At 40.1% G+C, this 72,089-nt stretch overlaps 1 protein-coding gene across 1 annotated transcript; it reads left to right on the forward strand.

Moving 5' to 3' along the window:
* The first annotated feature begins 863 nt into the window (after nucleotides 1–863).
* Nucleotides 864–54,481, forward strand: LOC149285453 (contactin-4-like). Its single transcript, XM_089495377.1, has 24 exons — nucleotides 864–969; nucleotides 8,382–8,499; nucleotides 20,836–21,026; nucleotides 22,331–22,457; nucleotides 24,008–24,183; nucleotides 29,017–29,112; nucleotides 29,969–30,172; nucleotides 31,778–31,880; nucleotides 32,471–32,655; nucleotides 32,944–33,080; nucleotides 33,683–33,812; nucleotides 34,523–34,673; nucleotides 39,317–39,444; nucleotides 39,552–39,727; nucleotides 43,209–43,329; nucleotides 43,961–44,119; nucleotides 45,657–45,806; nucleotides 51,043–51,113; nucleotides 51,478–51,712; nucleotides 52,076–52,191; nucleotides 52,425–52,611; nucleotides 53,439–53,551; nucleotides 53,663–53,831; nucleotides 54,381–54,481. The coding sequence occupies exons 1-24, from the start codon at nucleotides 864–866 to the stop codon at nucleotides 54,479–54,481; spliced, it is 3,450 nt and encodes a 1,149-aa protein (XP_089351503.1).
* The last annotated feature ends 17,608 nt before the right edge of the window (nucleotides 54,482–72,089 follow it).

Genomic DNA, 72,089 nt, shown 5'->3' on the forward strand with positions numbered 1-72,089 from the left:
GCATGTGCTGTTTTATTTGTATATGCACAACTTTGTACCAGAGTCTGTATACTTAATAATATTAAATAAGACATACGTACTTTAGTATTTTACATTTTTTACCACATCATATATCTTTGAGCTACTGGATACTACTGAACTATGCTGAGATGTCTAGCACCCTAAAGGGTTAAATTATAACTGCTCAATTTGATTTGGTTTAAGCGTGTGATGTTGGCTCCCATTATTTGGACATATAATAATTACAATCACCATACTGATTCTTTATAAAAGTTGTTTTCAACTAGATTTTAGAAGCGATGGCCGTCTGAGCATGATGGGATTTGCAGTCTGGGGACAGCTATGGGGGCTCAGAGTTTGCCATCTTTGACCTGTGCTGTATTGTACGCATGGCCAATAATAATGCATTGGACATCGTGCTATTGTCAAATGGTGATGCCTCTGGCTACAATTAGCACGCTGTCTGCAGCCTGGAAATACTTAGCATGATAAGTATTATGGTGAATGGGAAAGCAGTGCGTGATTATTCTGGGGTAAAATTATATATTTTCTGTTGATAAGAAATAAAACAAAAAAAGACATAAACAGTTGATGGAGATTGGGGTGACCCCATTTCAGCCACCTGGTCCATACTTAGACTTGGCCAGACCTCGGCCAGATGACTTGATCTGATAAACTGAGAAATGTTTTTTAGTGACCCCTTCGAAGCCCTGTGCCTGGGTACCCACAGCATAACTTTCTCTCGTCTATGAACTTATATACTTTATTGGCTTTAAATTGGAAAGTGGGTCCTCAAACCCAAAGGGGTTTGGCCAAAGAGCTCTGAAATAGATTCTAAATCTGATTGTATATCGGTCTAAACGATGACTTCAGATCAGTTTAATAACTTCAACTCCGTAGCTGACCCGTGTCCCCTCTCCTCACTCCTTCTCCTAAAACTCTCAGGACTTAACAGCTTCATCATGAGCGGTATGAAAAAAAAAAGTAAATTAGTCATTCTAATCGGTTCCCAACCCAAAGATGAAAGGGTTTTGGAAAGGTGGCAGATCTAGATACATTCAACCTATAGGAAATGATTAGATTAGTTATTGCTAAATCGTTATGTGGCATACTACACCAGAACACTACTATGTTTTTCAAACTATTTCTGTGTTTTTGTGAATTTTACTATTTTTTTTTATCAGGAGTAGCAAATCTCACTTATGCAATAACGCTTGTCTAATGTTGACAGCTATTTTGCTTAAAAGGGTTAGTCCTGTGAATAAACAAAATTTTTTTTCTTGAAGCATTGAATAGAGTTATTTACACAGTAATGTAGTATATCCTTGAAAAAACTGGTTTCATTTCGTATTGTTTCAATAAAGACCTGGAGGCCGCCATTGCTGCCGGTCATGTGATGTTCTAGGGCGCTTCCCCCTGCTAAAACACAACAGTGAGCTGATTCTTTATGGCAACGCTAATAAAGTCCGTTCATCCATAAAGTTTCGTTAATCAGTGTGTCTAGCTGGGTAATTAAGATTAAGCCATTCTCTTATTTCCCACAGGCAGTATGATAACGAGCCAGAATGTTTGTCTAGTAGATTGGGCTGAAATAACATAAATGCTTTATTACCCCAAAAGAAGAAAAGTGCGCCATACTGTTGAAATCTAATTTTTAACACAATACTAGTAATTCAAAAAAAAAATCACTTAAAGGTATCACCACTTCAAACCATGCGTCATGTAGGGTTTATCAGACATGGCTGTTTATGTACCCCCAACGGTGTGTGTTTTCCATTTCATCGGAGATGAGCACAGGAGGAGCCATCAGTATATTCCTTTCATACCTGCGAATCTGTGGCACCACATGAAGAGAAACACCTAGACTGTTTTAGATACTTAGTATCTTGTCTAGTATCGAGAAACTGAAGTGTAGTTATGACTCAGAACTGAGCTAGCCCTGCATGAGGTATAGTTAATGTGGCTATGGGATGACCACCACTCAGATGTCACTATGCCTTATACCAGTCCAGCTCAACCCTTTAATACGAAAAGCCCACCGTGGCTTGGATTCCTCATGGCACTTGCCTTGGCTTGGGCTGTGGCATAAGGTGAGTGTGAGGTTCTACATGCCCCGACACCGTCGAATTTACCCACAGCAAGGTTCAATCTGCGCCCCTAACCCAACCTGAGTGGGAAATCGGTTATTATATGCAGAGTCTTAAACCAGTTATGTTTCAGAAGACCTGGAGGCTCCTAAGCTAAGTATAAAATAAGATAATAAAAATCAATTGAATTGAAAAGCATTTAATCCCATTTTACTGCAGCCTCGAACAGAGCACAGTACTATATAGCCCAATGACTTTATGTGTTGTGGGGCGTTTAGCTTTTTTTTTTATTTAGGGAACTTTTATATTCTACAGAATAAGAGGGCAATAGAATAATTGTGTTTCTCACAAGATTTTCTTGACATTATATCCATTTTATCACAATGGTTTTTCCATTGTGGTCTTTTTGGGAGAGTTGGTATTATATCGCCAGGGTGACATTTATCTCCAATGATAGAGCCGTGGCTTGAAACGGTCAAGCGCTTTATAAACTGCCTGAATAATCCACCGTGCCTGTAAAGTATTATTAAATTGACCCTACGACACACACATTACTGTCTTTCTTTGCTCTGTTGTAACATATACGGCCGCGGATAAACACCATTTATCGAGCTCTAAACATACAGCACGCGCGCGCCTAAATCACAGTATAACGGCGTTCCTCTCTCGTTTAACCCTTGGCGTGCTTTGCTAACGCAAAGGGTAATTTCTATTACCGTGGGTTGGTTTGCAGAAGAAGCAGACGCACATAGAACTAGGAGACGCGGCTTTATCAAAGGCTGAAGATTCAATTTGTCGTTTATATTCCGTAATCTGTAATTCCCCGAGAATCCCTCACATTAGACTGCAGAACTCGGCAAATCTGTTTAGCAATGAGAGGGTCAGAGGAGTAACATGTTCAACAGAGGGGAGAGATAAGAAACAAGGGAGAGAAAAGATGAAGCGCTCGGCTACAGGGCAGGATCTGGGGGTGAGGGATTAAATAGCCTAGAACAAAGCCATTTTTATGAATGTTCAGTTGTCTTTTCTTCTCCTCCTATGCATCCAAGCTGGGGAATCGCAGGTGGAATGAAACACATGCTCCCCGTGCAGGCTCCCACTGGGTAATGTTATTACCCAACACTGGCCAGCAATGTAGAAATTGTATGATACAATCCTCTCTGTTCCATTACAAGCTAACAGGGGAATGATCCAATACAAGGTAACACAGCGTTGTAACAAGGTAATAAAACTAGTCACAAATCCCTAACAAGGGAGAGTTCTGATACGCCGCTCTATTACAAGAGAATAACAGAATGAACCACAGCATGATACGGTATCCTAACAGGATAATGACACAGAATCATCCTCAAGGCTGGTCCCCAATAAATAGCTCGGATTCCCGCGGGCGGCTTCATTGAGTCAGTGGGAACTCGGAGGAATTGAAAGAGATTACTTCCCTTACCCCCACCCTTTGCAGAAAACTACCAATCTACCATCTTAGGGTGATTTAAAAAAAAAAAAGAGCATTAAATGTCTGGATCGGCCGTTGGTTATCTTCGGGGCTGTAATGCAACAGGAAATGATTCCCTAAACCATTTAAAGACGATATTAAGTGCAGCGTGTGCTTGGAGATAGAGGCGTTATCTGTGCTAAAATCATGCTGGTACCCAGCGATATTACCTTGTAGTTAGACAAAAATGGGGCTGATGAATGAACTAGATGTCGGAGCTGAATAGATGATTTTTTTATGTAACGTAAGTATAGGCAGAGCAATGGCCCCCCTAATGTCCTACTGTATCTATTCTCACATGCATACCAAAGGGCACACATTAAATGTTATCATTGATCTGTCACCTTGACATATCCTACATTTAACACAAAATTGTACCCACAGATTAAAATCTGTGTATGCCATGGGAGCAGCCATCCTGGTCTCTAGATCTGCATGATTATCCCTCCCCATCGATTTATCTCTCCCTTACTTTAAAGTTGCTGATTGTTATTGACTGGTTCAGGAAGCCTTTGAAAGGGTGGGGGTGACATTTGGATTCTACAACGGCTTTGGAAAACAAAACTCACAAGGTGGCGGTAGTTTTAATAATGCCACTTTATTTTTCAAATATTATAAAGTCAAACAAAGTACTGCTTACCTGGGTGTAGCACAGGTCCCTTCATCACCACGACAAAGCATTAAAGGCGATCCCGCTAAGGTTGTACCTTGGACGAGAAAGCCTGGCTTGCAAATAATTTGGTATGTCCTCTTCAGCATACCAAGACATTTTGCTTCCAACTGGATGCAAGGTCCATAAAGACATGGTTGGATGAGTTTGGTGTGGAAGAACTTGACCGGCCGCACAGAGTCGTGACCTCAACCCCACCGAACACCTTTGGGATGAACTGGAACGGAGATTGCGAGCCAGGCCTTCTCATCCTAGATCAGTGTCTGACCTCACAAATGCTCTACTGGATGAATGGGCAAAAATTCCTACAGAAACCCTCCAAAATCTTGTGACAACCTGCCCCAGAAGACTAGAAGCTGTTATAGCTGCAAGGAGGGGAGGACCAACTACATATTAATACATTTAGAATGCAATGACATAAAAGTCCCTGTTGGTGTAATAGCGAGGTGCCCCAATACTTTTGTCCAGTGTATAATTTATCTACTATACTCTTCTTATAGATCCCTATAGCTTTGAGGTATAGCTTGGTTCGTATAAAATAAATTATATATATACTGTATTTGCCTATATATAAATATATATATCTGTTTTACTTGGGTGTATCTGTATACACCCAAGTAAATTTGCCTTAATTACAAATTGCAATTAATTTGTAGCACCAGACAGAAGATTTCAGAATGACATGAAACATCTGAAATCAGAAGCAGCTTCTTAATCTGTGCAGCGAGAGGGGAGGGGGAAAAGGAAAAAAGAAAAAGATAGACGCTCGATGAAAGGATATAAGAATAACAGAGACACAAAGCGATGAGAATGATGAATCAGTGAAGAGTAGAAAAGGCCAGTGTTATATAGCCATACAGAGAGGCTGATTCACCGTAGAGATGTTGGGATGATAATATGTTGAGTTTCAAATGATATATTTTTGACATTATGATGCTTAGATTATAGTGCGGTGAGATTTTCTGTTACTGAGCTGATGTCAAAGTGATAATATTGAAATATTAACATTATTTTTCTATGATGATAGGATAATATTGCTGAGATGTCCTGGTAATTTGGGGATAGTATGTCTGGGATGTCCAATAACCTTGAGTATTGAGTATTGCTTGCTTTTTGCACATGAAAGCTCAACTCTCAAATGTAATAAATACTACACAGGTTTTGGGGAATATTCACTCATCTGGGTTTCAAGGCGTTTTTGTTTGGGTGATATCATGGTAGTGTTCCAGAATGCAGGTACAATAGTCCTAGATTAAGTTCTGTAACTGTGGGGTGATAATCCAGTTTCCAGTTCCAGAATATTGAGCAGAGCAGAGGGTTTGGTTATGTCTTGGATTGGTCTTCAGGAAGATGGTTTGATGGTGTTCCACAAAGTAGATACACCATTTTTTATTGTTTTGTAATGTTGTAGAAATGCAGCCTTGATCTCGCTTTAATATTAGGTTATATGTTTCACATGCGCAGAAGACTGCAACAAAGTAACCAGCATTAAAGGTGACATCTGAAAGCAAATACAGATGGAAGCCCTGTAGCTGAGTAGCTGTGTGTAAAGGTTCATCTGCCACTGGTGCCATATAATTGTTTGCTATAATTGATATAGTATATCAGTGTTAACCAGTGGTATTGGAATGATATTTTGTTGATGTTAAAGTAGGATCATGATCCAGCAGTGTAATTGTTGTTGTTTTTAACAATAATAATAATAATAATTCAAATGACAGATTTATATGATAATTTAAAGAAAACAAATATTTGTTGGCAGGACATGAGAGGGAAATGGGTGATGTATATATGTGTACATATATATATATATATATATATATATATATATATATATATATATGTTTAGCATATGCTTGGAAACAGGAAGCAATTGGTTAAAAGTGGCAGTCAGAAGGCTGGAATGAGTCTTAGCAGTCTTGCTATTTAGCACCCCCCCTTAATTTCCTACGAACCCCCCAAAAACAGGCACTTGGTCAGTTCATGTTCTAATGATCTTTTAGTATCTTATGTGAAGATGTTGGGATAACATCTTGTGTTGTTCCGAGCTCCTGGTCTGGAAATCTAGGATGATATCATCAACCTAACCGGCATTTTGGGCTTTCAGATGACTGCACCATCAGAGTAATGCTTAAATATTGTTAGCAGAGTGTAGGTGAGAGGTATTTCATCTTGTATCTATTTACAAATCCAGCAAACATTGCAACAAACCGCTCTGCCAGCCTCAGGTAACTGTGTAGGTGCCACTTCTTTACTACAGAGGTGATTATCACACTGTTTTATTGATAAGCTATGTTAGGAACCTAGAAAAACGCCTGTAGATTTTTTAGTAGATATGTATGTGTGCACGCATGTGTGTATATATGATGACTTTTTAATGTTTTGCAGAGCTGTTTAGAAACAGCACTTTTTTTTTTTTTAACAAAAAATATGTTTGCGTTAACGTTGTGTAAACCTACTATAAACTGGCTAACAGTTCAGTTTTTCCATAAGTATCACAAGCTCGGTCCAGGCAAGCTCGGTCTTTATCAATTGCTTTAAAATATTAGAATGATTATCCATGCCCCTTCTTCTACACATCAACTTGCCCATCCGCTGGCACTCACACGCTCACATATTTAAAACTTTTGGTTGCCCATAAATCTTTGGCACTTTAATGAGTTAATCTTTGGTTGCTTTCTATAGATTTTCTATAAACAAGGATAACTACCCAGAACAGGATTGGGTGTTTTTTATATTCACGTGGCAAATACCAAATTACCATACTCCAAAACCAGATCATCCAAGGGTGGCTTCAAGAAGATGACATTTTAGTATCATAGCTACAAGTCTGTAGATGTCCTAACCTGCACCCATGTATACAATGATAACCTCCATGAAAATGATCTAATAAACAGGAAAAGGGGACATGGCCTATTTAACAATTTCGTTGTACATAATATATTTTTACACAAGGCAGAACGTCAGTATCTGAAGATGTCCTGGAAAAGTCCTGGAAAAGTGTGCTATCGATTCTATTTTTACTTTCATTCAGTAGATTTTACTGTTCATACATCATAGATATACATAGAATCACGCACAGAGGAAAAAATAACTCTGAGGGTCTTGCATTTAGTGTTATATAATCAGCACAAGCAACTTAAGTCCCTCTTCTGCATGGCATGTGGACAGTTGTAAAGGGAGGTCTTCCCCAGGCGTGGTGGCTTTCACTGAAAGTGGTTTCCTTAATGTTCAGATAGGTGGAGAAACATCCTTGTCAGGCTTTCCCTATGTGGCACGTGGCCCAGTCCTGTGGTATTTTAGTGTAAAGATACAAATCGGTCATGTTCCCAGCTGAGATGTTAACAAACGATAAAGTCTTAAATTTCAATTGATCTGAGGATCTCTTAACCTAACATCAACAGAGGTGTGTTTTTGCCAGCACAGTGTGGAAGTATGTGTTCGTGTATGCTGATGGAACAGCAGGGATACCGTCCACTTCAGTGCTGGAATAGCAAAAATAACACGAGGCTATTTTCTCAAATAGCTGAGATGGTTGTGTTTTAGGATCTAGGTCAGAACTATTTCAACAAAGCATGAGCAAAGAAAGGGCTATTTAAGAACTTGAATATGGGTATTTGCGGGATAAATTACAGATAAGTAATGCAATAGGAAGACTAAGGGGCAATATGGATCCCAAGGCAGTGCTAAAATACCCGGGAAACGGGGACAGGCTTCATCTATTACTTAGCAGAAACAGGACAGGACTGAGATCGGTACCTTCATAACTGAGAGAAACACAAGGTTGGATTCAAGAAATAACTAGAATTGCAGGAGACGATCTGAATCAACTCTAAAACAACGACTGAGAAGATCCTGTTTAATTGTAGAATTGCTGATGAAAAGGGGAAGACCGATTCTAGAATAGCAGAGACTGGAGATCTAGAACCGTGAGACAGAAGTGTGGATCTAAGACAATGTTAGCAACTAGTTTGGGTCAGTTCTAGAATGGCAGAGAAGAGATGAGGTACAGTATTAGAATAGTATGGTGGGCTATGGAGGATAGTACTGGTGTAGCTGAGGAAGGTGCATGGCTGTATTAACATTTTAATTGCATATTGTTGATTGTAAACTTGCCGCTTTTCTTTCACAGATAAAATTGTGAAGTTGCCGCAGATTCCAGTGGCTGGAGAGAAACGGCTGACCCTAGAAAGTGAAGATGAGGTTACTATGGAAACTGCTGGCGTTTCGATGGTTTGTGTGTCTTGCAGGTAATGCATACGTTCACGGCTCGTAATATAAAAGCATCCCACAGAATCTTTCTAAGGGAATTCAGGTCCCACTTCAGAGGCCAATTACGAAGCTTCCATGCTCCTTGACACGTCAAATATGCATGAGCCTGGTGGCTTCAATCTGGTACCATGTCATATCAAATCCTATGTTAACATTGTATTGTATGCAGCAGGTCCCTGTGCCACCATATTTGGCTCAATATTTAAAATAATAATTATTAGGAAGTAACAAAGTTCTCTTGTGCATATGATGTTGTACAGTTTTTTGTCTTTTTTATCTTTCTGCATCTTATTCCATATTGTCTCATTAATTTCTATGTATGTTTAAGCAACCTCAGTTTCACACTCTTCTGTCTTCTGTTGCCTGTATCTTTCTTATTGTCTTACGTAGCTTTGTGCTTCCTCTATCTCATTGTGACCTTTTGTCTTCCCTGCCCTAGTATTGCCAGTATCTTACTGTATTCTATTGTCAGTGGTATATACTGGCCTAGACCGTCTAGGGGTAGGATGGCAGATCTGGGTTCAGCAACCCCTCTGCCGCAAAACCGTGAAACCGTGGGCAAATCACCCAACAAGCTGCGCCACAGCTCAATGAACTATTTACAGAGGTGTGACCTGTCTCTCTTCTATAATATTATGCCCACCTTTTCTATCACCAATTTGCACAGAGCCCAGGCCTTTGTCTTCCCTATCACACAAAAGTGGAGATTATAATATTGGTCCCAGAGCGAATAGCCAGAATAAGTTTGTGATATGCGGGTCAGTGGACTTGGAGGTCCCTCACATCTGAGAAAAGGACCTCTATGTTAACCTACATCATATGCTTTTGGTCTGCTGTACCCTTTGGGTTTCTTATCGTACAATAGCCTATGTCTGTTGTCTTCCCTTATGCATTGTAGCCTGTATCTCATAGTACCTTATGTTGCATTGTGATTGCTGTTTTTTGTATTCTTTGTGTTTTTTTCTTTTCTCAATTTGTCCAAGTGTCGTCAGTATCCTTTCATATTCCCTATCGTGCAGAACACTGTTAAGCTGTGTAACACATTGCTGTCTGGTCTGATGGAAGCCTTGGACCTACTGTGCTCCCTGGTCTTCTCGTCTTCATACCAATGAATATACTGTACACCAACCAGTAGATTGGTGAAACTGGAGAGCAACCAAAATGATACTTTTTCCATTAATACATTTAATTTAATATGAGGTAATTAACTATTCCATTGGTCTCCTTGGCGCCACCCAACTATTGTGAAATACAAGATATTGGCAATATTTTAATCCCAAGTTTGTATTTTATTCTTAGAGGTTTCATGTAGTGTCTAGCCGTGGACCCTTGTGCAGAGCAACTACATAGTTTCTGAAAATGTATGAGAGCTCTTTTTCATATAGGAACATAATGTTCAAGTTGTTGCACAATAGAAGATATTTTCCCATTAACGATTATGTAAGATTTAGCAGGTTAAAATGTAATCTCCTTTATACAAACCCAGTAATGTCCTTCTCATGCAACTGGTGTCTCCTCGATGAAATCTGTCAGATATAATAAGCCAATCTTTGGAAGAATGCAACCTCTTGAAATTATATTGTTTATCTGTCAGTTTGTGGGAGAAAGGCTTTCTACATTTTTCCTGCTAAAGGAATTTATTAAAAATCAATGTACCAGACTCCAGTAGGCATGAGAAAGTTTAGAGACCCTGAATTCATAACATGTCAGTATAAATCACATACCCCAAGACGCTCAGTAGGTATAAAGGTGTCCGGACCAAGGTGAGGGTCCTGTGTGCAGGTGGTTCAAAGGGCAGATAAAACTGCAATATCTGAAGGCAGATGTACAGAAAGGAAAGGTTTGAAGCCAAGACCAAAGGCAAGCCAAAGGTTTGGGTCTTTAGCAATTCAGTAAAGTCTAGTAAAGTAACCTAAATTCCAAAAAAAGAAGATCAAAGCAGAACAATTGCAGAATGTCTATTCTGAAAAGCTTGAATGTTGACTGGTGCATGGAATGGTTGAAGTCGACCATGCAAATCCAGGTTTATGGAGAACTACAACCTGGAGTTCCTTAGGTCATCATTCTGTCCATGTTGATGAAACAGGCTTCAGTTTAGGACTAAAACATAGTTTATAAGTTATTCTTAGCTTTAAGTGATGGTTATGCACCAGTGGTTTTTAGCACCATGACCAACAGCTACATACCAAGTTGCAATTAGTTATTCCAGTCTGGACGAGTTATAACAATGGCCACGTTGGAATCAGACGGCTGTGATGACTACTCTGCTTTTTTATAACCTACTTCTTTCTGTACCTTTTCTGTTTTGTACTCATGAGATTAGAATAAAATATTTGGGGATATTAAACAATTTGAGAATGATTAAAAATAAATAGCAAAACAAGACATTTTTTATGCTGTACTCATTATCTATTTGGTAGATATTTATGAAAACACTAGGTATACCTTTTAAAAATTACCGTTAAATATAATCCTTTCACATTTGCGATCTTTGAAGAACAGGAGGCACACAAAAACTTTTTTTTATTCTACTATGCCAAAGTCATGGTGCTTTTTTAACCTTAGTAAACAACAGATCTGAAAAGCATGAAAAAAAGGCTGAATACTTTTCACACTTTCTTAGGATATCACACCCTTTTTACGCATCTGTAAACTGAGCCGGGAGTGTTGGGTTGCAATGTCACTACGAGCTTAGATGTCCTCGGTTCTGCACTGTGACCTAGTTTAAGCCCTATCGCATTTCGCGTCCTTTGTGTCATGCCGTGTTCAGAGGGGCTTGGTAAAAGTCTGTCTCATCTTGTCCAAACATTTACACTGATCCATGGCGTTCCTCCATGTTAATTTAATATGGCATGGTAAGAAAAAAAACAATCATGGCATGGCTCCAGATGAATAAACGCTACTCTTGTACTATCTACGTTTATTTCTTCCATAAAATCATTCTTTGTTCTTCAAATGTCAGCAGCCAACTGAAACTGGGACCCTGAAAAGCTTCAGATCTGCAATGAAGATTCAGATTAGTTTGACTTGCTTGATTTGGACTTTTTGATCTTGATTTGTGGTGGGCAGACTCACAGAACCAGTATTGGCATTTAAAGATGAAGCTGAACATGGATTGTCATTAAGTATTTTTAATTGCTTAATTTGGTTTGGTTAGAAAAATCTCAGTTTTATATGAAATTTGGATTCCGTTCAAAATCTGAGATTTTGCTTGGTCCTGCTAGCCTCTTATCAATGCAGAGGGAGTGGGTATTTTTGTAATAGGTAAGTTTGCTTGGTTTGCACGTATACAGCCATTGTGAAAATGTAGGTTAAGAACCTGTCTTACTTACGTTATTATTTTTTTATGATAGTATCAGTTTAATGTCCATCGGTATTAAACCTGGTGATCTCTTGATAACATTTAAATTGATGAAAAACTGTGAAATGTCCATTTAGCGTAGGTTCGGATATTTTTAAAAAGGCCAGGCGTGGATGGTGCTTTGTTTGTGCTTGTGTTTTATTACCTCTAAATCTTCTGTCTTTATGCCATCATATCATTCCTCTCACCTTTTGTTCTGCTCTTATTTTTGTAACATTGACCGTATGACCATAGACTCAAGTAATACAGGATCTGTAAAAAAGGAAGTAAAGAGATTTTTTAAATGTGAATTGGCTGCAAATGGATGGGAATGAACCTATCTACGACGATCCTTTGTGGTACAGAGGAATTAGTAGTGTTCTAGGTTAATGACTAGTCTTGAATCTAATGAGACCATTGACTTTCTTGACTGTTCTATCACATACAAGAGGCAACACTGTATCACCATATTTTCATGATCAAACTGTCTCCCAAAGTCACATTATTATTTGTTGTATCGTAATGCCTCCCTTCTCTGCCCAAGAGGTCACCAAACACATATTCCATGAAGACACCATTGTATGGTTCTTAAATCTCCCTCTAGACATGTGCCTCAAAAAAGCCCCTTTGCTGTCACTTACTAGGGTCTTGATATCACTGTGGTATAGCCCTTGGTTTCCTTTTAGTTTTTAGTATAAACATAAAGCCAACAAGAGACCAGATGATATACAGACTGGAAAAAGAAGTCGTTTTGATGGGTCAGAACTTGTGTTGGTCGCTTCCACTGTTGCAATACCTTTTTCCAATTAGTATACTAATAATTCAGCACCATAGACAAGCCCAGTCCATAGTTCAAAAAGAAGACATGGAATGGAAAATTCAAACCAGTTACATGAATTATTCACATGGTTTGCTACCTAGAGGTTTTTTTTTCCAAAGCCATTGAGGCTTAGTGTAATCTGCTGTTCTCCTTTAGGACTTCCTCTGGATTTATCTCAATTTATCTTAACGTATATATTAAATATTTCAAGCTGTTTTTGTGTTCATATTTCAGTAGGTCATTTGTGTGACTCTGGTCTATACGGGATTTCACGGGAATACAGGTGGCATTTTAAAATGAATTAAGACATGGTTAAACATAAGCATACGGTAGGCAAAGCCACACAGTTTGCTGTGAATAAAGGAATACTTAAGGAAAATGCAGGCTTCCCTTTCTAAGCTTACATGAGATAAATATGTTCCTTTAATACATAATTCTCTTAGAGGTATATTAATCAAAGGATGTTAAGATAGCGAGACAGTCCTTAACAGCAGTTAATATTCAATACATGAAGTCGGTCTTTTTGTTTTTGGCTTGATTCATCTTGTTCTTTAGCATCTAAAATAAAATGTGATTTTGTATAAAATAGGGCTTAATGTGTACAATAATGAATCCAAACACAGGGTAATTTTTTTTTTTTTTTTTGCCAATTACATGTTTTTTGTTGTTAAAATAGAGAAATCTTATTCAGGTTCTCCTAGGTTATTATGCTGTTGATCCGGACAAATCGAAAAACAAAAAGGGCCTATTGAAGATACTATTAGTTTTGATACAGAATAGGAAAATAATCCTTCAAGTCTTGAAAAAAAAAAGGATTTCTTCCTGCATCAACATATTACCTGTTCAATTTACATTTTGATAACTTGGAAAGCTTTCTGGCTTACCAATGTGACCTATCCTCTTTTGAAGGCATCTTGTATGTCATCTCATGGAACCTGCCTTAAGTAGTGGAACATTATTCTGTGATGTTGGACAGAAAAGCTGGATTTAATACTCATTTGAGAAGCAGCTTTCAAAGGATACAGATACATTTTATTTTGGTCTAAGTTATGCTCTTCTCCAGTTTTGGTTGGAGAACCTTAGATATTTCACTCTTTGTTTCTACTCACTTTGGGGTTTATTCTCTAATTCACTGGATTTTTAGGTGAGTTGCGGGAAGATGAAACTTTTTAGCTTGGTTAGTCCTTCATTGCGTATAGTAAATGTGGCAAGATAACATTTCAAGAAATTCCATCCAATTTAAGGGCCAACTGGCAATTCTTGGTTCAGACCTAAATAATAGTTAAGAAATCTGAGATGGAATGTTTACCCTAACCACAATGCATATACAACTCATATTTTAGTAAACAAGGGAATATGTGAAAGCCACCATGTATACCGAGTTCGCTGAATGTTCTTAGAAGAAACCAGGTCAAGAAGAACCACAAGTGTTCTACGTTCTTAATTCTGCTGGTCCCAGAGAGGGAAAGAAAATGATTTTCTCTTGGAAGAAGAAAACACAATAGATGTTTTCATTTTGAAACATTAATATTCCATTAATGTAAAGAACATGTTTTTCCATCATAATCCCAATGGGTGATCTTGTGGGTTTAAATCATAAGCAGTAAATTAAAAGTGTATTGTACAGGCTGCTTTTCAGATACAGTAAGAGGATAATCTACTAATTTCGGTCACAGATCACTGACAGTTATTTTCTTGCATTCTGTGTGCTTTGTACTTAACCACCCAAATTAAGATAGCTGTCTAGAGCAAGTAAGCAGTGGAACCTGAGTATGTTGTGGGCACTAATCACAATGGTACCTTGAACCTAGTGGCCAGGATAAGATTCCTTCTGGTTCTTCATTTCACAGACCCTGGCCATGGTGCTGAAATAAAACAAGACTAACAATAAGCACTTAAATTATTCACAGACTTTGTTAATAGAAAGGTAACATTCCCGTATTCCTTCAAAGCTTTATTGGGTTAATAAAATAGATTTTTGAAAAGGATGTTCTCTTCCCCAAATTAAAAGCCGACAATAGGTCCTTTTGCTTTAGAGGCAGGAGAAAATACTTCCCTGCAAACCTAAGAGAAGAGAATGCATAACCACACTTATTCTTCAAAACTTTGTGTTATGCGTTGAATCATTCAGAATTCCCTGTATAAGGGTTATTGGTTAAAGATGCTGTTCCACTTAGAGTGCCTCATAGAATATCATCCGATAAAAGCCACATCTTGTAATGAGAGTTAAAAGAAACCTGTCATTTTTTTCTCTCCTCAATGGTCCCTGTCACATAAAACTGTGTTAAAAGGTTTATTAAGATACTATGTATTACATCACAGTAGTCTGACTTCTTACAAACACTTCAAGCCCCCTTTAAACTACCGTATTTGCCCGATTATAAGACAAGGTTTTTTCCAGAGCAAATGCTCTGAAAAATACCCCTCGTCTTATAATCGGGGTCGTCTTATAATCAGACCTCAAATAAGTCTGACTATGAGACTAAGATCCAGGTCCCCCGCAGCTCTACACGCTGGCCGGACTAAGCACCAGAGACCCAACTTACCGGTGCTTCTGAGTCCCCGGTGCTTAGTCCGGGCAGCGCGTAGAGCTCTACGCGATTCACGTAGACAACTTCCGCTCAAGCGCGTAGAGCTCTACATGCTGCCTGGACTAAGCACCAGGGACTGAGAAGCACCGGTAAGTTTGGAGGAGGGAGAGGGAGGGAGTGTTAAATGGGGGGGGCCTTAAGGCATTTCTGGAGGCAGAGTGCTCTGTGAAATGCCTTTTAACCCCCTTAATGCCACTCTGCCTCCAGAAATGCTTTTTAACCCTCTATGCGCCACTCTGCCTCCTGGAATGCCTTAAACCTCCCTATATGCCACTCTGCCCCATAATATGCCTTTTAACCCCCTAAATGCCAGAGTGGCATATAGGGGTATAAGGCAATTCTGGAGGCAGAGTAGCACATAGGGGGGTCAAAAGGCATATCATGGGGCACAGTGGCATATAGAGGGTTAAAAGGCATATCATGGGGCACAGTGGCATATAGAGGGTTAAAAGGCATATCATGGGGCACAGTGGCATTTAGAGGGTCAAAAGGCATATCATGGGGCACAGTGGCATATAGAGGGTTAAAAGGCATATCATGGGGCACAGTGGCATATAGAGGGTTAAAAGGCATATCATGGGGCACAGTGGCATTTAGAGGGTATAAGGCATTTCTGGGGCAGAGTGGCAAGCCTGGGGGCAGATGTGCATAACTGGGGGGCAGGTTGAAAAAAGGAAATAAAAACAAAAACAAAATTTTTCTCAATCATAGCTTTTATTAACGAACAATTGTTCACATAGTTTACATGAATTAACATTTACTGGTAAAACTTTTTTCCTATAGGGTCGTCTTATATTCAGGCTTTTTCTTTTTTTCATTAATTAATATTCAGATTTTGGGGGGTCGTCTTATAATCAGGGTCGTCTTATAATCGAGCAAATACGGTAATAGACCTTCAAGCAAACAGCCCTTCTGTGATGTGAGAAACCGATAAGCGGCCAGAGCAGAGCAGTGCAGAGGGAACAAATTAAGATGCCCTGTTTTGAACAAAAAAACTAAAGAAAAACTACATATTTTTTAACCATATATACCAAAGTAGTACTTAGAAAGTTGGGGGAAAAAACTTCTAGGTAGAATCGCACCTTTAATGAATCGGAAATGGGAAGCTGGAGAAGTTGAGACCATTTTATAATCTTATCAAGTGTTCATGGTTTGGAGAATCAGTTATCATTCTCGGCTGTAGGGAGGGAATCCTACCACCCCTTAAACGGTGTTAAGTGTTTTGATTCATTGCTTAGATTTTCTCTTATGGGTGAAAGAATTGGGCTGAAGCAACTGACCCCAATTAGTGCTTAGTTAGCAATTAACGTATGTCGCCTTGCAGTTGTAATCTGACTGTGCAGATACACACATTTCATGCTAGATAAATATTTCCTATTTAGATAGTCACAGAGTGCACATAATTATTAAAATGTGCGAATAGTATCAGAAAAGAGCTGGGTTCTTATACATGGACTATATAAATAGCTTGAATGTAGTAGTCCAGATTTTGTCCATCTTCCAACCACAGGGGAGGGGTACGTGGGGCTGAATATGCTGGAGTGAAAATTAGTTAATTTGTTGACCCCATTGAGGGCAGCTCTATTTAACGGCTCATTGGTGTTTTTGTAACTTCTATTAATATGCAAATATATCTGACATTGTCAATGTTACTATTACTAAAGTATAGAACAATGACATATAATGTGTATATACATGAGTATCTGTATAACTATAAATAGCATGTAGGAGGAAAAAAGAATAATATAATTCTGGTAAAGAACTTCCAACTCTGATATGAACAGTGAGAGGTTATACTTGTGAGCGTCCTTTGAGCAATATCCGTTTGATTTTTCAAGAAAATCAATTTACCGTATTATGCTATTATCTATTTTTCATGAATGGGGCCCACATTGATCTTTGCTGTTCTGTGACCCTGTGGCACAGTAGTTTTTTTTCCACGTGATGTCTTACATGAAGCTCCTCTCAGCTTTTGGTCGGTGTGCCCCGTAATGTTTCACAGGGCCTGGTAATGACAGACTACGTATTCAATGTTAGAATTTAAAGTGAGCTGACAGTTACCTGCCCTGATATGCAAGGTTTTAAATCCAGGTGCTACTAGTGGTACTGGATTATGAATATATATATATATATATGTACACATACTATATAGACAACAGTATTGGGACACCTGACCTTATCACCAACAGGGACTTTTACGACATGGCATTCTAAATACATAGACATTAATACGTAGTTGGTCCTCCTTTGCAGTTATAACAGCTTCCCCTCTGTGAAGGCTTTCCACAAGATTTGGGGGTTTTCTGTTTGCCCATTCATCCAGTAGAGCATTTGTGAGGTCAGGCACTGATGTTGGATAAGAAAGTCTAGCTCGCAATCTCCGTTCCATTTCATCCCAGAGGTGTTCGATGGGGCTGAGGTCAGGGCTCTGTGCGGCCGGTCAAGTTCTCTGACACCAAACCCTTCCCACCATGTCTTTATGGATCTTGCTTTGTGCGCTGGGGCAGTCATGCTGGAATAGAAAAGGGTCTTCCCCAAACTGCTCCCACAAAGCTGGAAGCATAGAATTGTCCAATATGTCTTAGTATGCACATAAAAATACCCTAGAACCCCAGAAAACCTTTCTTAAAAGTTCCTGTGTTGTTTTTGTGTGATTAAACCTTCAGAGGAAAGAATAAAATAATAGCTTTGTGAGCGTTTATTTGCTTAACAGGCTAGATAGCAAAGTTAGTGGAACAGCTCCTTTAAAATGTATTGTGGTATATTGATGTTGTTGTTGCGGTTGCAAACGGTTTTTTTTTTCTGGCCACAGATAGGTTTTTATATTCCGGATGTGTATGTGTTTCTGCCTAAGTAAACAAATATTATATTTTATTCTATGTTGACCCACCATTTAATTCCACATACTGCTAGAATGTGTGTATTATCTCTATCTCGCAGCACATGGAGGTCACTGGGGTCTAATTATAAATCCTGGGTGTAAGGCAGCTAATGTTGGGGCGACGAGCAGAGAAAGTGGCAGATAAGACAAGACCAAGGACTGTCTGAGTCTTTACATCAGGAAAAACAGGCAGCCTAGACAGACTGAATGGTTCTTATCTGCCATCAAATTCTGTTTCTTTGTTTCCATTAAATTCGTTGCTGTGGTGATTGTTCCACATTTAGAACTTTGGCACAGAATCGCTCCTTTTCTAAACAATAAACATTTTCTCGGAGTGTGTCACCATATACTGCCCTGAAGTGTGTCACCATATACTGTCCTGAAGTGTGTCACCATATACTGTCCTGGAGTATGTCACCATATAGTGTGCTGAAGTGTGTCATCATATAGTGTCCTGGAGTGTATCACCATATACTGCCCTGAAGTGTGTCACCATATACTGTCCTGGAGTATGTCACCATATAGTGTGCTGAAGTGTGTCATCATATACTGTCCTGGAGTATGTCACCATATACTGTCCTAGAGTGTGTCACCATATACTGTCCTGGAGTGTGTCACCATATAGTGTCCTGGAGTGTGTCACCATATAGTGTGCTGAAGTGTGTCATCATATACTGTCCTGGAGTATGTCACCATATACTGCCCTGAAGTGTGTCACCATATAGTGTCCTGGAGTGTGTCACCATATACTGCCCTGAAGTGTGTCACCATATACTGTCCTGGAGTATGTCACCATATAGTGTGCTGAAGTGTGTCATCATATAGTGTCCTGGAGTGTGTCACCATATACTGCCCTGAAGTGTGTCACCATATACTGTCCTGGAGTATGTCACCATATAGTGTGCTGAAGTGTGTCATCATATACTGTCCTGGAGTATGTCACCATATACTGTCCTGGAGTATGTCACCATATACTGTCCTGGAGTATGTCACCATATACTGTCCTGGAGTGTGTCACCATATACTGTCCTGGAGTATGTCACCATATACTGTCCTGGAGTATGTCACCATATACTGTCCTGGAGTGTGTCACCATATAGTGTGCTGTGGTGCCCTCTGCCCGGCAGATCATACGTTGCTCTTGTGCATTGAATGTCTTGCTGGTTTTGCTTCTACTCTATGGTTTATCTTCCTGCATAGCCCTCGATTTTATCATATACATGTTCATTGTTAACTAACAGAATGTAACAGCATACAAAAACTATTTCTTATATAGTCTGTCCATTTTTCCTTAACTCAGACCTTAATCAGGCCTTCGTTCTTGCCTTAAATTCAGGAGCCATACGCCTGTTTTTGATTCCCTCACTGCTTTTACCGCTTCTGATGCTTGTATCTCACATGTACAACGGTGTCACAGTGTATAGTTTGTGTCAGACACAGTGCGATGGTGTCCTCTGTGTCACACCGCACACATACAGATGCTGTTTGTGGGGAATACATTGTTCATTTCCTTGCTGTTAGAGCAAATTGGTTTGTAATTAGATTTATATACCAGATAATCTCATTTACATATCCAATTAATTCGTCTTGTTTTAATTTGCTAGGGTTGAATTTATATTAGTACTTAAAATAAGACTTAAATTATAAAGGACTCTGATTTCCCTTGTATGAAATTTGTTGCAGTTGTTTTGTTTTGTGAGGCCTCATTATCTGCACAGACATCTTGTCGCACAATATCACCTACCACAGGGTTATAGAGAGAGACACCGATGATAGAGACCCAGCTCCAGAGGGCCAGAGCAGCAGCAACAATAGAGAACCTACTACAGCATTATAGAGAGACACGGGTGATACGGTGTTGTCTGTATTCTATCCTAAATCAGGACATTCTTGTCTCATTGTAGCCTGACATTTATTCCTACTGGACCAAACGATTTGGATTTGTCCTAGGTCACCCAGCCTTCATGTCTACTTTATTAAATGTTGTATGAAGGTATTCCAAATCTTTCTCATATTTGTTATCATATTTTTATCATATGCACAAATCTCTACCAGAATAGTGGTAGCCCCCCCCAGCTCTACATCAGTGTAGCCCTAATGTCAAGTGGATAGGGACCACATTTTACGTTGGACCAAACAGTAATAAATCCTTAGTATGTAACACAATATGATCTATGGGATTTTCAACCAGACATGGGCCTCGACTGGACAGTGCCACCCTATATTAACCCCTTAAGACAATGGGCGGTCCCTAAACCCATTGAAAACAATGCATTTTGAGCCTCTACATGTAGGGTCTTTGTCATTAAGGGCTTAATCCCCACCATGACTCCCTTCTGCATAAAACTTCTTCAGCTTTTGTCTCACCCTTCCATTCTACTCTTACCCTTTCTGGAAACTATGATTTGTCTGTAACCCATGGTCTTTGTCCCCATGCCTTCTTGTGCTTTTGAATAAACACAGCTTGTTATACTGTATCTTACATTTCCAGTTTTCCCACCGTGCGCGTGCCGCTTCCACATCAAAACAACGTGTCCCCAAGGTAGCAGAGACATCACAGCCCCAAAGGTGCAATTATACAGTGTTTATTCCACCCCTGGGTAGGGAGTGAAAGCTGCCCCCACAACTCTTGACACCTCTGCTAAGTGTTGCATCAGCTTCTCTGCTAAACCTTTACCCTAGGGGCATCACGCAGAGCACATCCACAATTTCACGTAGACCAGGTCACTGTGCAGAGCTCCACACACCTGCATGGAATATTGCGCAACACATGGCTCAGATCCTATTACACAGCAGAACATGGCTCTGCGTATTTGATCGAGCGGAGCATCTTACAAGTGGGAAGCTCTTCAAGCTTTTTTTCATTATTCTCTGTAAATATGCATACATAAAATATTAAGGATTCAAAGTTATAAAGAGACACATTAATGGGAACACTGTGTCTCTCTTTTTTTAATTAATGGAAGAGTTATTAGTTTCAGGAACACATCACACTGGCCACATCAGAACATTGATATAATATTATTGTCTGCTTCAACAAAGGCATAGTGGTTTATAGGGGATAGCCGCCATAATTTTATTTACTATCACGATATCCCATCTATATTTCTAGTGGTTTGAAATATGTTAAAAAATGGAAGCAGTACCCTCTAGAATTTTAAATGTTATTATTAAAATATTATTTAAATATTATTATATTATTATTAAATATTTGAGGATCTGGGTTTATTGCCAGGTATTTAAGTCATTTGCAGGGTGAGGTTAATGATGTTTGGCTCCATCCAATCCTTTTTAAAATGTGGACATGTTACTTTGTGCAGCTAATCATGCCGCCCCAAGACAGCACTGGTGGTACCCAGCTCCTATATGGAGAAGGAGGTGTAGAGCTCCAGGTCACCGATCCTGGGAAGTTCCTGGGCATCAATATTTGACATTCACACCCTATCCAAGTGTCCTGGCCTTTATTTTTCGTGTAAGTCCTGTTATTTATGCCACTTCCACATCAGAACAACACGTCCCCGAGGAGCAAGGCAGCGCCAGTTTCTCAATCTTCTTCTTTAACCCCTTCCAGCCAGTATATTCTCTTCTCAGGTGATCAGAGGTGAATGAATCAGTGTCTTTTTTTTATAAGATCTGTGCTCATTAAAGAGTCACCTGTGCACATATGAGGACAAACAGAAATGCGTACCTGTGGGAGTACGCAAGGATTTTGAAACTGACTCACATGGTGCTGTAGCTGTCTCCTGACGTTTTTTTCTCCAGCAGATTTCTGACACTTCCCATCAGGCATCATACTGTATCTTAAAATATCATTCTCATGCCACCCAACATTACCTGAGTGCCCCCCGCTCATCCAATATGTCTCTTTGCATCATAATGCATCATGTGACATTCAGCGTTCACCAGTTGGCGTCTTCCTTCTCTTTGTGTTCTTATGTAGCATTTGTTATTAGTACCACATGCATTCATTGTTACTTGTGATACCCTCGTTTATTTATGTCACTTCTTTTCATCTGCCATCACCGTCTGACGTTGCGTCGCCTGGTATATCTCTACACCTCTTGCTGTGCCAACCATTATTACTCCGTCAATCATGGAATCCTGTGTGATACATGCAGCGTTATGTAATATAATGGTCCGCCAGTGTCGCTCACTGACGTCCTTTGTTTCTTTATAGATGAGCTGACTCTGCAAGGCCCGGTCTTCACGCAGGAACCAGCAAATCTCATCTTCCCTCTGGACTCAGAGGACCGAACGCTACGGCTGGTCTGCGAAGTGCAAGGGCATCCCAAACCTGTAACCCGGTGAGTACAGAGCCCGTCACAAGGCACATAAAGAAGTATTTCTGTACCTGACTCTACCCATCTCTGTCGGTACAGAGAAACGCTCCAAGCTTTTATAATGTAACTGAATTATTTAGCTGCTCAAACCTGTGCATAAAAGCGAATACAGCTTTTTGTGATAACGCTTGGACACAGTGTGCATAGCAGGGTCAGCAGGTAACCAGAAGAAGAAAAACAAAAACATTCTGCTGGCATACCGCCTTCTCTACGTTCCCTGCAGCACCGTGCCTGCTATTCGCTTCCTGCTGCACATATATGCTGTAGACTTTCTCTCTCTCTACTTCATCCATGTTCCGTGGTGCATGTTCTGTGGTGCATGTTCCTTGGTGCACATTCCTTTGTTGCATGTTCCTTGGTGCATGTTCTTTGGTGCATGTTCCTTGGTGCACGTTCCTTGGTGCACGTTCCTTGGTGCACGTTCCGTGGTGCATGTTCGTTGGTGCATGTTCCTTGGTGCACGTTCCTTGGTGCACGTTCCTTGGTGCACGTTCCGTGGTGCATGTTCGTTGGTGCACGTTCCTTTGTTGCATGTTCCTTGGTGCATGTTCTTTGGTGCATGTTCCTTGGTGCACGTTCCTTGGTGCATGTTCCTTGGTGCATGTTCCGTGGTGCATGTTACTTGGTGCATGTTCCGTGGTGCATGTTCCTTGGTGCATGTTCCTTGGTGCATGTTCCGTGGTGCATGTTCTGTGGTGCATGTTCCTTGGTGCACGTTCCTTGGTGCATGTTCCGTGGTGCATGTTCCGTGGTGCATGTTCCGTGGTGCATGTTCTGTGGTGCATGTTCCTTGGTGCATGTTCCTTGGTGCACGTTCCTTGGTGCATGTTCCGTGGTGCATGTTCTGTGGTGCATGTTCCTTGGTGCACGTTCCTTGGTGCATGTTCCTTGGTGCATGTTCCGTGGTGCATGTTCCGTGGTGCATGTTCTGTGGTGCATGTTCCTTGGTGCACGTTCCTTGGTGCATGTTCCGTGGTGCATGTTCTGTGGTGCATGTTCCTTGGTGCACGTTCCTTGGTGCACGTTCCTTGGTGCACGTTCCATGGTGCATGTTCCGTGGTGCATGTTCCGTGGTGCATGTTCTGTGGTGCATGTTCCTTGGTGCACGTTCCTTGATGCACACTTATTCTGTGCACCATTCTTGTTCGAGCTGCACTCTGCTATTGGCTTCTTTTTGGTCTCCTCTTCCTACTCATTCCCTGATACACTTCATGCTATACAATCATCCCGTGCTCTCCTGGCTACATGTTCTCTGCTGCACATTGTCTGCTGTAAACTACCTGTGGGCCATTCCTGGCTATTATCACGATGATTTCTGCTCACTTGCTGCTGCTCATTTACTACTACTACTACTACTACATGTTCAACATTTTCATCTCTTTATGCTCTTTTCATGCTTTTACATCATCTGCTATATGGTTCTTGATCTGCCGTGTACACTGCCTGCTACATTTCTCAATTCAGTCTTTTGCTACCCATTCCACTGTTGATGATCTCCAACATTTGTTCTTCAGATGGAGAGTAAATGGGACTCTCTTGGATGAAGCCCAGGATTACAGGTACAGGGTTCTAGACAGAAGTTTGTCCATCAATCCTCCAGATCGGACCCACGATGTTGGGACATTTCAGTGTGAAGCCACCAACTCAATAGGGACCATCCTCAGCCGGGAAGCCTCCCTTCAGTTTGCTTGTGAGTTCTCTGTTATATGCACACAGACACAGAAAAATATGTTACGGTGTTAGAAAGAAACCAGTTGACCCATCTAATTTGCAATATCGAAACACTGTTCACATTAGTACAGCTTTACTGTTTGCCTGTACCACCTCCACTGGATTCCATATAGTTCCTAGTTTCCTACCCTTTCTGTAAATTCAAATTTTGCCTTATATTCGTCATATATTAGAAGTGATACCCTCTTATAATCCCTTAATATATTTAAAGGTTATGATCATATCTCCCCAATCTCTCCTCTAATGTACATTTCTTTGTACGTATGGGCTTTATATAGAGATCCATAAAATCATTTTATTTTCTAATTATGTTTATACCATTATCACCTTGTGCTCCAGACACTTAATCCCCTCAATCCTCAACACTTTTTTCTGTGATTTCCTCACCCTCTATATGCGTGTCTCTTCCAGTCTTTTTATTGTTATTTATTTTTTCAACTGGCTTGTATTTTTCTCTTTGTTCACCCTTATTTTCTTTCTATTCTATTTTTTTTTCTCTTTACCATTATTCCCTGTATTTTTCCTCTCAATTGCAAGGGTTGCTAGGAGACTTTCGTTAATGAGTTAATGATAATTTTCTGTCTTGAACCCCCACAACCCTCTCTGGACTGGTACTAATTAAATAATCAGCATGTTATTGTGTTCGGGTCAATTAATTAAGAAAATATTTGCCACAGTGACAATCAAATTAAATCACTGCATAAGTTAACATCAACAAATCAGACGAGGAGGACCTAATCACCCCAAAGATCTCCAACGGTGACATGGGTTCCAGCAGTGCTATAGTTATCATATACACGGCACGGTGACACCGAACGCAGGACATGGAGAGGGACACATGTTGCACCGCATGGTGCAAAGAGAAAACGGCCGACAGCTGGAGAAACCAGGACCGACAGACAGACAGTGTAAAACAGGGCTCTGACGAGACAGTAAGAGAAGAAACAGAGAACTATCTTGTGAGAGCTCATTTGTTCTAATTAACTAGAACTCTGGGAAAAAAATCAAAATAAAGGTCAGACTGGGAAACCGTATCTTCATCTTGTTACTTCTTAAATTACGATTATATCTCATTAGAATCATGTGCCTCATTGAAAGATTATTAGCCAGGTCAATGATTCGTATTGGCCCCTTATCTTCCTCATTATGTCTACAGCTTAGACATTGCAATGCAAAGTAACTGATTTATAAAAACCCCTTCTTGTGTTCCTTATCATCTCTCGGTATACCATTTTCCAATGTAAAAAATGTAATGAACCATCCTCCCAGCTCCACCAACTCAACAAGCCTTAACACCTTAAAACCTTAATCCATAAACCAATGATTTCCAAAATGCAGAAGCCATGCTATTGAGGACTACAGTCTTCTGGATTCTCAGCAAGCCAAATGTGGACTGTGGTACCATATGGGTGGCTAAGAACCATAAAAACCATATTCTACATGCCATAGTTTAGTCCTTCCTTCCTTACCCCCATCCTGAAGATAGACTTTTTTGAAAATACCACTGAACTTGGCTGCGACTTCAGCGGGGTTCCGGAGTTTACAATTAAATCTATGAAGAGTTTGCCTTCTGCACCTACTTAATTTAAATGTGATGGTATTGATAGCAAACCGCTTGTATTGCGGTAACTGATAAATCAAAAAGGATAACGGCACTTAATAGTTGGAAGAATACGTTAATAGTAGTATATGATTGTCAAAACGTTGGAAGCCGTATCCTTAAAGCCACTAATCCATTCCGATGAAATTGTTTTCCCAGAATTGCTTCTAATTATGGAGGCTTCTAATAAATAGTGAATAGAATAGACATATAATACTCCTGGGGTGGTTAATGCTTGCATAGATGTCTCCTACCACATGTTTTGTTTCTTTTAATTCACGTTTTATTGAGTTTTTTTTGTAAAAAGTCAAATAAATGAGAATATAAAGGGATTTTTTTGAGTGCTTTACGAGGGGATTATATGTTAGAAGTATAACATTAATCTTTGAAAACTATGGACCATTGGGTGTTCATGGTCTAGATCACCAATTATTAACCTCGTCATCGAGGGACACCTACAATTTAGATTTGTAATCTATACCCATATTATCACAATGCCGTAATCCCAAATTCATGGCTCACTGGTGTGCGTCGTGGACAGGTTTTCCAACCTTGTCTGAATATCTCAAGCAGTTTAGTCTCTCTAAATTTATCACGGAATAAGAAATACGATTGCTTCGATCTCCCCGATGACCCAATTTATGGAGTTGGAGGAACTTTTAGGTTATTTTTATATGCCAACACCATTCATCAAGCAGCAAAGACCTGTCCAAATCCTTTGTTACTTACAGAAACGTAATTATCAGTGTGATATATGTGCTGCATATCCCCTGGGCACCAAAAGGGTTAAATCCTAAGGTTGCATTATGAATCGCTATGTTCTAACAATTGGCAAAACATTTTTTTACTCTGAACTGAAACTTTGTCATGCTTACAAAATAGTTTTCCAATTTTGGAAGGCCTAGAAAAGAATCCAAATCGGCTGGATTGAGTATTCCGAATTTCAGTAGGAACTCTTTTGGTTCAGTTCTTTCTCAGAAAGTTGCTCTTGAGGTTGTTTGAAGAGTCCACGGAATTGGCTTCCATCGTAGGGAGAGCTCTTGAAAACACCAAGTGCTTAGTAAATAGACTCTAATATGAGGAAACATGTGCTCCTTTATGCATATGGATAACCTGATAGTTGACACTCCTGAGAACAATGTTTGTGACTGTTCATGCGCTTTTAGATATGGCTGCAGTTGACAGAAGAGTATATGTCGCTAGGGGATGGTAAAACAGAATATAAACCATTATAGCTAATTACAAAGGAATATCGAGAGTTTTATAGTTCAGTAGGGGATTTTTTGTGCGTTTCCTATTTTGTGTTTGCTGCTGGATAACATAATAAGGAAACTAGATGGTGATGATGGTGATGAGGAGGAATTCTAGAAGTCTGGGGTGATCAGGAGCCATGTTGAGGTATGGTAGATACCTCATCCATGAAATCATTAAAACATAGTTGATAAATGCATATTTTTAGACCAGCCTTGATGTTGTCCCACCAGGAGTTTAGGGTTCTTTGGGTTTTGTCCATATTCTGACCATTATCGCAAGTGCTTCATGTATGTTTGGTTTTGTCCATCAAGATCCAGGACATATACAGTACATCAAAAAAAAAATGTGATGGACGTCTGTAAAGTTTTCAGAAGATTCTTGAAGTCAAGTTGCAAAGAAGACCAGTACTTGTTTATATTACGGAGAGACATTGCTTATTCATAATCTAGATAGGAGATTTTTGTAGTATAAGGATGAAAGGTTTCAGGATTACGAGACATTGTCCGTGGTGTATTTTATTGTGACATTAGTGTCTTATTGCTCTCAGACCTTCTAATTCTTTTTTCCGCCTGCATGTGGTTTTAATCCTGTTTGTGGTCCTTTTTGTAAGTTCACTACTTTTTTGAGGAGGTGGACAAGGTTTTATCATAGGTGACTCTATTTAATACGTGTTGCTACATTTAACCAATCAAGGCTCCTTATCAGTTACACGAATACGTATAATGACCTGTGTTATAAGGTGCACACATTTCACCATTCAGTGGTTAAAATGCTTTTTGGAACTAGGTGCAAGAAGACAAAATATATTAGGAATTCATATGCAGCTATTAGACAGCATGACCCAAAAAGCTCATATATATCAAGGTGTTAGAGAAACAATAAGTGTCAAAATCTTTAGAAAATGTTGTTGTTCTGTTGGCTCTATTTATCTAAGAAAAGGAACTTTTAGGTTGTCTTGATATATCAACCCCATTAATCATGTAACAAAAGCCTGTCCAAATCTTATGGGTACACAGGGGAGCCTAATTATCGATTGTTGTGATTTATTTAGCGGCCGGTGAATAGGCTGCACAGAACAACACAATAAATCTGGTTTGTGACCCCGGTGTTGTCTGTGTAACTTTCTTTGTGACATTGGCTCAGCTTGAGAAACCAGATACTTCGGAAAGAAGGATGCTATAGCTTATTACACTATGTACTTAGCAAGCAACGTTCATTCGACAGATCTTTCTGATCCTGGCTTGATAAAGTTCTTTGGACTGGAATGTATTTCTGTGCCCTAACAGAATATCTGGACTCTTGAATGTTTGTATTCCATTTTGGAAACGGAATCCATGAAGACAGAAAATGGGTATAGTTGGGCAACAGATGAAGTACAACTTCTGGGGAAGTCTTGAGGTCTATAAGACCCAGAATGTAAACATTGGGGACAGCTGCTAGGTTACTCCTTTGTGTACCTTTTGACATAATGTATTCTAATCTAATAAAGAAAAGAGTGATGGCGCTACTCAAATAATTATAACCCAGTAACAATATACAAATAAATAAGCTGCTCAACAAGTGAGTGTAGCGACTCTTTTTCTACATTTATAAGAAAAAATAAATAAATAATAATTATAATAAATTAATGAGAAAAAAAACTCGGAGCGCCACCGGCAAAATAAATATAATTAATAAGTGTCAAAACACCAAAAACAGGAAAAAAATATACTAAATTATATAATTGTATGGATGCTTTTTTAAAGCATCTACTCAATTCTATCCTTAAGTATACATTTTTCCTGTTTTTGGTGTTTTAACACTTAATTATGTTTATTTCACTGCTGGTGCTCCACATTTTTTTTTATTATTATTATTATTATATTCTAAGTTGAAGGCCACATATCCTTGACTGCCATGTTTTGATGTAAAATTCTCACCGTTTTTTCTCTCCCACAGACCTGGACTCATTCCAGACCATGACTCGCAGTACAGTGTATGTACGAGAGGGGCAAGGGATGGTGCTGCTGTGCGGCCCCCCTGCCCACTCTGGAGGTAATAATCCGTATTTCATTCTTTAATTTGCTCTGTGTTATTGATACATCCATTTTCCATGAAATCCAACTAAAATTCAAAGGTATCAGACAAGTTCAGCCATGCTGCCGTGCGCATTAATCTTTATACACATCTAACGGTAATACTGTTTGTAAGCCACATTCAGATGTTGACATATACGTATGGCACAAATGAAATCACCCTTGTGATCCTTTTTATGAGAGCACCAGGGGAACAGTTTCTAAATCCAGGGTAGGCAGCACCATGACTGCAGTTATTAAAGAACTTTCAGGGTCAACCAGTGTCTTACTCTGGATCAAGAAAGTCTTGGTTTAAAGGTAGGTGGAGACTTCCACTCACGCGTTCCATGCATTTTATGATGGAACGTTAACAAAATTATAATTTGCACCTGTACTCTGAGTGCACGGGACGAGGTCTATTCTTCTTAAACGTTTTAGATTTAAAAACTCGATCATTTACAATTCAGGTGGGTTACGGGTAGTTGTTTTATGAGAGAAGTTAATAGTGAATCAAGGAGTTACTTACACAAGGGTCGCTACAATGATTCATAAACATGGAATGCCATGGGAAAGATGAAGAAGGAAAGTATATGGTGGTGTTAGTTCAAGGTGGCAAGATTTGGAGGCAAAGAGAACTGAGCGGGTGATACAGCAAATAAAAGGAAAACTGATACAGCAATGAGAGGAAACCGTTAAGAGTGAGCATGATCATGGGACTATAAGAATCCATATATAGATATTGAACTACTAGATGTTCACTAAAGAGCATAAAGAGCACTAAACACTAAGAATCCCGCATGGATCTAATTATTGATGGATTTTCCCATCTTATGCAGAACTGGTTTACGCCTGGATCTTCAATGAGTACCCCCCGTTTGTGCAACAGGACAACCGTCGGTTTGTGTCGCAGGTGACCGGCAATCTCTACATTGCGAAAGTCGAACCGTCTGATGCTGGAAATTATACTTGTGTCGTTACCAACACGGTGACTAACACTCGTGAACTGGGACCAAGTACTCCTCTGACTCTTAGGACGGATGGTACGTAGTCAGTGATCACAGAACATCACTAGGATAAGTCAATAATAATACTGCGCAGCACACAGAAGGCAGTGATGTAGTATGGTATTGAGAGTGCGGTATGACATAAGCAGATTGTAATGCAATATGATATCATATGATAATGGTAATAACATATGATTTCAGTAGAATACAGCATTTTGTGGCACATTATTATAATATCGCCATAAAACAGTAAGTATTATTACAGTAGGGGCAACAGTTACCTGCAGGCAGCACTAAACTATATTGCTATATGATATAGATATCAACAGAACCAGTCACTAAGTAAGAGAGTATGAGATCACTAGGAACTGCATGGCGTAGTATCATGTGAAATTTGAAGGACTCAGTGGGCAGTTATGCAGTTTGACATCAGAAGGACACATTCAGTATGACATCATTGTATACAACATGCAGTAATGCAGTACAGCACAACCAAAATACCGTTTACAGCAATACAATTTGACATCAGGGGCATATTAGAGGTGTTAACACAGTATGACATAATCAGGTAGAGCGGTACAGCATCCAGTAAGCACTACAGTTTGACATCATCGGGACAAAGAAATGGCACTATAAAAAGTAAACTTTTAAAAAGCTGGTCTCATCACCATAGCAACAAATAGGATGGTCTAATCAACTTGTACCAGAATCACTTTTTGTTCATACCCCCCCCATAATGAACAGGCAATAAGGGCACAGAATACACTAATACAATAAAACATTAGATTAGATACAGGCTCACATTTCTGGATACAAAACAAGTCATTCTTACCAATTCTGTTATGCTAAGAATGCATAAAAATTACTTTGGAAATATGGCCCTCACTAGCCATTCTGATTATATGCAAACAACTTGCTTCAAACCATTAAAAAAACAGAAACACAATAATAGCGTTTGTTATTAAACATTTTTTGCCTGGAATGCTGTAGTTTTACTGTTCAGCTCGCTGTAAAAAATTACTGCCTTTTTATGTTTTCATTTTATGTTCTTTATAATTTTAATTTAATATTTCCTGAATAGTACAAGTTAAAAAAGATTTATTTAACATGTTATATTGTCTCATTAGTGTCTGGCAACATCAACTCATTCCATTAGGAGCATCTGTTTAGAAATGAAATTAATATTTCTGATACATTTGCGGATGCTTTGCTGCTATTGTAAATCTGGTTTGTCTGCTATTCTCCTTCAAAGAGGATCTAATCAAATAAAAAAGCCTTAACATAAAAGAAAAGAGACAAAAAATACATATTTTTTCCGAAAGAAAAGTGTTTTTTTTGTTTGTTTATTAACATTTTTCTGTTAGCTATCACTATTTTCTCTCGAAGGACCATTTTTTCTGAAACCAATTTTAAAACAAATGACGTGTATATTAAAAGAATACATAAAATGAGTATACGCTTAAACGTATTGGAATATATCATGATGCGTATTGTATATATTCTGTAGGAGGAATAGAAGGGGTCACATGTAAAGCAATATTTTTAGCACCGGGCTTACTAAATATCAAAATAAGTCAATACAATTATAACTTAAGGACACGTGTTTCATAGTGACCATCCCTTCTCTGTTATGTCCTTTAGGTGTGATGGGAGAATACGAACCTAAAATTGAGGTGCATTTCCCAGAAACGGTAGCAGCCGCAAAAGGGTCTACTGTTAAGCTGGAGTGTTTCGCTCTGGGGAAGTAAGTACCACCTTGGTAAGAGAAGCCGGCGTATAGTAACCAAACCTCGGCAACGTACTGGCCAAGATTTAGCGTTAAGTAGAAGAGGTGGCAGAAGTACGTTTTTCCATAATTAAGACATGAGGCACCAAAGTTAAATGTATTCAACCTTCATCTTCTTACTAAAACCTTCCCTGAATAATATTATTTAAGATTATGTTTACATCTTTATACAAAACTGCTTTAATACCTGGTAAGCATACTATCTTAGAAACATAGAATGTGTAGGCAGATAAGAACCCTTCTGCCCATCAAGTATCCAATTTATGAATACTTTCTTAGTCGCTGGCCTTATCTTTTATCTATTATTTCTATATACTTTCTCTTGATCAAACATCACACAGATAGCTTAGTTTAAGATGTTTGTGATACTTTTTGGTGGGATAATATTTAGAGAGTAAACATAGTCTTCAATAGCTCAGAGGTCCTTTCATCACGTGTCTCGTCACAAGCTTCGTAATAGTGTTCCTTTTTCTGGGACTCTCCAAGATATAAAAGTATTTTAAATACAGATGCTGTGTATCATCCCAACTTTCTCCGTCACGCTGTAGCCCAGTCCCAACAATCACTTGGAGGAGAGCCGATGGGAAGCCAATCTCACGTAAAGTTCGCAGGCATCGCTCCAGTGGGGTTCTGGAGATCCCCAATTTTCAGCAAGAGGATGCTGGACCGTATGAGTGCGTTGCTGAGAACACACGTGGGAAGAACATGGTGCGAGGGCAGCTTACATATTTTGGTATGAAATGAGATACAAAATGTAAAGAATGTTATAAATCGGGGCTATGATATTTCAGAAAACATCTAACCTCTCCATGTTCATCATATGGCGTTCATTTATTCAGCTGCATTTTGTATAATTAAGAAGTCAACTGATTTGGTTATGACCCCGGGCAGTTCCGAGCTGATTTCCATAAGGGAATTAAAAACATTTACTGATTAAGAAGCATTTCGCGGTTGGGTGTCAGTGGTTTAAGTGATAAAGAAATCAATGTTATTTTATGACCTTTGACTATTGACTTTCTAGCTCCACCTAATTGGATTCAGAAAATCAACGATGCTCATATTGCAATCGAGGAGAACATTCTGTGGGAATGTAAAGCAAGCGGTAGACCAAAACCTTCCTACGTCTGGCTTAAAAATGGGCAACGTCTGCAGAGCAAAGTAAGGACAGGGTACACAAGGAACGTGGGGTTCAGTGTACTCATCCTGATTAGAAAACCAGGTCGCGTAGAGTATAAATGAAGTGTATGTCTGAAAGTAGAGTTAGATTGTCAGTAGAGAACGAGTTAGATTATTACCTTACTGGTTCTTCTATTGTAAATCATAGGCAGAAGGTAACGTAAAAGTAGGATAGGCATGGAAATATTAAACTGGTCAGGGTGGGATTTGTGATAAACCAGTAGTGAGAAAATAGGGTGCGTTGGTACAGAGGGCGAATAAAACGGTTTAGGGTACATTGAGAAGATCCTTATAGTAAATAGTATTTTAAATTGGGTCACATGATATTTGGATGTTTCAAAAGCATTTTAAGCCTAAAAAGCCTTAATGTTCCCCTTTCTTTTTGTCTCTTGTGACTCATTCTGTTTGTCCAAACGTCTTTCATACTTTTGGGACATTTTCACATAATTTTGGAACAGAATGCAAACCTGTAGGAATGTCCCATGGGTTTCTATGTTAATTCTAAGCATTTATATCTAGCACATAATTATATACGAACCTTACTGTTTTTCTTACTTTAATCCTCGTCTTCATCTGTTTTGTAGGGACGGCTTCAGATTGAGCACGGAACCCTCACCATCTCTTCTGTGAATAGCTCAGACTCGGGGATGTATCAGTGTTTGGCTGAAAATAAACATGGGACCATTTATTCCAGCGCTGAGCTCAGGGTTATAGGTGAGCCTTTTAAAGTATGATATCAATTTCTATCTACGTGGACAATGGCATGGGCTTATTTCTCTAATAAGAAGGTGACCTCCAATGATCAGCTGCATACAGTTTTCTAAATTATAAAGGTAATCTAAATGACGAGAAGAAGAATGTTCATTTATCATGATTAGAAAAATGTTAGGACTTAGGACAAGAGAAATATAGCAATATCTAAAAGCACTGTTTGCGGAATTACCAATACTACTCTTAATGCATTGATTGCCGCAGGGGAACTAGAGAAGGTTTGACATATAAAGATGTATAAGGCTTTTACAGAGCCATTCTCTTGAGCTAAATGAGCCTCAAAGATAGGATGTGCCTTAATCGGATGTCATCTCTGGTACATGGAGTGAGTTTTATATAGATTTACTATAATCAAAAGTGTTTTCGCAAAGAAGAACCTGATACAGAGATACCCGTTGTACTGAGTGAAGTGTTTCTCAACATGTAATCATTTAAAATATTATTTGGTGATTAAAGGCGTGCTATTAGGTGGTCCATGTTAGGACAAGATGTCATAGGCTAAAACTAGACTGTCAGGGGGTCAGTAGTGGTTAATACGAGAAAGGAGTTTGAACATACATGGGATAGAGAAAAAATGGGCTGACTATATAGGCTAAATGGTACTTATATGCCATCTAACTCTGTGTCTCTGTGTTCTTTGTCTCTTAACTCAGCCGTTGGTCCTGACTTCTCCAAAGCGTTTGTAAAGAGAGTGACTTTGGGAAAAGTAGGGGGCACCGTCCTGATTGAGTGCAAACCGAAGGCATCGCCCAAGCCCACCATCACCTGGAGAAAGGGCAGGGAGCTGCTGCGAGAAACTTCCAGGTGAGGACGCCATAGAAAAGAGGGTCAAAAATTGGGCCCAACAGGTCCAAGTCGAGGTGTCCTTAAAAATTCCTCCACTAAAAGTAAAAATGGCTGCCATCCTGCCCACTCCCAAAAATGATGGTAATTTATGGTTTCCAGACTTTGTTGTAACATGAAAGGGACCCTGTTGTGTTTTGGGATAGATTAAATAGCATTTATATCAATAATAGCATTATAAGATTTAAAATCTGTATTAACAATACATTCTAGGTAGGCTAATTAGAAAATCAAATATATAATCATTGCATTATCTCAGTAGGAGAATGTAAAGCAAACTGCTTTCTGAAATCAATATTTTATTTAACCAAAATACATAGCGTACTTTTTTACTAACTTGCTTTGTTTCTGGAATGTGACAGCTTTCATTAAAGCTTGAAAGCGTTAACTTTGCAAATTTTGGGGGGAAAAAAGGTTAAAGGTAAGTGACTGGGGAGTTTGCAACACGCTTTATAATAGTAAATAATGAGAGCTCTCATTGCAAACAGAAATGCAATAAATCAAAGAGTATACAAACAATACCCAACAAATGTTCGGTATTAAAGCAAGAATAATGTGCCAAAAAATATTCCTGCAAGAGAAGCCATTGCCATTAACCCTTTGCATCTTGGAGGTGCAAACTAGCTTTCCACCAATACCCAGTGCGTTTCATGGACACAATACACAGACTAGATAAGTTGTTTGGTGGTGAGCCACGTACATCATGTACATTGACCACGTTCCTTACTCGTGTGGCCTCCAATCCAGAATCCCCAGGTGAGACTATGGCGAGGTATGTGGGATTCTGAAGCTTCATATGCATTATTCGTACCGTCTATTTTAATTATTATAAAGCAATAAACTGCCGTATTGTGATTTCTAGCAAAGAAGAGCCTCCTGTGAATGACTAAGATGACAGGCGCATAGTCGATCCATACAACCCCCCAATAAGACGCAGACACCAAAATATGATGGACAAGTCCACAGCTTTAACAATAATTTACAAAGTCATTGTCATACAAAATATACCATAATAACCCAGCACCACCCAACCCATGACAAATGGGGGTATACCCAGATACTCCTACACTCTCAGGTTCTGAGCCATAGGCCAAGCTCGAAACCTACCACACCCACATAACAACCAACAACCTTTCGGTAACTTTTACCACCAAAACCCCCATTCATCTCTCCCAACTTGCCCTTGCCTTATACAACCCAGCTGCTAACAAAAACCACCAATAAAATTACATAAAAACCCTTACCTAGGCCCACCTCGTAGCTCTGTCAGGGCCCCCTCCACTAAGCCAGTGGAGAGGGCCCTGACAGAGCTACGAGGGGGGCCTAGGTAAGGGTTTTTATGTAATTTTATTGGTGGTTTTTGTTAGCAGCTTGCTCCTGGGGCTTTATTTATAATACATTGTCATCCAGAGTATTAGCACAAATTATTATATTTTGAAGTTTGTGTGTAATTTAAAATTGTTTTTCATATAAAAGAAGTAATCCAGCCTATAATACATTCGAAAAGTGAGAGTAAGGGGTGCCTAAAGAAAAAATACATGTTTTGTCATTGCAAAGGCCCACCTCGATAAATAACTAATGTTTTGTAGACCTTTATTATACCATTGTAAACAGGGATTTTTTTTTTTGGAATGAAAATTAGATTTTTTCAATTTCATACGTTTATACTTTGTGCCTGTAATCACCGGTCACACATTTTGCCACGTCTTCTGCTCCCATTTTACATCTCCGGCCTTTTAAGGTACATTTAAAGGGGAATTATGAAAAGAACAAGTTTTAGCTTGTTATTGTATTGGACAGAGCCAGTACTCTTTTGTTTTATTTATATATATATTCCTTTTTTTTTTTACGCTTTTGGTAACTTGTGACCTGTCTTTGTGCTGGAAGCTGCCGCTCAGACCTCGCAGTTGGACTGCTTCGGCAGATGTTTTACACAGAGGTGACACAAGGCCGTTCGCACACAATGTATCATCAAAGAGACGCAGCTGATGACACTCAAGCTTTCAATTCTCTACAGCATCTCAGTCAGATTTCAATGGCTTCTTTTAACAGAGTGAAAAAAAATAAAGGAAAGAAAAGAACATAAAATGTAACATTTACATTGATCTAAAACTATCCTACAATAATTACGGCTGTGATTAAAGTTAAATACCATAAAAGAACACATTTCTGACTGTATCCCTTTAAGGAAGAGCATTTATGCCGATCATCTGCCTTCTTCTTTTGACAGACGTCTACCCATTCTACTCCCTAAAGAACCTTCCTAAAAAAGTTAGATCTTCAGATCTATATGGAGTTTGGTACCTCCTGTAATTGCAGTTCCTCTTAAAGATTGCCCATTATGTTTCCAATCTATCCTGTCCTGGTGGAATTATTATAAATCCCTCCAACGTCATTCACAGAGCTGATGAAGTCATTTATCACTGTCTGAAGTTGCTTGTTAGGTCTCTTCAATTCATTGCAGTTCAGTGGCTTCTCCTTGAAGTACTGATTTGCAATTTCCATGCTTCTTCTGAAAAATCTTCAGTTCCTTCATTTTCTTTCCAATGATCCGGTACACTCTTCAATCCTATTTTTTTTTGTACTTACCATCTGCTGTTTCATTACCATCTGCTTCATCAGGTTTCTCCTGTTCTCCTAGTCTCTCCCAAGAAATCTTTCCCCCAAACCTCCATCTGCTTGTGTTCAGCACGTAAGCTCAAAGTTTGACATGTTTTCCCGTAGAAGTCTACAGGTTATTTTGCAATTTGAGGAAACACAGGCTAGTTATATTATTTGAAGATGAAGCTTAATCCGGCACAGATTAGGACAAGTGACCGCTCGTCGATGATGGGTATTAAAAATCCAAAAATGCTGTGAGATTCCATGTTTATTCAACTTTTAACCAATCTTTGGTCATCTCCACCGAGCCTTCTAACTGAGCTACCAGCTCCTGCTCCTCACATACAGAGTTGGGCTGGGGTAGGGTCTGACTACTTTAAATACCCTGACAGCTCCAAACAGCATAACGGCTGTGATCATTCAGCCCCACTCCATTGCTAGATGTTTAGAGGAACCCTGCCAGACCATGTAAGACATTTGTAATTCTGTATAGAAATAAAATCATGCAGTGTGCGTCTATACATATTAACAATGCGCATTAGAGTGATATTCTAGCAGTTACTTTGGATATTATTGGATTGGATTATTGGATACGTTGGATATTATGCTATATTTTGCCATTTTTAAATAGTTGCGCAATCAAATTAAAAGTGGAATTTTCTTTTTAAATGTGAATCTTTACCTCCCCAGAATCCTACAAATTCCGAAGATCAATATAATAAATAAACCTATGTGATAATATTTACGAATTACAAGTAAAAATTATGTAATGAGAGCAGCTATTGTACCTTTCTTTACTAAAACTTTGTTTAATTGCTCCTTTAATTACTTTTTCTAAGCTTTACTGATCTAGAACGGCCAGGATGTGAATTTTTTATCTTTCTGCTTAACTGATAGAAAACAGGACCTTACTTTTAAACCAAATCATTTTTTGGGACATTTTATTTGTTTTTTCGGTACAACCTTAGCCGTGTTCAGAAGGTTCACCACTCTGTTTAGCAAGACAAGAACCCCTTTGTTGAAATTGGTTAACCAATAACATTTTCCCAACAACTAATTATCCTCCCAATTGACTTTGTATTATAAGAAAAAGTAATTTTCAAATAATTACAGTGGTATTTAGTACATCTTCAATAATTTTTCATAGGTGTTTGCAACAACTAAAAAAGACTATCCAACTTTGCAAATTTTTATCTGTTTTTTTGTATTGGTTTCCAGCGTGGCCAGTGCTATAAAAAATAAAACGTACAATGTTTGTGGTGCTTATTTTTCTTTATTCTGATCTTCACAAATGTTTCATTGCTAATGTATATGAGCAGCTTATTCATCAATGTCATACTGGACATAAACAGTGATTCATTGCCTCTCAGCTTAAATTTCTCCCCTGCTCTACTTGATTACGTTGTTGTGGTTCAGTATGTGTGTAGAAGGATACGACTGTCATTAAGTAGCTTGATTTGTGTTTGATGACCATGTCGGATAGCACACTGTGAGGATACAAAGCATAATTTATATTAAAAGTTAATTTTCTGCCGTTAAAAGTGTCTGGAATGGTTCCAGGTCCTCATTTGCTTTCCAGTTGTCCACACATCTGTAACTAGGGTGACTTATGGGTGTCTCCATAGGGAAGGATTTGTAATCATCGTTCCACGCTTTTGAGGAACAAAAAACGTGTTAAAAACTAGGCAGGGGAATGAGATATGTTGAATATTGAGAAAAGACAGATAAAGGGGAAGATGGCCAAAAGGAAATACTTATTGCCATGGTGAATAAGAGAGAGAGGAATCAATGTGGGGGAAAAGTAAAGTATCTGAGAAAAGAGATTGTTTGAGTAAATGCACCCAAATATAACTTCTAGCACAATTTGGTAATGTTAATGTTGCTCTACACCAAGGGTACAAATGTTCTTTTCTCCCATTAATACTGTGCTTTTCTGTGCAGGATGCTTTAATTTAGATGTTATATCGCTTACTGTATTCAGTTCATTCTATTTGTCGTCACAGAGTCTCACTTCTAGATGATGGCAGCTTGAAGATCTCTAACCTAACCAAAGCTGATGCCGGGAGTTACAGTTGCACTGCCAGCAATCATTTTGGGACTGCAAGCAGTACTGGGACACTTGTGGTCAAAGGTGAGAAAGAACCCGTTTTTATGAGATGACACAATCAGTCCCAGAGCTCAGAATGAATTTGGTGACATCTAGAACATCATTGACAACATTTACTCTCCATCTTTTAGAACCCACGCAAGTACTCGTGCCCCCTTCCAGTATGGATGTCACAGTAGGAGAGAGCATTGTCTTGCCTTGCCAAGTGTCACATGACCACTCTCTGGATATCTCCTTTTCCTGGGTCTTTAATGGGCAACTCATTGATTTCCAAAAAGATGGAGAACATTTTGAGCGTGTCGGGGGAGTAAGTATAACTGGAGCAGTGTGTACAAAGAGGATGTGGCCCTTCATTAATGTGTGAAATGAGCTTGGCATTACCCTTGTGAATGAGATGAGCCCGTTACTTACACCATTTGAGTAAATGGAACCTGCAGCTGCATTTTAATGTAACCATGCCATCTTCACTGGAAGTAAAAGAACCATTCTAATGTTACATGCAGTCAGTCACTGACCGTGAAAACAACTGCCTAATGAGTGTAAGGTCAGCCAGTCAATGATCGCGGCAGCAGCCAGCCACTGAGTGTGCGTGCTGCCATCCAACTAGTGTGAGAGGAACCAGCAAGGAGTATGAGAGCAGCCATCCAACTAGAGTGAGAGTAACCAGCAAGCAGTATGGGAGCAGCCATCCAACTAGAGTGAGTGGGACCAACCAAGGAGTATGAGAGCAGCCATCCAACTAGAGTGAGAGTAACCAGCAAGCAGTATGGGAGCAGCCATCCAACTAGAGTGAGTGGGACCAACCAAGGAGTATGAGAGCAGCCATCCAACTAGTGTGAGAGTAACCAGCAAGCAGTATGGGAGCAGCCATCCAACTAGTGTGAGAGTAACCAGCAAGGAGTATGAGAGCAGCCATCCAACTAGTGTGAGTGGGACCAACCAAGGAGTACGAGAGCAGCCATCCAACTAGTGTGAGAGGAACCAGCAAGGAGTATAAGAGCTGCCATCCAACTAGTGTGAATGCGACCAACCAAGGAGTATGAGAGCAGCCATCCACTGAGCAACTTAAAATTAAGTGATTTGGCTAGTACACTAACAGTGGCATTTTAAGCATATACTGTAGATTTCTTAAATTTAAAACCGTATCCCTCGTATACCCAAGTATAATTTTCTCCTGTGCTAAGTTTTCCTTGAACCTAAATCCTTGTAGATTAACAGCACAACCTTGTCCTTTCATTAAATACCGTAGACTTCGTACTGTATACCCCACTCGTTGTGTGATCTTAGACGCTGTTTCACTAGTAAAACCGATGTTAAAATGACTGGGCGTTCCACCCCCTCAATTCCGTTTCATAAAACTGCTGTCAGGCCATGAACACCATACAAATTATCTTCCAAAAACCTGTACAGTACGGAGACAACCTTAAAATCCATCGGCCATTTGTCTGTCTAGAAAAGGTGAGAGTTTTGTCTATCCAGCAAATATTAGAAAACTGTCCCCTTTAGTTCCATCATTTTTTTTGCCTTTATATTAATAATAGTGTGTTTAGTCGACCTTATTTATATGTCACAGAAAGCAGCCTCCTTGGACTAGCGCTTTCCAAATAACTACCTTATCTAAAACGTGATAAATGTAGTTATTATAAATATTTTCAGAAAATGTGGCTCGGACTTTTCTTGGTGTATTCTTCTAATCTAAAAATCTAAAAATTTTACTCAGGACCTTAAAACAGGAGAGAAAATGGAATTCATCTTTTTTCACAATATGTAGGGGCATTAGCAGGAATGGGCATCTAAAGAGGACCGGAATCAAATATATATATATATATAGATATATATATATATATATATATACAGCTTGGTCAGAAAACAAAGTGAATTCAAAAAAACACCATCAAAGGCAAAGATATTGGGGGTTCAGTCACACTATATGGCCATATATTGCTTAGCCTGCCACTACTTTAAGGTACCCCAAGTTTGGCGAGTCCTATATCATTTTTCATGGCCTTGATGCTTACTAAGGAGCTGAATCAGTGGGACTGCTTTGCATTTAAACTCAAAAGAGACTCTCAAGCAGTTTGAAGGCCTTCTTTGGACACCATTAATGAGACTCCTGTAGAGGAGTGTGTGCAACCTAAGAACGGTTGCTGGAAAACTTTTGGAGGGATGGCTATGGTTTTATTCTTTTACCATTAGAATCTTTGCCATAACCTGAAGTAACTGATCTGGACCCTCCGTGGTGTATACAAAAGCGGACATAATGGCTATATCAAATGTAGTGCCGATCAACAAAATTTCTTGACCATGAGAGATGGATATTTCAGCTCAGAAGGAGGAGTGCAGCAAGAAACCACCAACTTCAACCACAATTTGTGTCAACGTTTGCATCACTCACCATTATGCCCTATTTATGAGTCTCCACCTGTGGTCTCAAGTACATTTAAACAACTCACAATTTCAAGAGTACTCGGGACAACCTCTCAAACGGATATTTATGGAGCCAGGTTGCTGCATTCCATTTGACTCAAAAGAGCTGGATTGAAAGCCTACAATGCATGGGGACCACTAGGCGATATACACCAGTTAATAACCGCGTGCTTTTCTACGCGAGCCACGAGCAACTCAACAAGGATTTTCTGCAATCGCTCTGCCCTTAGGAGGATTGACCTTATTTGAACAATTATAATCTCAGAAGACGTTCAATAGGGGATTAGCATTTTTTAATTATGATTTCTATCCAGGTCATTGGCTAACCTAGAACTAAATTGGATTTTATTTTTTTTTTAACCTGGATTAATCTTATCTTCCAGCTACGTCCACCAGCATTTGAACTAGCCGGATTTGACCTTTAGTATTGTACTAGATCTGTTGCAGAGAACAAATTGCTCCGCTGTCAGTAAACATGATTTCTTCAGTGAAATGTTATTCACTATTGTTAAGACCTAGAAAGTCCAAGATGGTCTCTGGAATGCTGTAGCATCCATACTATACATTGCGAAATGCTCTAGAAACGTTACAAAAGAAAGACCAAATATAAATATATTTTTATTGACAAAATGTACAAAAATAATATAATATATTCTAACATTTGGTTGCGCTACGAGGGTGTTGTACCCCATGGCTTATTGTCCACTGTCATAGATTGTCTGTATACCAATCAACAGAGGCAGAAAAACATTAAGATTAAATTCTATGATCGACAAGCATGATGTAATATTGATTGTATGGGGAAAAACTGTACAAGTTTGGACTTCACAGGTTCCCTGAAAATATGTGGCGTACCTTGGCTTATCCCTTTTTTAATCTTGTTCAAGTATCTTTTAAATGGAATCCCATCTGTGAAAGGTATTCAATGTTTCAAGGGCATGCCTTCCGTTTCCCACCACTAACTCAGACTATCAGCTGTGGCAAGTGAGAAGATAACAAATAAAATATGTTAAGACACCAGTTTGGTGATCGGCAGTACGTAGAAACACAAGCCTTTAGCAGTAGCGACAGGTTGTTGCCAGATCCGTCCCTCACGCTGTCTGTTTACACAATTAGACTAATATCCTACAAGAAAAACGTGACTTACCAACTTAAATAAAGCAAACGGAGCTCTAAACTTAGCAGTGCAAGTCCCCTGGGTTAAAGAAGATTCAGTGTTTGGATGCCTGCGTTGTGTGCATGAGATGGGATTGACTTTGTGATATTGATAAAGTGTTCACAATAGGAGCTTAGCACTACTACTGTGCGCGTGTAAAGACGGTCTGTCACTTCACTTATATGTTCCTATCTCTGCTTATTAGCAGGACTCGGCGGGCGACTTAATGATCAGAAGTATCCAGCTAAGACATGCTGGAAAATACATCTGCCTGGTCCATACAAGTGTTGACAAGCTCTCTGCAGGAGCGGATCTCATCGTGCGAGGTACTGCTGGGGTGGTCTGTAGCCTAAAATTCCGGGTTTAGGGTTTAAAAATGCCACATGAGGTCTGGGGTATTATAAATAGAGACTAGGCAAATAGATACTTGTAGAGGAACAAAGATTGCACCGCTGGTTGTAATTGTGAGCCGTTCAGATGATCACCTTGTGAGCGTACACAACCGAATGACTGTATCTGCAATAATGAGGAATGGTTCACCGTATATAGAATGTTTGCGCCCCCGTAGGAGGGCATCATCGTGTTACCGTATCACTTTGTGTGCAGATGACAGAGAAGAAGACTGTTGTGTTATCATCATAGCTTGTAGCAGGGAAGGTTCTGCATCACTTTGTCATTCTGCAGGAAAAAGGACATCTGCTTAATGTGCCGCTACACGCTAATACTGAGATATACCTAGACATGGTCATACCGGTACACTGTCCTCTACAGATCATGGCAGTTATGAAGTGTCCTTTCTGAATGAAGTGTGTTTTATTGCCATTTTATTATCCTGGAAGATAGGGTAATGTCATTGAGTAGCCTAAATAATACAGCATTTAGTTGGTGGAATGCAATATGTTTTCCGTTACCTTCTTGTAAAAAGGCATTCAACTCAAGACGGTGTTCTTCCTTTAGGTCCTCCTGGACCACCAGATGCTCTGACTGTTGAGGAGATCACAGACACCACTGCTCAGCTTTCCTGGATGCCAGGGGTGGATAACCACAGCCCGATCACGTTATACACAGTGCAGGCGAGGACACCCTTCTCGGTTGGCTGGCAGGCAGTCGGTACAGGTGCGTTAACTTCCGTTATAAAGGTGAAACAGAAAACCCTCACCATGGATGGTACCCGAGCATGTTTCTCAGGGTGAGTTTTGCATTAAATTGCTCTTACCCAGCTCCAGTCACTGTCCATGGTGCTGAAACTGTACAACTACACACATTGTTACGCTAATGATAAAATACACCATTTCTCCTTATTACATTATTTATGAATCCATAGTCTGCAATTTAGTAAGTGTTGTTGTCTTGGCAGAACATTAGGATGAGGGATAAAAATACGATATTAAAACCTGTCTAGCAGATTAGAGATATGGGCAGATGAACGGAGATTGCCGTAAACAATTCTCATACTTCTCATTAAAAAAATAGCCATAAGAGGGTCAAATACAAAGTTAAGATCCTATCTTTTGCACTTTATTAGGTTAATTACCGTATTTTTCGCTCTATAAGACGCACCTGCTGATAAGACGCACCTAGATTTTAGAGGAGAAAAAAAAGGAAAAAATATTTTGAGCTAAAAAATGGGCTAAAATATTCATTACAATAACTGAATAAGCTATGAACACAGTAAGACACACACAGTAAGACACACACAGACACAGTAAGACACACACAGACACAGTGAGACACACACACACACAGTAAGACACACACACACAGTAAGACACACACACACACAGTAAGACACACACAAACACAGTAAGACACACACAGTAAGACCTCCCTCCCTAACCCCCCTTCTCAGTATCTCCCCTCTAACTCCCTAACCCCCCCTTCTCAGGATCTCCCCCCCCCCGCCCCGGTCACTTACCTTAAACTCCTGTGTTGGAAGCGTGAGGCGTTTGTCTCGGGTGCCGGCGCTTCACTGCTGAGCGCCGGCGTCTGACGTCATATGCCGGCGCCCAGCGTAAAGCGCCGGCACCCGAGACAAACGCTTCCAACACAGGAGTTGAAGCGCTGAGGCAGGCGGCGGTGGCGGTGGCGGCGGCTGCCGCCAGCAAAGGATTCCTGTATATCTGTCAGGCAGAGGGGCCCGAGAGTTGCCGAGCGGTTGTCTTCAGCAACCGCTCGGCACCCCTTGGGCCCCCCTGACTGGCAGAAATCCAGGACTCCTCTGCTGGCGGCCGCCGCCGCCTGCCTCAGTTGCGACCCCGGATTTATCGGCGTATAACACGCAGGTAGGGTTTAAGCTCCGGATTTTAGTTAAAAAAGTGCGTGTTATACGCCGATAAATACGGTATATCGTTGCCCCCCCTCCCTGCCTGCCTGCCTGCCTGCCTGCCTGCATGCATCTTCGCTCCATAAGACGCGGCTGATTTTTCATCCTACTTTGGGAGGAAAAAAACTGCGTCTTATGGAGCGAAAAATACGGTAGTCAGAATCGCACCAAAATAATAAAAGCATGTATTGATACATTCATGAAGGCCGTATTTTACATCCTCATTAGAAGATAAGGGATACGTGGGGGAAGGACAATGAATTACAATGTATAGAGCTAACTCTGTTGTCCTTATACTAAACCTTTGCAAACGTATCTGCCCTGGTATAGTGCCCGAGGTGGTGGATGGACGATCGTTCACAGCCACGGTTGTTGGTCTCAGCCCATGGGTAGAATACGAGTTTCGTGTCATCGCTGTTAACCAGATTGGGATTGGGGAACCCAGCCCACCTTCAGATAAGAGGAGGACCGAGGAGGCACGTGAGTAGCAGAGCCTTCCATTCATTGCACCGCCATAATCCTACTGTGTCAAAGGGCATGTCAAATGCTGATAGCATTTTTATGCGGATTTAGCACCAAAAATGCTAATAAATGCCCCAAATTTGCACTTTTGCGGGCACAAGCCTATGATAACTACATAGTTAGAAAGAATCCACTGTGCCTATTAACACCCTCGCATTACCCAACATACTTTTTCTAGCATTTCTTTGCTTAAATAATCCAACTGTTTCATGTTTGTAAAGATTTTTCTTAAATGTACAGTATTTATTTTTTTGTCTAACCTGTCTTAAAATTGTTTCAATATTTTGGGTGTGGGAAGAAAACAAAGGTTATGCTACCACCTAGTGGTCCTAATAGAAAGTACACATACAGTAAAACCTTAATGTTATAAAAATTTTAGGACATGGAAGCAATGTGTGTTAAAATCATGCAAAGTAACAGGACATAGTAGAATAAATATTTATATGTATTAAAAATGTATGTTATGAGTATACATTTAGAGCTGTCATGTGCCCAGGATCTCCTCAATTATTCCTCCCCATAATGTTATCTGTCCTCTATAATTAAATTAGCCTTTGGTAGCTGCCAGCAGGGGCGTACCTAGAGTATTTGGCACCTGGGGCGGATCCTGTATGTGGCATTATATACCGGCGCAGACACTGAAGGTGGTACAGCATAACACCTACCACTATATACTGAGGCAGACAATGACGGTGGTACAGCATAACACCTATCACTATATACTGAGGCACACATTGACGGTGGTACAGCGTAATCCCTATCACTATACATTGAGCCAGACATTGACAATAGTGCAGCATAACTCCTATCACTATATACTAAACCAAACATTGATGTGGTGTAGGCCTACCACTTCATTAGTAGTAGGGATGCACCGAAACGAATTCTGTATTGAAACCGAAAATGCAGCATTTACCTGGCTGAAACCGAATATGACCCCCCCACACCATAAAAAAAAAATTACATTTTATTTAAAGTAAGTAACACACCAAAATAGGACAAAACAATTAAATAACATATATATATATGATTGTTAACGGCAATCACATTCCTATCATGCCCAGGCATACCCAGATTCCAGGATGTACTCGCAGACTTGGCATGATAGGAGTATGATTGCCCTATCTACCCCTTCTCACTCCCTTCTGCCCTATCTACCCCTTCTCACTCCCTTCTCCCTATCTACCCCCTATGCCCCGTCTCACTCCCTTCTCCCTATCTACCCCCTACTAACTATCTACCCTCTCCCTCTTTGAAGTTCACTTACCTTTCAGGAGCCCTGCGGTGGGGGTGCAAGGCCTCTGTCTCCCAGCTCTGCCACTGTATGAAACAGTATAGAATGATGGGAGTTATGATGTACTTTAGAGCATAATTATATAATGAAAAATACATAGGAAATGGTACAGCATAACACCCATCACTCTCATACACTTACCAATCCACACATACCACTCCACACATACGCTAATCCACACATACACTAATCCACACATACGCTAATCCACACATACGCTAATCCACACATACCACTCCACACATACGCTAATCCACACATACACTAATCCACACATACGCTAATCCACACATATGCTAATCCACACATACCAATCCACACATATAACAATCCACTCTCACTGTCACTCTCACTGAATGCTTTCCTACCTTTCCTCTTTTCTCCTTACAGCTCCTTTTCCTCCTTTTCGCTCCTCTTCTTCAGTTCTTCTGTCTTCTTCCGGTTCAGAGGTCACGGACAGCGGTGGGCGCGGCTTCAGTGTTGTGCGCCGGGATCTGACAACAAACCCCGGCGCATAGCAGCTGTTGCCGCGCGGATCGCAAGGGAGGAGTATCGGAGGTCTTTAACAGACCTCCGGCTCCCTTGAGTGATTTTAAGCCGGGTTCAAGGGAGATCCTTGCAAGCCTGCTCCTCCAGCGACGGACAGTGGCGGATCTACCGGGGTCGCAGGGGTCGCGACTGCGACCGGGCCCCGGCGGCAAGGGGGCCCAAGCCAAGGGGCCGCCCGAAATCTTTTTTTTTTACGTTTTTTTTTTTTTTTTTTAAATGAGGCAGGGGCGTCCAACATGCGGCCCGCGGGCCAAATGCGGCCCGCGAGACCTCGAGGTGCGGCCCGCGTAAGATCGGCAGCCAGAGCAACCGATCTTACACGAGCCGCACCTCAAGCCCTGCTACTTACTTGTGGGAGGGTCTTCTTGACAGCACGGAGGAAGCGGAGTTCACGTGACTTCCTACTTCCTCTGTGCTTTAGCAGAGAAGGCAGAGGGAGGCCGCGCCCCCTGCTGAAGTCTGTGAGCGGCATCGAGGGAGCTGCAGTACAGGTAAGGGGGTGGGGAGGGTGTTTGAATGAGTGTGTGATTGAGGGAATGAATCTGTGAATTAATGATTATATGAATAAATGAGTGTGTGTGTGTGTGTGTGTGTGTGTGTGTGTGTGTGTGTGATAGCATGGATGTGTAAGTGCTGGAACCTAGGCATGATGGGACTGTGATTGCTGTTAGCAATCACACTCCTATCATGCCAAGTCAGCCAGTACATGCTGAAACCTGGCCAGCTGCCCCCCTTGTGTAGTGATAATGCCAGCAGTATGGGGTCTGCACTTACAGCCACCCTGTACCAGCATGTACTGGCTGACTTGGCATGATAGGAGTGTGATTGCTAACAGCAATCACAGTCCCATAATGCCTAGGTTCCAGCATTTACTGGATGGATGTGTAAGTGCTGGAACCTAGGCATGATGGGACTGTGATTGCTATTAGCAATCACACTCCTATCATGCCAAGTCAGCCAGTACATGCTGAAACCTGGCTAGCTGCCCCCCTTGTGTATTGATGCTGCCAGCAGTATGGGGTCTGCACATCACTTACAGCCATCCTGTACCAGCGTGTATTGGCTGACTTGGCATGATAGGAGTGTGATTGCTAACAGCAATCAGAGTCCCATCATGCCTAGGTTCCAGCATTTACTGGATGGATGTGTAAGTGCTGGAACCTAGGCATGATGGGACTGTGATTGCTATTAGCAATCACACTCCTATCATGCCAAGTCAGCCAGTACATGCTGAAACCTGGCTAGCTGCCCCCCTTGTGTATTGATGCTGCCAGCAGTATGGGGTCTGCACATCACTTACAGCCATCCTGTACCAGCGTGTATTGGCTGACTTGGCATGATAGGAGTGTGATTGCTAACAGCAATCAGAGTCCCATCATGCCTAGGTTCCAGCATTTACTGGATGGATGTGTAAGTGCTGGAACCTAGGCATGATGGGACTGTGATTGCTATTAGCAATCACACTCCTATCATGCCAAGTCAGCCAGTACATGCTGAAACCTGGCTAGCTGCCCCCCTTGTGTATTGATGCTGCCAGCAGTATGGGGTCTGCACATCACTTACAGCCATCCTGTACCAGCGTGTATTGGCTGACTTGGCATGATAGGAGTGTGATTGCTAACAGCAATCAGAGTCCCATCATGCCTAGGTTCCAGCATTTACTGGATGGATGTGTAAGTGCTGGAACCTAGGCATGATGGGACTGTGACTACTGTTAGCAATCACACTCCTATCATGCCAAGTCAGCCAGTACATGCTGAAACCTAGCTAGCTGCCCCCCTTGTGTAGTGATGCTGCCAGCAGTATGGGGTCTGCACATCACTTACAGCCACCCTGTACCAGCATGTACTGGCTGACTTGGCATGATAGGAGTGTGATTGCTAACAGCAATCACAGCGAGCACAGTCCCATCATGCCTAGGTACCAGCATTTACTGATTGCCTAGGCTAACAGCAATCACACTCCTATCATGCCAAGTCATATTGCTAATTTTGTCCAATTGTGTGTTACCTACTTTTATTAAACATGTGAGTTTTTATTATTATTTTTAAAGGTGGGGGTCATTTTCGGTTTTGGCTAAGTGAACCCTGAATGTTTTGGTCCAGAATTTTCATTTTAGTTCATCCCTAGAATAAATCTAGGGAATCCTGAATTTGTAGTCGCAAAACTTTCAAGGCCCAGAAATCAGTGAGAGGAAGAGTAAAGGTTTTGTGTTATTTACTTTATTTTAATCTGCATATTTTATTAAAGGCCATATTTTTTGTCACAGTGAAAAATGAGTGCGGCCCTCGCACGCATACAATTCTGATGAAGTGGCCCACTGCAGAAATAACTTGGACACCCCTGGATTATGCCCTTTGTACATGCGCCCCTTTTTCTTTGATTTTTTTTACAGATATGATTCAATATGTAAATTGAATTTGTTGAATTAGTTGAAAAAAAATTGTTGGGTAAAAATCATGTTTTTTGGGGGGGGTGAGGGGGTGGGGGGGCCCTTAACAGATTCTCGCACCCGGGCCCTGAGGCGTTTAGTTACGCCCCTGGCGACGGACATTACTGTCCGTCTCTGGAGGGGTGCCGGGTGCTGGCAAGTTGGCACCCCCCTGATGAGCAGCACCCGGTGCGGACCGCCCGCCCCCCGCTTGGTACGCTACTGGCTGCCAGCACAGAAAAAAATCCAATTAGCATCAAAACAAGAGGCCATTTCAATTAAATAATGTTAAAAGCCACGAACATTACATGTCCTCCTGAAACTAGTTATTTTATCTGAAGGTTTCCATATATATATATATATATATATATATAATATATATAATATAATATGCCTGCCACAGACTTACATGTACTCATGCAGAAGAGGGGCAGTGGGCCACCAAGAGCAACCCCCTCTTTTAGCCTCCTCTCAAAGCTGTTCCCACTATTAAGTGTCATTATATTGCATTACAATTACATAGCGCCAGCAGATTCCGTAGCGCCGTTACTATAACACAATAACAAACAGGTACAAAAGGAGAAGAGGATTCTTCTCTTGTGAGCTTACAATCTAGTGTGGGGTTATAGGGAAGTGAGCCAATAGGAGAGGACGGCTTGGAGTGAGATGAGTTGATAGGGTCCAGATGAACCTTTGAGGTTGTTGATCGTTCAGATGGCTTGATTAGGATGATGGCTGAGAATGTTAGGAGGAAAGGTCGTACGTTTCTCCAAAAAGATTTTCAGAGAGAAACTGTCCCTTGTGCTCCTTTTATTACTTACCTCTGCATACTGTCCGGTTCTTACTGCTGTCTTTCCCCTTTTTCTCTCTCCCATTCTCCGCTCTGGACACGGTCTGTGATATGCTGCCCTCTCTGACAGTCCCGGAGGTAACCCCAGCGAATGTCAGCGGAGGTGGAGGCAGTAAGGGCGAGCTAATCATCACGTGGGAGGTGAGTCCTAGCGATTGCCGGATCGTTTATCATGATGAGTAATGCATGCAGTCCGATGTCATTGAGTGTGTGTGAGCATAATGTGCGGTGCCGAATATCTATAAGTGGTGGCAGAAAATGCGCATGCATAATGTTCATATGCCTGTGTATTGCACTGATTTGGCTATGTATTATACAAGTTAAGACCGCATCACCTGGCATAGCGGCAGCCCTTAATAAGAGATTTAGAAATTAAAATCTGATGTACAATATGCATTGCAAGACTCTGTTTATAAGTTGAGGAATCATTGAAAGTGAAACAATATTTTTTTTTTGCAGTGGAACTTTGCGTCTGACTTTAGATTTGACTCTCTTGTCTTCACAGCCCGTACCTGAAGAGTTTCAGAACGGCGGAGGTTTTGGTTATGTGGTTGCTTTCCGTCCATTTGGCACCATCAGTTGGATGCAGACAGTCGTGGCATCAGCAGATGCCTCGCGTTACATTTATAGGAACGAAAGCCTCCCGTCGTTCTCTCCGTATGAGGTTAAGGTTGGAGTCTACAACAACAGAGGAGAGGGACCCTTCAGCCCTCTGACCGTGGTGTACTCTGCAGAAGAAGGTAAGTGCTGCTCCAACTAGATAGACCATACTTCAGTCCTTAGTGGACAGCAACCTATCAGCATCTGATTTGGTGTCCCCCATCAAAACTCATGAATTAGGCAAAATGTTACTTTGTTTTATTATTACTAGAAATGGTTTGTTAATTGGTACGAGGAATAGTGTTTTATTGCTGCACTTAGTTATGAAAGTGTAACAGTTATCACAGTAGATGGAACAGCAACTTTAACATCAGTAGTTGCCCTTTACATATTGTGATGGGTTGCCTTCTGGGTCATCCTGACCTATGATGGACCAGACTTTGTGAATAAGTGTAGGTTTTGACCGCTTTATGTTGGCTTACTGGCTATTCCGTGTACTGCAGAGCCTAGTCGCGCTCCAGCAGGAGTCTACGCTCGAAGTCTGACCGCATGGGACATTGAAGTGTCGTGGATTGGCGTCCCTGGAAGCCTCAGCAAAGGTCGAATACAAGGATATGAGGTAAGGAACCTCAAAGACCCAATACAGTGGATAACTCCAGCCTTGCTGCTGCTGCATCTTAGCGGAGATGACCTTTTCACTAATCTATAATACTATCATTAGTTATTCCTCAACATGCACAGGTTACTAAAGCACCACTGATAAGCATGAACATAATTATTCCTTACTCCCTCTCTGACACTTTGTCTATAATGCAGATTTAAGGTTTCCAACAGGCTTTGCTTGTGTGACAGGTCCGGTACTGGAAGCAAAACGAGAAGGAGCAGAGCGCACGTAAGCTACGCACTTTGGGAAATCAAACATCCACCAAACTCAGCCATCTTCAGGGTCACACGTTGTATCATTTGAATGTTCGTGCCTACAACAGTGCAGGCACTGGCCCGGCCAGCTCCACCATCGATGTGACCACCAGAAAACCACGTGAGTGCCACCAAAGAGCTATACAAGTGTTATGAGAGCCACACGCCCTGAGAGCGTTACACACGATAGAAAAGGACATTGATGGACTGTTTGGCAGCGCCACATCTCTGTGACATTTAATGACACTGCTATGATATTTCTTCCCAATCCATACTCTCCCAGAAACTAGATCTCTATCGCTGGGATATTTAATGACTGTATCCCTGAATCTGCTCTCTCTGACATTTAGTGGCCCTCTCCCCGTCTTTGCGTGACTGCCTGTGACATTTAATTAGCTTGTCCCTGTGACATTTAATGACTGTATCCATTAACTTATATTCTGGCAAACTTAATGACTCTCCACCTGTCACGTTTAATGACACTCTCCTTTCCCCGTTCTCTCTATGACATTTAATAACTGTACCCGGTTCCTGCCTTGTACTCCATTTTGTTGTCATTTTAGTGGCTATTTTTGGAACCTGACTCCTGTTTCTGGTTAATGACACGCTCTGTGTCACTAACGCTTTCTGACATGTAATAGCCCATACCCTGCGCCCTGCTAACTACACATTGTGTGACTTTCCCCCCATACCTCATGATTCATGACATTTAATGGCTCTCCTCCACCTCAATCTCCGGCACATTTAGACAGACTAACTGATAGCGACCCCGAGCGACACCTTCTGCGTGCCCTACTGTCTGTTATAGTGACGCTCTCTCTCATACCATCAAATGTTAAACGCCTTCAGGAAATAAAGATTCCATCGAGAACCCGGCCCTCTAGGACAGGATAGTAAGAAGTACTCATCTCTGATAGCATATAGTGACACATGTTCTGTGCTCTCCAGCTCCAAGTCAACCTCCAGGAAACATCATCTGGAACTCATCAAACTCCAAAATAATCCTAAATTGGGACCAAGTGACAGCACAAGAGGATGAGTCGGAGGTCAAAGGTTACAGAGTAAGTCAGCGATGGAAGACTCGCTATCTGATCTTGAAAGCCTCTGATTGCGGATTTTCTCAACCATTCCTTACTGTGCTTCACCCCCCCTCCTCTCATTCACTCATACAGGTTCTCTATCGGTGGAACAGACAGGGTGGAGCCTCAATGATCGAGACCAATCAGACGTCAGTCGAGCTGTCCTTGCCGTACGATGAGGACTATATCATTGAAATTCGACCAATCAGCGAGGGAGGAGAGGGCAGCAGCAGTGAACCCATCCGTATTCCTCGTATATCCAGTGAGTGGGCGGTGAGAGATAACTCTGATGGGAGAAGAGTTATTAATGAATGAGGATAATAACCCAAATAACCCATATTAAAATGGCGGGAGTCGTCTTCGGCTTTCTCTTCAGTAGAAATGTTGTTGTCATGGAACAATTATATGGGGGGAGGTTGTGGACATGGATGAGAAGCTAAACAAAATGGGGGGAAAAAATAAAAAACGCACACTGAAATATAAATATTGTAAAATGTATTAGGCCAAAAGAATATTGACAAAGTTTCCTTTTGTTATGATGTCCTGCTAAAGATCCTCCAAGGTGGCAATGGTGGCAATAGCCTAGTGGACCAATACATTGCTCACATTTCTGTTACTTTTGGTTGTTTTGGGGGTAAATCCAGGTGTGCACGTTTGGGTTGTATATTTAGCTGTGTATAGCAAGGAGACCTTTAGTAGGATTGGGTATGTTGGGTAGATTAAGGCATTCTATGACAGACTTGGCCAGTATTAGACACATATGTTGGCCCTGGTATCTTGCTGGTCTAACGTGTTTGTCCTGTTCACGCAGATGCGTACGCACAGGGATCAGGTGCTTCCACGTCCAACGCCTGCACCTTATCAGCCATCAGCACCTTAATGATCTCCCTCACTGCACGTTCCAGTTTATGACCTCGAGCCTCTCAGTCTCCCAGAGAAGTCCAAGTTGTTTTTGGAGAACGGACACCAATTTTGCTCCACGAACGACGGCTCCGTACAGAATATCCTGAGATTTCCCTCAGCTTCTGAGCTTCCTCCTCTCCCTACAGGGAGGATCTTATGCACTGACGACATCTGGAATATGATGTTACCAAAGCAGTTTACATGCCGTATATGCATATTTTTTATTATTATATATCTAGTGTTTTATAGAGTTTTTTAAGGTTAACATGATGTAGATATATATACGTTTTTTGCTGTAAAATGCTGCAGGTGTCTCATACAACTCCCTTCTGTCCTTCCCCTCCTTAAATATCAATTTATTATTCTGGGACAGGCATATTTTATACAATGTACTCCTTCCTATGGCATATGTCTTGAACGAATCCAATATTCTGAAACCATTAACGAAAATAATGATGTCAGATTTTAGGGCTAGGGTCAAATTCCATCGTATTAATGAATAGGCACTTCCAGATTATCTATGATTATTCTATGGTCATGGTGAAAAAACTAGGTCAGCCAGACTAGTCCAAAGTTTTTATTTATTTCTTTTTGTTTTTAGGAAATTAAAAAAAAAAAGGACCAATATAATTCTTAGCCGTTCAGCGAAGGGAGAGATTATCGTTTAACCCAATTATAGAAATGTATCTAGAGAAGGTTGGGGTTCTTGTAACGTGAGAAGATCTATAATGAAGTCATAGCAGTGGGGTACAGTTTTTTTTTTAGTAAAAAGTGAATTCTCAGGAGGTATTTTGGTGATCAGAGTTTCCGATAGACCTCACCAGTCAGTGAGAGATGTGCAATAACCTGACTTCTCGGAGGTGTCTCCCAGTTCTAAAGACAACCACCTTATGGCATATTTAATACATATGTGTCCTATGTTATTCCTATAGACAAAGATATATTGGCTAAACTCATGGCTGTGATTTCGATGTACAGAGGTAGCTTAAAAAAAAAAGGTCCGCTCATGCCTACCTCGATTGGACAAAATTCTGGCAAGAAAATTTTGTGATTATGCCAGGATTTGGCAAGAAGCACTTCCTGACTCAGGCAAAGCACCGTGGACCGGTTAAAGAACAAGTCTTATTCAACATGTCATGCAAAATTACCCAAATTGAAGAAATGTTATATATATATATATATATATATTATAAAGGTATAAAGGTATATAATATATGCGATACATAGAGGTGATATATAATTTACTGTACCTAGAAGTTTATGGGATCACACAGAAGTTGACGTATATGTAAGGATTTTTTGTTGTTGAAATCCCAAGAAATACCACTTAATTTATTTTTAACGGGCATCGACACATGCATGGAGCTAATTGAAAGGGTCACCAACTTAACGATGAGCAGCAGAGAGCTAAATATGGCATTAATAAATAAAGCATAAAAAAACGACCTATATCCTGCCTTAACATTTTTAGCTATCCATACAACAGTTTTTGAGAAAAATATAACATATTTATTTAAACTAATGTATAGAATAGTTTAGCCTGTGTAAAGCTCCACGTTCTGGTTCTTCGCTTTAATCTGCACCACTTTTCTTTTTTTGCTCTACCAGTCAGAATACATATTTATGATTTAGAAGTTAAGTGACGGGTTGGTCACAAAAGGGTCTAGGCAGAAGAGACGGGAAATCTAAGTACAGGCATATTACAAAAAATGTTAATACATTTGGGCAGTTTTTTTATGCTCCATTGATTAATGCCAAATATATTCTTCATGGCAGGTCCACTTATGGGATTAATTGACTAGAATACATGCGCTGGAGCTCTCGGGGGAGTTTGGAGTGGACCTGTCAGTTTGACAGACTCGATCGTTTTTCAGAATATCCCAGGGTTCTTGACATATTCTTCAAAATGTCTTTAATTTACCTGCTTTGTTGATGTTTCAGAAGACACCGAAAGCATGACGTTGTGAACCTTTTTTTTTTCGTTTGCAAATGTTGCTCTGTAAAATCTTTGCTAGGATAAAACACCAAGTTTCAGACATATGTTGGCATAGAACGCAACGTTGTAACCTAGTGAAGTGTATTCACTAAAAATTGGGTTAGTAGGTGAATTGGAGGAAGATAGGAAAAAAAATGTGTTACCATGTTGATTTCTCCTGCAAGGGTGGTCTGGTATCTCGGTAATAATGCATAGTTATACAATGAGATGATATTTTTGTAACAATTTACCTGCAGCTGATGAATCGTGACCACTGCCGAGTGTTTTCTTACAACAAAACATAACCGCTATAGTGACCTCTGCCGACTAATGCAACGTTGTATGAAGTTGGTCGATCCACTTTGAGACTCAAAAAAAAGACGCTTTCCACTTCTAATTTGAAGATCATTGGCTAAGATCAGGGGATGGCTGTCAAGCAGGTCCAATTGCCCCCTGGGGTGTTCTGATTTGAAGATGTTGGTCCACTGCCAGAGGCTTTTTCAGGATGCTTCACTTGCAGTTCCACATATAGCCACCAGGGCGTATTCAACAACAAAGGGTTAAGGCACTGCTTTTATGTAGTCTATTTTGGCAAACATGTTACGGACAGGACCAGATTGTGTAGATTGGTCATTGTTGCCGTTGCCATTGTTAGCCAAATGTTTGACAAGCGATACCATTAGGCTTCTACCATAGCTGGACGGAATAGTGCCAGCCCTTCCCTGCCAATAGTCAGCTCTCAGTATGCAGGGGGTCAAATCTTTATCAACACCAGCGGGGGGCATTTAGAAAATGGTACATCAGAACTCGGATGATATAAGTTGCCTTTAAATATTTGTTGAAAAAGTTCTTTTTTAAGGGACGCATTTCAAATTATATTATGCTTAATGATATTGAAGATTTGATTTAGTTTTACTTCCCTATTTCTGGAATTGACTTCTTCCGACCCTTCCGCTGCCGTGGGCCACATATCCTGTAGTGACACCGGGAAAGCCCCTGAAAAAAATGTACGTGGGACCCCTGTATGCAGCAGCTTTGGGAAAAGAGGCCATGAAAATAAATGTTTAGCATGAGAAGGGCGGCTAAAATATGTCATTTAAAGCTCAATGATGCTGTGTTGGAAGAGTTAATCAATATGTTCTAATTTGGGTGTTTCTCTAGAAAACAAAAATGGTCATATAGAATTTAAATAAATATATTGATCTGGGGATTAATTGGGTATGTAGAAATATTAAACACCATTAATATATATATATTGGTAAAAAAAATAAGAAGACTTGGAATAGGCAAATCTTAGTTTTACATAATTGTGATCAAAAATCTGAATCTGACAGCAGATAAGAACCATTTGGCCCCATCTAATCTGCCCATTTTCCTGATTTAAAGACGCAAACCATAATCAGTCCTCGATCTTGTCTTAGATTCAGGATACCTTAATGCCTACCCCATGCATGTTTAATTCCCTCTCTTTATTATCCTCTGCTAGGTCTGATGGGAGGCTTTTCCATGAATCTACCACCCTTTCAGTCGATTGTCTGTGCGGTCCCTTAATGCACTGTTAGTGATTTCAAAATGCATTGTACTCAGAAAATTGTTCAACCAATGACATAATTGAAAAGGGGGGGGTATGAACTATATTGATATTCATATATAACATAGAAATATTATTATGGATATTGATCAATAGATTCTCCTTTAGTTTACTAGCTCCAGACATGTGTTCCCTAATAACATCTCAGGAAGATACAAGGTCAAAGCACAAGATACTAAGAAGGAACCGATATATTAATTGTAAGTTTAAGTCTGCACTATGCTGTCTTAAATAGTAGTTATTAAAATTAGAAGTAAATCACCCATTTAAAAAAAAAATCTTATCCCATTAACCCCTCTCCTTGTAATTCTCTCTGTGGCCACAAGGTGGCACTGTCTCGCCTACAACACAGATTGATAAAAATGCTTGTAAGCTACAATTTTCGTGCCAGAAAAAAAGTTCCTCTTGACTCTCCAGCTGTTGACTACAACTCCTATCATCTTCCACATGACTATTGCTGGCTGAAAGTGGTGTGTTTTGGTCTCTTAAGTTCTTATGTGCTAATCGCGACCCGTCGCAGATAAGAAAAGAAGACGTGCTATTTGGTACATTGATTCTTCAAGTTCCAGGACTGATAGCAGCAAACTGTTTTTTCCCTTCTGGTACTCAAAGGGTTAAAATGTTCCGTCGCGGGTTTAAAATGGAGAAAACAAGATTATCTATCCTTGCTTCCTGTTTGCTATTCTGGATTGAAATATCTGTAATAAACAAAAAATATCTTTTTTAGCCACTTATCCTACTTAGCATTTTCCTTCCCGTTGCTTTATGTCCTTTGGCTACTGGTTGCATACAGCTCTACACTGGGGTATACGACAGGTCTCTGTTGCAATATGACTTTTGTTTTCTCGTCGTTTCTTTTCACTCAGCTATCAGTAATGAATCTTCAGAGCCAAAAGGTCCTCTGTCTGTCTTCTGCTGCCATATGGCAAATCCGAGGATGAGGAAAGTGGCAACTCGTTTGTGCACCATGTGTATATATATATATATATATATATATATATATATAATTTGTATAGATCTGGCTAGAAGGGAATGCTTATCTAATCTCAAGGACCACCATCACAAGGCTATAGAACGTATATCGCAATGATATCTGTAAGTAAAGATGGGTTATTTTATGGCTTGGCACCCAACACTGAAACCATTGTATATATAGATCATAAACACACATCAGTCCGGAAGCAGCAGAAACATGCTCTGCGGGATAGGAATACAGCCACATCGCTCGGCTTGAAGCAAATCAGCCATGCCTTGTCTGCATCATTGGAGCAAAACTGTGCAGATAGGGATGAAGCCGCGCCGAGCTCGGCAGAAAGGACTGGGAGCCATTATAAATAAAGCACATATTAATTAAAAGGCACTTTATTTTTACCTCTGTTGTTCTTGAGCTCTGAAGATTCAAATCTGACGCACAATTTGCTTCTTTGTGATTCTGTTTACAAATTTCCAGTATGCAACTTTTCTTAAGGTATCTGTACAGAAACATGTCTGAAATGCGGTTATTAAAATTCTGTTCCTAAGGATCCTATGTCACATTATACCCTTGGTTTGTTTTATTAAGACTTTGAGCGTTGCGGCTTCAACGTAAATGTGCGGAGTGCACGGTGGGCTTCAGGGGCATTCTACAGATAGCAAATCTGTACCAGTTCTATAATTTTCGCACTTATAAATGCAGGTAGAAGAAGACCTGTAGGAAGAAGCTGACCTGGAGACCTTGGGAAGCAATGCTCCTGCAGGAGAGTCCATGTCAAACCTGAAGCGTTCCTAGCTATGTTAATAAAAAAAATAAATCTAAAACAGACTAAAACAAGTATCTAACGGCTTGGAAAATATTTTATCTTCAATCATAATCCGTTGTGTTTGAGCCCTGCTCAAACGAGTTTACAATCTAGAGGATGTTATAAAAAAAGCAAATGTTATAAAGAAAGATGTATTGTAGAGTAACAATGGTGTCATATTGAAGATATGGTGGACATTTATGACCAATGACCAGATTTTCAAGGTCCTCTCGCTATCGGCTAGGATCGTACTAGTGTTTCTCAAGCATAGGTCACAAAGTACCAACATCTCATTCTCAACAGTAAACGGAAATGCACTCTTCCTGTCAAGAGGCTTCCACAAGGCAAGTTTGTTCAATGGTCTTCTCAAGTGTCCTTTCAACTCAGCTGTTCAGAAAATGCCTCATGAGACACTCCTCATTCAATTTGCCTTCGTGGAGGTTTGAGGCTACCATGTCCAAAAAGCAGAGGAGCGATTCTGCAGCAGAACCCAATAGGAACCTCTTCTCAACAGGGTGACACCAAAATGGGTGGTGGAGCACGCCGTTATACATCAGCTCAATTTTTTGGCAAATACGAAATCAGGTGGTTAAAATTATGTGACGGAGCTTATTAAAATGAGATCAATCAGGATTTCCCATAGCAAAGAAACAGACAACATTTAAAAAAAAATACTTTTATTATAGTAGAACCTGGATTTTTATACAATGAAAAAATTTCTAAATATGCAGGCAGCATGCAAATTCACGATTTCAAACCCCCATCTAGTCTGCTCAATTCATTGTGCTGTAAAAATCCCAAACCTTATTTGAGACTTGGACTTGTCTTACATTCTGTATAGCCTTATGCCTAACCATGCATGTTTAAATTCCCCCATTGTATCAACCTCAACATTGTCTTCTGGAAGGCTCTTCCACTTATCTACCGCCTTTTAGAATAGTTACCACCGCCAAAACTGGTTTTATATCCCAACAATCCACCTCTTAAGGATGTATGGTGTCTGGTACAGCAGACTAGGGAGGCAGTACTCAAATATCTGCCTTGTAACCGGCCCATTGTGCAGTAGTGCGCTGGGAAGCCTGCCCCTGGCTTAGTAGCCCACTTGGACCTGCTATCCTAGCTGAAACTATTACAGACTGGTGATTGGGAGAAATGTATGTTTACCATGACAACAGGCAAAAACCCTGATACTTTTGTTTATATTTGATGCTTAACATCAGTTGATAAGCGTCATGGTGTACCTCACCTCGTATGAGAAGACAACTATGTCCCATGTAAGATGTCATATGCAGTTTGAAACTCTCCAAGAACATCCCTTGTGCAGAACATATTGTTCATACTTTTTGTTTGTAACAAAGAAAGTGCTAAATAACATATGGCACACAACTCTATAACGCTTGTACTTGTTAAGCTGCTCCACCCTTTTGGACTTTATATAAAGCCTTCATTTTGACCATTAAGAGAATACAAATCGCGTCTGCTGCCAGTTGGATGAGTAATGAAAGATATCTCTAGCTTTCTCCAAAAGGTGACGGATTGTGTGAAGAATCTGCTTAGTTCACTTCCTCAATGTAACTTATCACTTCTGTAAAGTTCCAAGATCTGTCGAATTCATCATCCTAGCAAAAAAAAAAAGATGTTGGATGTGTCTCTTTTGTATGATTGTTGTAGTAAAACACACACACACATGTAAACTTTACCAAGCAAGCTGGATCGTGTTGAGCACTGAGAAATGTCTCTTTTTTGGGTTTAGGAATTGGAGGAAAAATCTGCCTCCAAACATGAAATCTGAAAAAAATAATATTAGCAGCCGTTGAAAACCCAACTCTACCCTTTACTCGATCACCACCCTGCGCAACTTCAATGTCCCCAACCAAGAAAAAAAAACTGTAGTAGTGATTGACTATGATTGTACTTTATGGTTAAGTAAAGAACATTTTTACAAACTCGGAGCATAAAAAATATATACATTGTTTAAAATATATAGGTCATGAGAAGAAGGTTTGATGTTGGAGTAGGTTGCCCTTTATGCATTACAATTTGACATCAAATGCATGTTTTTTATGATTGTATCCAATATTAATACGGTGCAACTATTCCTCTATTATGATAAAGATAATGTATCTCAAGATTTTTGTGATATTAAGTTTGATACTTAGTCTCACCTTAGACACAAATGAAGAAAGGCCAGTCCACCCAGAAGAAGACACGTGCAAGCGACAATTACATATATTTTGCTACTTACAAGATCTCGAGAAAGCAAAAGTTATATCATCAATTCACAGTAAAACAATGAGCATTGAACACATTATCCCAAAAAATAAAACATCATGTATGGGGTGTGGGAAGGGGGGTATAAAGCACTAAGGTAGATAACCCGTTTCCCAGTGCTGGACCCTCCAGCCGTCTCTTACCAATATAAAGTGGCTTGGTCCATTCGCTATAGAGCACCCTCTCCATACAATCTTCCGTTGCCAATGCTCTGACCTGCAGGGAGTGCTTCATCCAGGGTTCCTGCAGGGGCTCTTTTCTAAACATGGTTATTCGCACAGTATATGTCTGCAAAAAGTAGAGACGGTCAGCGCTGGTGACTCCTAATGCTGCATCCTGCCCATATATTCATATTTTTTATATTTTGTTCACACTGAGGTTTCAGTTGATTTATGCCATTCACCCTTTCATTGTTGTTCCAAAGATCCCAGACTCTGACTTCATAGTGTAGGCATGTGTCCGATAATGTGGAGTGAGGATTCTTCCAGACCAGAATTTGCGTTCCATTCTCCTTCAGCAAAGACACGTCACGGGGAGGATTTAGTACTTCTGCAAAAAATGCTAGTCTGCAACATCAACACAAGTGATGTGACATGGGAATTAATGGAGCTTGCCTGATCCTCAACTAAGCTTGTCATTAAAATAATATCCAGATCATGATTTCGGAATCAAATGAACTCAACAAGAGATGGCCGGGTACATGTACAAGAGCAAAAGGATTCATGAGACAATACCTGAAATGCAACCAAGCCATCGAAACAACGTCTTGATATTTAAAGGAACTAATGTCCCTGACACCTAAAAAATGGTTATTAAAGTACTTTGTGAGTAGCTCTAACCTTTCTGAGTACTTTAATATGAATTCTTCCAAAACAAAATGTAAAATAAAGCACTTGCCCGACACAGAATTTGCAGCCATGCTGAAGTAGCTAACTGAAGGTGATCCATTGGCCAAAAACAACTCCTGCTGGGCATATAGCTGGCGGGGCAGAAGAATTTGAAGGGACCATGCACCAAATCATATACATTAAAGTACATATGATGGCTGGAGATCCCTTTAAAGCAGGCTTTTCTAGATTATCCATTTGACTGGTTTTGTTCTTGTGATCTACATAATTATAACTTTCCTTTAAGTCATTTCTTCCTTACTGTAAAGTAGCTGCATCATTTGCAGGAGAAGAAGTAAGAGATCTTCAGGACAGGATCTCGCCTACTAATATCAGCTCCTACTAGGTCATTTTCTCTTTAGAATGTCTCCAAAATAATCACACTGATTGACAAACAAGAAGGACATTTTGGAGCTTTTACTGTGCTGTTACCGTCCACTCTGTTGGAGAATCTAAGTTGTCTTTACTTACCTATACTAGAAGTTTCATACACATGGTCTATGCTCTGAATCCCTCTGGTTCTGCTTGATCCATTGATGAGCACCAGTATCTGATCGTTAAGGCCAAATAGCTCAATGTAACTGGAGGGAACATAGCAACCGGTATGTCTTTGTCCACCCCGTTCTGTCACATATTCATGGCACTTTTCTGCTTTGTTGCCAAACCTGTAGAAAACCATGCTATATCAATTAGCGAGTCTGAAACAAATCACTTGCGTCATATTGAAAGATGCCATAAGCATTTAGACATCATGGCGTCGCAGAAGAATACCTTGAAGGCACAATGAAGGACACAGCATCAGCTGGGGCTTCAACCCACCTGTAGTATAAGTAATACTGAGTGTCTAGGGGTGCCTTTACCCCTGCTGTCCAGTTACAGGTGAGTGAGATGTTCAGAGACTCCCGCGTGTGTATGAGGCAGGACAAATTTGTGGCAGCTGTTCCTTCTTCTCCTGGAAATGCCGAAAATCGTTATCATGGCAACGTAGACTGTTTTTGGTGCTAATGTGCTAATATATTAATCCCTGATAGATTAGTACAGAACCTATGACTAAAAGGAGATTGGCTGGATTAATAAAGTCTGTTTTTACCTGTTGGACGTAGGACCTTTGACAATGGAACACTTAAGGATAACTGCACACCTTGATTCCATTTAGTGATGGACACTTGAGCATGTAGGCCCCTATGCAGAGCTAGGATCCGCGATGAGTTACACCGTTGTGTGTAATACTGAGATACAAGAAAACATTTGGCCTCTTATATTTCTGTCTGTTGTGTTTTCCAACTTGCTTATTTTATAACAGGATCTGGAAAGGGTGATCAGCGTGACTGGTGGAGAAACATGGTCTTCATGGTCAATCAAGAACACAAGAGAATTTGTCAATAAGCTCCATCCCTGAGAGCTCGTAGAACAAGATAACGTATTTTTCCATCATACAATAATTCAAATCAAGATTATCACATTACAGCTAAAATTCTGGTAACAGAAAGCGACAAGCAGACAAATATTAGCAGATGACCATTTTGGACATTTTTGCTTAATTGAAATGTGAGGAGCTTTAACTGTCTATTATGTGTATGAAGGACGGTATTTGACAACGCGACTGAGCACTAATATCCACTCTGTATGTTATATTCTGTTACCTGTTCATCATAATCTGGAGTGCTTATGTTTACAAAGTATTTGATATCTTGTGTGGAATTTGATGCCGGACACGGTTTCCAGGACAGATGAACCTCCCCAAATGTTGGAACAGTCATTTCCAATGTTTCCAGTGGCTTAAGATCATCTATGAGATAGAAGCAGAATTCACATGAATGTACATAACGAGAAAAGCGTGATTTTTCACTGTACGTCACAATGTGGACATAATGGCCCCCCACGCTGCTTATTGCTGTCAGAATGTAAGGAAGGGCCTAGTGTCACAAAGGGGTTTACTTATTAAAGAGGGATTTGACAGGAGAGTTGCAGTTTCAGTTCACTGACTTATTTATACAACTAATGTTAGGAAAGGCTACCACAGAAACATAGTATTCGACAGTAGAAAAAAAAACATTCGGCCCACCTAGTCTGCCTATTGTATTAGAATTAGGATATACCTATAAAATATCTCATGAAACGCGCAAATGTCTGCCCAGGAGAAAAGTCGGTGTAACAATAGTAAGAACAAAAAGTAATGTAAAGTCAACAAAGACAAATCCATTCTGTGACCACAGACGGTGATTGCTCTGACTTTAATTTGAATGGAAAGTGTTACGTTACATTTTAATTAATAATTCACCGTTATTACACTCCCTTCTCCATCCATCTCTCCCACCGAAGGTCACAGCTGGTAGTGGAGGAGAGCTCCCTCTCATATGTAAAACACATAGATCCTACCCCAAATCATGCTCTAACATACTCGGGGCGCCATTACTGTCTGTGCAAACATATAATGGTCACCAGAAACAGGAGCGAGTGCTGAACCCCATTATACAAATTATCTAATTGTGAACATCAGTGACGGAAGAGGTTTGATGATGCAGAACATACAATCTCCCTTAGTGCAGGTCTGGCTTCATTATATGGGCATACCTGGGACCTTTCTGTATGAGACTCCTGAAATATTAACCCTTTAATAGCCCAACATGCATGTGTTAACCAAATGGCTCTAACCCCAGTCATTATTTAAAGATACACTTGAATCACCTACATTCAAGCAGGGACACCAACGATACCATACTGGTAGTAAAAGGACATCTTATATATGACCACAGCACTGTAGAGTTGGAAGGAGACATCTCCAGATTGCATGATCCTGAGAATCTGCCCTTTCAGATTGGGGCAAAAACTGCAGAGACTAAGGGTCAAACCTAGTTTCCAGTTATGCATATAGGTGAATTATGCGTCTGCCTAGGATGTTGCGCTAGCAGGGGACACCGACATCAGGTTCTCTTTCTATTATTATAGTTAGAAGATATATGCAGGAGGGAGAATCACTTCGCCTAGAGAGCTAAGCCCAGGACTGCTTTTATGGTACACCGTTAATAACATGCACTGGCTGCACAAACACATTAATAATTATGAAATAAATAATTGTTATCACATGAAACAGCATTCATTTACAAAAAGAGAAAATGAAACTCACCATTCACACACAGTCCGGCATACAATAAAATAAGAATACCCCTCCATATTCCAGACATAATCTACTGGGAAAAAAATACATCTTGGTTAATTCATATTTTCTTTAGTGTACTGAAACAGAATTTCTAATCACAAATAGGGAAGAGAAACTACATTTACATCATTATGTGTAATAGATCAGGAAAACTATTAGAGTAACAACATATAGGTTTTATTGGGGAAAAAAGTTTTTTTGTTGTATAAAATAGATTAAATATAGCAGAACTATGAGACAGAACATAACGCCATAATCTAAATAGGAATATTGTCCTCCTAATCATGGTAAGAATATTAACCACGTCACAAGAGGATTCATGTTTTTTTTTCACTTTGTCAGTGGTTGTTTTCTTTTTTTTGTGTGTTTTGCTTATAAAAATTGGTATGATCAATGTAATTTAAAAACGTTGGCTTTATTTTGATGGTAAATGCATATTGGAGTCCTGTTCATTTTGGAACATGGTGCATTTCATGCGTATCGGTGCAGGCACCTTTTAGTTATGGGACTTCTGTCTCATTTAGCTCAGTATGTTTCGTAATAGTTAAAGGAATCCAGTAGATCCAAGCTCACTTAGGTTGGCCCTATGTCATGTATAAAGTAGTGGGCAATTTAAGGGCCAGACTGGCGCTACCAAGGCTGCGCTGGCCCTTTAAGGCCATCGGCCGCCTGATGACGTAAGTCTGGCCGAAGGACGGATATGTGCGTCCGCATGCTATGTTCAGTGTGCCAAATGCCCAGTTCGCGCCTGCATGTAAACAAGGACAAACACTTTAAACGAACAGATTAAAATATTTTAACGCAACATATACACCATTTTTATTCTCTCTCTATATAAATATATAGGAAGGAAGTCAGCGTTCTGTAACTGTTACTGTTTGTCCCCAGATTTTTCCCAGAAACCCTCAAGTCTACAGGTAAATTAGAATTCAAAAGCAACTGATAAATAGTGAATAGAATTATAAAACTCCCCAGCAGCCAATTTATATTATTGAAACCTTCTCTTGAAAGTATGCATTCGGATACACCATAAACCTCCTGTTCCTTGATCCGTAACTAATGTCCTGTAAAAAGTCCCTAGATTTTTAAAAGTCTTGCCTGTTTATCTGTTTAATATACAGCCAGGGCCGGCCCAAGACAAAATGCCACCTGGGGCGAACTTTAAAATGCCACCCCCTCTCCCCTATTATCTACCCTTTCTCTCCCTGCCGCCCCCCCATTATCTACCCTTCCTCTCTCCCCCACCACGTACTTACCTTTCAGCAGTCCTGCGGTGAGTCTCCCTGCTTGGTCTCGGTGCCGGATTGTAATGCTGAGCGCCGGAAATGACGTCATCTTCCGCCGCTCAACATTACAAGCCGCCCCCGAGCTAGAGGGCTCGAAGAGGAGAGAGTGAGGGGCGCCGAGCGGGTACTGACAACTTGGTAACATAAAACCACTCGGCACCCTCTCTCTCTCTCTCTTCTCGGCTTTAAAAAAAGGGCTTGGGGCGGCAAAGTGCCGCCTGGAGCAGTTACTCCACTCGACTCCATTGTCGGGCCGGCCCTGTATACAGCAAACCAGGGGACAAGGCGAGCGATGTCCTCCCTGACTGATCAAAATTCTCCAGGCTGGGCAAATCGTACTCGGGAAGGTGGGGTTCAGAGGCGTCACGTAACACGACGTTATGTGACCCCACGGTAGTAGAGCAGCAGCTCGCAATATGCCAACGACTAACAGAAGTGATTGTGTGAGTCTGTTCAATAGAGTGAGTGTGTGTTAGTGTGTTTGTTAGAGTGCAGGGGGGGGGCAATTGGCTTTTCATGCACCCAAGACACAAATGATTAAAAATGCATTGATTTGTATGTCGACACTAGGGTTGTTTTTGGAAAAAGGTTGGGGCACAGAGGAAAATACTTTCAGGGTACTTCAGAGTTTCAATAATCTTATTTGCACCAGTAATACAATAATACAGCATGGAATTTATGCACTGATGTGGCGACAGCATTCGAGACGAGATTTATAAAAGAAAGGTACATATTCAGAGTACCAGCTAAAGCACTGCACAAAAGTGATGTCTCGAGCTTACTGTGGGTTTGAAGTCATTAAAAAGAAGTAGCCATCTGGCAGACATTCAAGTGTTCTTAAAAGCAAGAGCAAATACCTTGATTGTAGGATGATGGTTGGGTGTAGGGTATTTGAGATGGGCAGCGGTTACGTTGACCTATCTTCATACAAGCTTTCACTTATAATCCGTGTTCTTGAACATCCAACCTTCTCTACTTCTCATAAAGCATTCTAGGTTTTCTACTGACACTCGATAAGAAGTGTTGTTAAGGGAACATCATCTTAAATATTCTGATAATCTAGTTGGTAACTTTAGAGATACAATGAGAACATTTTCAGAAACCCAATTCCTACTAACATCTGCCCTTATCTGTAATAGATCTCTGGTAGATAGCCAAGTGGGAAGTGAAATTTTTTTATAGTTTTAATACTATTTTTTCATACCGCACCTCTGAATGTTTTTGTTTTCACATATTAAAGTACCCACCACTTTCTTCAATAATGGGGGTGTCAGTGACATACCTAGTAGTACAAACGGAGAAGAGACCCCGCTCTTGTGAGCTTACAATCTGTCACATGAATATATATGGTTTATGTTGAAATAAATCAATGTATCGTCAATTCCTCTAGTATCGCTATCTACTCTTTCACCTCCATCCCAAACAATTACATCACTAATTGTGTAACTTTTTCTTTAAATAAATAAAGTTTGTTGTGAGTGGAGACTTTCCGGGCAATTGTTAGAACTTAACTTGCATCCCTCCTATTTCCCATGTCACACATACCAAATCCAGTTTTTAACTCACACTCACCTGTCTCATATGAAAACAATTACCCGCACGTGTTTAGATGAAAAATTCCTTTATGTGATAAAAAGTCCTCCTTTACATTCGGTTATTCTTCTTCTTAGGCAGTTTCAGATGTTTCAAGTTCTTATATTGTAGGATAAAGCTTCACGAAAATGAGTTATGACTTGGCATGCCAGCATGACCTCAAGTTAAACTTCTGCTAGCCTTGCTTGCGAACTGTTGAGTAGAGCAACTCAGTATAGATTGCACAATATATAAAGGATACCACAAATACATAAATTTAAAAAATAACAAAATATCAAATACTGACGATATTCCCCTTTAAAAATCCAAAGGAGGAATGCCTATGACGGTCAGCCTCATGGGATCTCCTAAATGCCCCTGTAGAATATCAAATGAGAAAGGCACCACTGCTCCAGTGTACATAAAAAATGATCATCATGCATAATAAATAAGATAAAAATCACAATGCGTGCAATATGTTTTAAAAAAAAACATACAATGTAATTTAATATATATTTAAAAATTCACAAAATAAATGGGACTACTCATAAAAAAGAAATGCTGAAGGGTTTGTTCCTACCCTCCTTCCATACACCAGAAGAAGACTTCAGCGAGGATTACGGTGTAATTCCTGGGAAGGGGTCCCCTCGTAAAGACAGAATTACTTGTTCCAATAGATCGCAGTTGCAGCCAAACTCAGATAAAATGTTAGCATGAAAGACAGAAAAGTCTTTAACTAACTCGCTGAAGACACGCTCGTTCGTTCTGTCTTCTGCCTGCCCCTGGTGTATCCGGGTTTGGCTGCAGCTGCGATCTATCGGAATGATTAATAATGTCTTTACGAGGGGACCCCTTCCTAGGAATTATACCGTACTCATTGCTGAAGTCCTCCTGTGTATTTAATATAACAAACACTTCAGTGAGAAATACCACTTCTGCGATTGTTTTAATATAAATGATATTGTATATTTTTTTTTCAAAACAAAGGTTTTTTCTTATTGAGGATCATTTTCTATTTACTTTGAACCAGTGGTGTCTTTCTCAGTTGATTTAACCCAGAATCTGTGGAAATTCACATTTTATTCCTCCCATGAAGACTTTTCTCAAACATCTGGGTTGTCCTGTGGGCCTTTCTCTAGACTCTATTACATTAAAATGGGCCATAATCCTGAAGAGAAATTCTGGGGCAAAATGTTATACGTGGAACGATCACCATGAAATGCAATTATTCCGGCTGCTGCTTAAGGTCTCTTATTTATATATCTCAATGCCTGCTTTAAGTGAACAAAGCTGGTTTGAAATTCCTTATCTCAGCACCTTAAATATTATTTACAGCATGACACAGGCCGCAGTGAGTACCCTCCGTGTGACTTGGTATGGTCCACAAAGAGAATCCCAATGCCTTGATGGTCCTCAGGCCTAGAGAGCCAGAGTAACTCACTGAATGTTTTCTTTGGAACAAAATGTGAAACATCTAACATATTAAAAATTCTGTTTTAGTTTGTAAAAGAAACACTGTACAGGTTTTTTGTTTTTTTGGGAAAAACACTTTCTCCCCCAATATTCCTGTTTTCTATTCTCTCTCCAAGAAGGTAGTAGTTTGGCAAGGGTAGATCACTTGTCTGCCTAGCATGAGGGTGCTTCGGCCCTAGGAAGGGGCATTTAATCATGTTCCACTCTCTGTCTTATTTTGCTCAAACACACAGCATCGCCTTACCTCATGCATGGCTTCACGGTCACAGTCCACTTGTCATGTTCTTTTGGGTGTGTATGTCCTGTTATTTATCTGGTATTTAAATTTATTTCAAGGAAATTGGCAGACAGAAGGCAGTTAGTGACGGTCATTGGCCAACTGATAGAAAAAAAAGGATTTCAAAATATATTTATTAAACCCTTTTCTGTTCAATGCTTCCCATTATCATTTTTACATAAATATATATGAAATGCATATATAAATGTTGATAAGTGACCAAATACAAAATGCCCACAACTGCTGTTGCTTAGTTGGCTTGTAAATATTTTTTACGATTAATATTGAGCACTATTGGCAACAGATCAAACAAGGGAGCTCTAAAACCACTTCCCCAGTTTCTAGAATCCTTCTTTTACGGAAATACTATTTTCTGCAAATGCATTGTTAACTTGACATTATTTTCGGTCAACAATTTATAAATCAAGACTTTTTTGCCCCCAAGTTCAGGGGGTGCCAACTCATCTGCTTTATTTGAAATATATGAAAGATACAAAGGGACAGGTGGATTGCAGGAGCATGAATTACGCCAAATTCCAAAAAAATGGCTCTACAAGAGCAATACATATGTATGAATATAAAGATTGAGTATGAAATATGCGCTTAAATAAAATACCCCATGTTTTTTTTGTACTGTTCCTTCGTGATTCAAAACATATGGACAAAGGGAGCCATGGTATTGGCAGTGTCATATGTCATGGATGAGAGGTGAGTTCATAGGCTGGTGATGTCATGGATGAGAGGTGAGTTCATAGGCTGGTGATGTCATGGATGAAAGGTGAGTTCATAGGCTGGTGGACCATCCAAAATAACAATTGTATGTTTATTGACTACAAACGAATGAATAACTTCCAAGATGAAGCCTTAGTGCTTGGATTTCTAACTGGATATAATTGTGATGGACACGAATATACACACACACACAAAATATGTGAAAAACTTTGACATTTCTTGTAATTTGTGTATTCTTTCTGAAGTCTATCTTTAACATCATCATTCAAAATAAAAATTAGAAAACCAAAACCTTGTTCTTGAAGTTACAAAAAAAGATAACTTTTGTTGTTGTTTTTACTTTATCTTAGAAATCTGACCTCCAGCAGCTTCTGGTGTAACACATCTTTTTTTATCTACTGCCTCCAGGACCATGACTCACTCTAACTTCTCCTTTCATGCAAACTGTTGCTAAAATAAGATTTGTATATATTGTGCTACTTCCATATATATATATATATATATATATATATATATATATGTGTGTGTGTGTGTAGGGTTACAAAAGCCAACTAGGCTATATTTTACAGCAAACTAAAATTTCATACATGACCTGCATTGAGTTTAGGTGATTAA

Source organism: Sceloporus occidentalis, unplaced genomic scaffold (genome assembly GCF_023333645.1).
Source record: "Sceloporus occidentalis isolate IW3139 unplaced genomic scaffold, rSceOcc1.0.p SCAF_79, whole genome shotgun sequence".
Lineage (NCBI taxonomy): Eukaryota > Metazoa > Chordata > Lepidosauria > Squamata > Phrynosomatidae > Sceloporus > Sceloporus occidentalis.

Coding starts and splice junctions, on each gene's coding strand:
- LOC149285453 (XM_089495377.1), top strand. CDS start 864: ATGACTTCAGATCAGTTTAATAACTTCAACTCCGTAGCTGACCCGTGT. Junction 31,881..32,470: donor GAGTGTTTCGCTCTGGGGAA/GTAAGTACCACC, acceptor GTCACGCTGTAG/CCCAGTCCCAACAATCACTT. Junction 44,120..45,656: donor CTGGCAGGCAGTCGGTACAG/GTGCGTTAACTT, acceptor GCCCTGGTATAG/TGCCCGAGGTGGTGGATGGA.